The sequence below is a fragment of the Mauremys mutica genome, chromosome 3, assembly GCF_020497125.1.
Source record: "Mauremys mutica isolate MM-2020 ecotype Southern chromosome 3, ASM2049712v1, whole genome shotgun sequence".
Taxonomy (NCBI): domain Eukaryota; kingdom Metazoa; phylum Chordata; order Testudines; family Geoemydidae; genus Mauremys; species Mauremys mutica.
In genome coordinates, this window is record NC_059074.1 from 152,994,102 (window position 1) to 153,065,517 (window position 71,416).

Consider the following 71,416-nt stretch of genomic DNA (forward strand, 5'->3'; position numbering starts at 1 on the left):
AGTCAAATAGGACCCCAAAGCTGAGGTATGGGGAGTCAAATAGGACCTCAAAGCTGAGGTGAGGAGAGAGTGGACTTCTCAACCATGACGAAAAGAAGAGGAAGCAGAGGAGGACTACAGGAAAGGATGGGTAGTTCAGGGTTGGAGATGTTGAGCTGAAGAGGGTCAGCCATTCAGGAGGAGAGGTCAGAAAGAGCTGGGGATATAAGAGAGATCAAGGGTGGAAAGGTAGATTGGCGAATCATTGGCACGAAGGTCGTAGCAAAGGAAAAACAAGTTGACGGAGAAATGGACAGGCTGGAAACCTAAAGGACACCAACAAAAGGGGAAGACCCTTTAGAATATCAAATCCTCCCTCTTGCTTCCCCCCACCAAGCTGGGCAGGTTCTAGCCCCAGATACGAGGCATCTTGCTTATTTCACCAACACTGCAACTCTGCAAAAACAATTAATCATCAGCCTTGGCATAGAAGTAACTCAAAGCCAGGTCGCTCTCTCAGATGATCTTGCATCAGAAGGGTGGCTCTGTGAAGAGAGGCTGTCTGCGGTCCAGTGAATCTGTGTGTCCTCCAAAAAGGAGAGGACTGAGACAAATGAGAACAAAGCCCTTGCACCAAGGATCCTATCGCACTTCATACCTCACACACTGCTGGGCCCAGAGACAATCAACACTCAAAGGGGTGACTTTCCAGCAGAGAGTCATCCCCTCCACCCCAGCCCCACCAACAGCAGCAACGGGAACACAACACCGAGCAGACCCCAGAGGAGATTTCATCAGTGTGAATAATAAGAAGATAGTTTTCTTTCTTTCGGGTGTTTCCATAGCAACAAATGGAGGCGATTCTAATCTCCAGTTTAAAACCCCCACTGAAAATGACAGAGTTTTGGTTTTTTTAAACAAATTCCTGCACTGAAATTTGCCTCCTGTCTATAGGCTTGTCTTAATTCACACATGTGCAGCCAGTGCCTCCATGTGGCCAAAGAGGAAAATTTCACCCCAGCTCCAAAAACGTAAAACTCAAGTGCCTCTAACATCAGGTTTTAGAATCACAGTAAAGAGATGGAGAAGACTTAGGAGAGCATTGAGTCCACACTCCTGCATGGGACAGCATAGTCCCACCACAGAGTTCTCATCAGATATTAAATGCTCTAATTTCTAGCAGGTTGAATAGTTGAGGAAAAGACATTCTAAGAGGCAGCAGAATCCTGCATTGCAAGGATCCCAGCCACAGATCTGATGCCAGTGTTAGGATTAAAGCACTTGCCTCTAGGAATCTGACTCAGAGTTGCATTTAAAGGCCCCATCTTGATGTTAGCTGGTAACTTCATTTACCTTTGGCTCCTTATTAAAACCCAAGGCTGGCCCCAGTTCAGCCCCTGGTATCCCCGAGGGCAGCGTGGGGGAAACGGAGATCTCAGCACGTACATAATGGGAATGTCTCTTTGCTTCCACTCCACCATTCCCAGTCAAGCATCCCACAGACATGATGCATGAAGCAAAACTCCTATTGACTTCAAAGGGAGCACAACTGGGCCCAAATTTTTCATCCATTTTTCCCCATTAAGTGAGAGGGTATTAGGTTTAACTTAAGGGTAAATTGCCATACATAGCCCAGCATTCAGGGCCTTAGCTACTGGAGTAGAAGGGCGTTAAATCAGAATGTGAGTTAGCTCCTGCTTCGGTGCTACTGCTCAAGCTGGGGCCTTGATCTGATCTGGTGATTATTTTCTTCTTCCTGGGACAGAGTGAGGAGATTGCGAGGCTGGCCCATGAGTGGCTGAGTCAATACAGTGCTACAGTCCCAAGTTTAGGCTTGTGCTGACTGCAGATTTAGCATGAGTGACTTGTTTTTTGTGTCTGAGCAATGTTGCCCCCCCTTGGGGTTGGTCCAAAGAGCAGACATGGGACCTATTACTACTGTTGGCTAAAGGAGATCTTCTTTAGGTCAAATGACAGAGCCCTTCACTTTTGTAACCTCCCTGCTTTACTCCACATTCTGTTTTTAACTGTCTGATGAGGTCACCTAGTCTGAGCAATAACTCTTCCATCCCTCCATTACTGGGGGGGATCATCTTCCCCTCCAGTCACTGCAATCCAAGCACTACTTACTCCACGATGGGACAGGAACGTGCTCTCTTCTCTCTCTCAACTGGCAGCACTAGCAGGCTAGCATGTGAGACAGGTGGCAGCCATGCCTGACTGAGGCTCCTTGGTGCTAATACAATAAAGAATAATAATGCTTCTGAGGCACTGAATTGCTTATGCTGCAGAAGCAACAGAGCCCCAGTACAACATCTTAGGCTCACAAGGGCTAATTCTTCTGGCACTAATGTAAATTGGGTGGTACACCATGGAAATGCACTGGAGTCATAGTCCCAGCCCTCACTCCTTTTTTCTATGGTGTTTCTAATGCGCACATGCCTACTCAGCTCTCAAACAGACAAGTGCTACAAACCACTGGGGCGCTCTGTGCCACAGCACTATTATTATGGCTTACCCAAGTTCAAAAGCTGGAGGGACGTTTACAGGGAAGCTTTCATTTTAACCCAATCCCCATTTCACGTCCCCGCCCCACCCACCCACACCATTCTGAACATTTCAGCTTTGGGACTGAAAATTCCAGAGATGGAATTTTTATTTTCTTGGGAACTCCCTTCAATAGAGTAAAAAGAAAAAGATTTGCATTTCAAGCCACCTTTTGCTCCCCTGTAACACAGCCCAAATTGCATATTTCACTTTTATACATTAATTTTTTTTTAAACTAAAATACCCTTCATCACCCACTAGACACATGCCTTCCCTCAGCAGTGAGCCTCCAATCAGATTGGCCCCTCCTCCCTCTCAGTTTTGTTACCCATTCTCTTTGCAACTTTTAAGTTCTTCCAGGTTGGGAAATCTCGATCTTTCTGTAAAGCATCAAGCACATCTAAGGCAGCAAGGCTGGTCTTGAAGTTAAGGTTCAAGCTACAGCGGGATTCTGAGCTGCAAACAAAGGCTCCTGTGTAGGTGTTTGCAGGGAACCTTATATTGCCTCAGGCAAACCCCCATCTGACATTGGTATCCAGATGGAAGGATAGGGAGAGCTTTCAAGAGAGAAAAGATTTGAGACCTCAGCGCATTATTTTTTTTATATATCTGAACTGCCCTTCCTCCACCCCTAATCAAAACACCCTACAAATATAGTATGGAGCAGGCTCGCCAAGTCAATAGCAAAATTCACTATTGACTTAGACAGCAGATCCATGCCGAGACCAGAGCTTTGTCAGTATTCTGCACTTTGACTAGCCATCCACACTATCACTCGGAGCCAAAAACAGAGGCAAGGAAGAACAGGCAGCCAGTGAAACTGGAGGATTCTGAAAAGGTTAACTCAGCACAGCCCCTTCTCAAGAATCAACAAAAATAAACAGTGGAAGAGCTCCTTTTCATGATCAAGTTGTTAATGCACCAATTTTAACTCCTACCATAATCTCGCTATACCCATGGGTCTATGGATCCTCAGACACAGCACTAGCTGCTATGAGCCCCAGCATGCATTAATGCATAGTAAAATCTTGTTTGATTCCGCAAAAGAGCACATTGTCCATATTATGATTTGCCAAGTGAGGCTTGAAATGTCACTATTTTGTGCATGATAAATGTCTTTGTAAATCTATGGATTGTTCTAGGGGAATTACTTGCCCAGAATTTAAAGCTTCCATCTGTAAAAGAGAAACCAACACCAAGCAGACAAATGTCAGAAGGGATACTTAGTATAAAGGCGGGACAGGGCAAGAAGGTAAACATTTTAACAGCTCGGTGGTTTGAGCATTGGCCTGCTAAACCCAGGCTTGTGAGTTCAATCCTTGAGGGGAGCATTTAGGGATCTGGAGCAAAAATCTGCCAGGGATTGGTCCTGCTTTGAGCAGGGGGTTGGACTAACTGACCTCCTGAGGTCCCTTCCAACCCTGATCCTCTATGAATATACCCTGCCATCATTTTAAAATATACAAGGTACGCTGGTGAATTTCTAATCTCTGCATAAACAACCCTCAAAAAAGAGAATCAATAGCACATCTCTGCCACTGCAGAATCAATACAGGGTGAATTTCCACTGTATTTAAATAGACATTTGAAGCATGCAGGCCTGACTTGTTACAACGTGTGTATTATGGGGGAAATGGGTGTGGAAGGGAAGCAAAATACAAAAACATGATTAAAAATGAGAGAAGTACGTGTACTTGGGCAATCTAAAAAAAGCACTTATGACTGAGGTTTAAGAGATTCTTCTAAAGTTCCAGAGAGTGGCAGATACACTATTCTTTCATCCTTAGCCAGTTAAAAGTCTTGAAAACATTCAGTGGCCAGGACTCTCCTTCCCTATTCCATCCAGTTATAATAGTTCCCATAATACATTTCATCAGAGGATCTCAACGTGCTCTATGGATATGAATTAAGCCTCACACCACCACTGGAAGGCAGGTATTACTTGTGCACTCCATATTGTTTATGGAAATATGCTTATGAATGATGTAACTGGAATATGCTTTATGCAAAAGGTGTCTTGTAAGGTATCAAAACAAAGGTTATAACCTACTGAATACATTCCTCCTATTTATATGCATGTATCATTCTTGTAGCTGAAGCTAGAAATATGAAGTATAACTCTGAGGTCCTATTGTAATTATGCAAAGTGTAGGCCATTAATGGTGGTTTAGAATCTTAATGGCTCCAATTGACTAGGACAATTGGTTGTAAATGGTTTATTTACCTGCAAACCTTCCTGTGTACCTGTGGGCCAACCCAGGAAAAATAGAGAGACTAGGGGGTCTTACCGTGACAGGTGATCATGTCACCTATACTGGAATCCATCTTAAATCTGGTACTTTTCCATTTAGAAGGAGAGGTGGGGACCCAGAGAAAAGATTCCCGCCTTGTGCCAAAGCCATAAAAGAGCGTGGAGCAGGACTAAGAGGGCTGCCAGTCATGAGAAAGCCCCTGCTTACCACCTGAGATGTCTGCTCGAACTAACAAGGATTGTACCAGGGGAAAGGATTGGGCCCAGACTAGGAAGGAATCTAGTCTGTGAAAGAAGCTTATTGGAACATCTCTGAGGGTGAGATATTACCTGTAATCAGTTTCTTAATGTACTAGACTTACACTTGCACGTTTTGTTTTATTTTGCTTTATGACTTACTTTGTTCTGTCAGGTATTACTTGAAACCACTTAAATGCTACTTTTTATACTTAATAAAATCACTTTTGTTTATTAATAAACCTAGAGTAAGTGATTAATACCTGGGGGAGCAAACAGCTGTGCATACCTCTCAATCAGTGTTACAGAGGGCGGACAATTCATGAGTTTACCCTGTATAAGCTTTATACAGAGTAAAACGTATTTATTTGTGGTTTGGACCCCATTGGGAGCTGGGTGTCTGGGTGCTGGAGATTGAAAACAGCTCAGCAGGTTACCTGTTAAGTCTGCAGCTTTGGGGGCATGGACCAGACCCTGGGTCTGTGTTGTAGCAGGCCAGTGTGTCTGGCTCAACAAGACAGGGTTCTGGAAGTCCCAAGCTGGGAGAGGAAATGGGCTCAGAGGTAATTTCAGCAAATCAGGTGACAGTCCAAAGGGGGTCTCTGTGACCAAACCCATTACATTACTTTTCCTTTTTTACAAGTGGGGAAACAAAATCAAGGGGGTTGCATCTTCCTTAGGTTACAGGAGTCACTGACAGAGCTGGGAATAGAACAAAGATCTCCCATTTCCTAAGTCCTCTGTTTAACCAACCATGCTTTAAATATTTGGATAGTTCTTTGACCACTAGACAGTACCTTTAACATTGAGACAACAGTTTTTAACACTGATGTCCATGAAACTCTATGGCCACTGATTCTTATTAGACACGCAGGAGAGTTTTATCTGTTTGGCTTCTATTTCCATACAATGAACATGAAATACAATCAAGAAAGAGAATTAGGGCCATGAATGTTATATGAACAAACAAAAACACCATGCCAGGAGCTTGTTCTTTCAGAAGATTAATGTGCAATTGTAAGGACAAATATGAGGCTCAGTAAACCTCCCTTGAACCTCCCAATGGGTTATAGGTATAGAGCCGGTTTAAGCCAGTGTTCCTACTTGACTCATGATCATTCCAGTTTTTGTTAAGAGAGACACTCAATGAATCAAATTAAAAGCTCTGAGTTGAACATTAGCCGTGGATCCACAGAACAAAAATAATTATTGCTATCAATCAGCTGCGCCATTAAAAGAAAACAGGAACCAAAACAGAAGCTATTTCAAATGTCAAGATAGCAGCTTCCAACAGGGCAACTCAGTTGGGCTGAAATTGCCACATACAATCCAACAAAATAAAGAAAACTGTTTATTAACAGGGCCAGCACTAGGTAAGGCTAATTGCTCCTGGTTCCACTTTGAGAAGTTCACTGTCAAGATGCAGCCTTGACTCCCCTGGCTCAGTGAGTATAAACAGCCACGGTCAACAAGACCACTAGCCTGCTTTCTCTCCCGCACTCCCACCCTGCCAGAGATCTGGTGACACTGCCATGTTTGTAGGATGGGGATGGGTCCCATTTTGAGTTCTCCTGCAATCTTGTGGATGGGGATGCAGAGCAGAGCCCAATGGGAAGAGGAGTCATGGGCAAAATGAAGATGGGTGAGTTGATGTGCACTGCAGATTGAACCTTACATGATAATTTCACAGACTGTCCCCCAAAACCCAGGGCCAACACTGGTTATTATAGTCCCCATGGTACCAAGGGCCCTATTGGCTCATTTCAAGTCACTGTCACACATTAGCAGGATTCGAAAGAAAAAAAGACCTCTTCCCTTTCACATCTTCTTCATCTTCTTCTTGCAGCGTTGGTTGAAGACAGGCGAGGATCCCATCAGGCTGTCAGGAGAATGAGAACCATAACTGCTCTCAGAGCCATTGGGGCTCTGCGGCATCCCAGCTTCGCTCATGCCTGACATGGGCTCCTCGAAGACATCGCTGCCTAGGACCCCATGCCCATGAACATTGCCCTCCTCACTTTCCTGAGGCTCCATTTTCACCTGAGCCAAGTTCCAGAGAGGGGAAGCATTGACCTCAGCACCTGGAGAGAGACAAAGTACTCATTAAGCACCAAGCAAAGAGTGCATAGGAACACATGTACGGGTGCAAAGGACAGCAGATCACTGGAGAAAGAGCAAGAGCAGGCTAACCCCTAAGGCTGGGCTCACGAGGTTGGAGACAGAACGGCTGTGAAACAAAAAGACAAAGCATATAAAAGCAGTATTTACTCTGATCACCTTCCTCCTAGGGCAGGGGCTGACTAAGCCTGCACTGCCCCTCGCCTCTCTTCACTGCAGCCCTCTGTGGAATTTCCCAAGAGAATGAGTCAGTTTTAGAAGGGCCAGGCATCCTCCAAGAACTCAACAGCATCAGCTAGTGCCAAGAACACAGGGGTCAGGCCAAGATGCCCAGGCCCTGCATGGAGTCAGGACTTGGAGGACACAGCAGTATCCTTTATGGCCTCCACAGGCCCTATAGTGCCAGCAGTGCCGGACTCCAAGGTGTTCTGTGAAGAGATGGGAAATGGGGGAATCTTCTCCTCAGTGATTCCCTGAGGCGGTAATAATTTCTTCCCAAAACTTCAACCAAGAACTCCTTTAGGAGGTCAATGAAAGCTGGATTAATGGCCCACCAAACCTTTGCCCATTTTTTCATTTTTATGCCAGCTCTTCTACTTCATTCCAGACAGGGCCAGAAGAGGACCACACACACCACATCCCTGACTTGACCAGAAACAAAAAAGCATCAGATTACAAGCAAGTCTCTTCTCAGAGGCTCAGAAGATTGGCCATGAGATATGGAACCTTTCACTTCTTGGTCACTTGGTTTAAACCCTATTCAGATAAACAGTGATTAAGCCATCAGTCACCTGATATCTGTTCAGTGGCCCATATGAAAGGAACTGGGTGGTTCTTAGTTCAGTTCATAATGGCTAAATGTCCACATCACAAAGCCCAACACTATTAAGAAGTTAGTTATTTTATTTCTATCATAGGATCGATGTGCCTTTTGTGTAAGATTATATCCAAGTTGTTGGTTTTTTTCCCCAACACAGTGATGGGTGGATTTTGTTTTGTTTTAATGTTGTCCTTAAGAGGAATAAATTATAGATTTTTTTATTTCTGCAAATTTATTTTGAAAGAGAAAAAGACAAAAAACCCACTACAACTGATACTAATTGGGCCCCTTGTTGAGAGTCTTAGCATAACAACCAAGGACTGAAGGGAGACTGAAATCTTCTCTCGCTTCTCAAATTTGATCCCTGGAGGTCAGGGTTAAATTCACATGAAAAATAAAATGCAGATGCAAACTAAGAAGCCAGCTTGGGAGATTTCCAAACCTAGTCTGCAGACTCAAGAGGCTTACCTCAAGTTTAAATAAGCATCTAAGCTTCCGGGTGCTGAGCCAAACATTTTGTACTTCCCCTGTTACTAGTAATTATACAAAGAGAATCCTCCCATTATCATCACAATGGTGTTTGCATTGTAAACCTTTCACAACTGCTTAGCCCAAACAAGGGCTTAGGGAAGGGGTCGGCAACCTTTCAGGAGTGGTGTGTCGAGTCTTCATTTATTCACTCTGATTTAAGGTTTCGCGTGCCAGTAATACATTTTAACATTTTTAGAAGGTCTCTTTCTAGAAGTCTATAATATAGAACTAAGCTATTGTTGTATGTAAAGTAAATAAGGTTTTTAAAATGCTTAAGAAGCTTCATTTAAAATTAAATTAAAATGCAGAGCCCCCCAGAGCGGTGGCCAGGACCCGGGCAGTGTGAGTGCCACTGAAAATCAGCTCGCGTGCCGCCTTCGGCACCCATGCCATAGGTTGCCTACCCCTGGCTTAGGGAGACCCTATGGGGTGGGCAGCAGGCAGCACAGGCTGTGTCGGTCTAGGAGCTAGATAGCCAGGAAGAACTACAGGGCCTAGTGGTGTCCAGAAGCCTCACTAAAAATCCCCATTATGTTCATTACAAGTAAATCTATCCTCTTTTCAACCATGAGGATACATCATTAACATGCTATCAGTCTTAAGGCTATAGTCCCAGTCTAAACAATAATCGGAGGGTTTCCTTCTTTCACCAGTTTCACTTCACCATTAAGGCCTATTCCCATTAGCTCCCTTTCTCATTGAGTGTTGTCACCAATGACTAAAACTACTTAACGCTTACACAGGACATTTCATCTTCAGAGCACTTTAACATCAAAGCACATAACAAATTAACGTATTAATCCTCACAACACTCTCACCACATGACAAAGAAATAGTATCCCAATGTGTGTCTCAGTTCCCCCATCTGCAAAGAGATGAAGTGATTTGCCCATGACCACAACAAAGGATATACTCAGAGGCAGGATTAGAACTCAGGAGCCCCTGGCTCTTAGTTTTGTGCTCAAATCACTGGACATTGCTGTCTCCCTAATAGGCTCATTCCCATTTTGAAGATGCCGATATTCTAATTCCAGTAGCTTCCTCTCCCTCCATCTGATGTTATGCCCTCAACATTGCCCAGCTCCACACTGGGACTCCTTTAGAGAGAGATGTGGTTTCCAGCACACACAGGCCCTTGCGCAGTGAACAGGGATCTTCAGAGAGGAACAGAACATTTCTATTCATAATTAGAAAACATCAGTCTGGTATCAGAGGAGCACAGGGCATTTAATATACAGCTAGTATGTTATCCTCTGGGTCTCAAGTGGTAGATGCTAATACCAAGCTTTTCAGATGAATCACTCATAATCCCTTATGGCCCAGGAGTAGTTCACCATTCCCTCCCACACAAAATAAGAGCACTTCACATTTCAGAGGCACTGCAGAAAACAATTCAAGTTCCCAGCAAAACATCTGAGCGATTTGTGTTTTTTAAAACCCAAGTGTGTTATTCTTTAAACAACTAGTAGACTCTGATATCTAGTCTCCCCTCAGTGCACATGTAACTTGGATTAAGGTTAATAGAAGAGACCTCATCACTTTTAACTGGGTTTCTGAGTGAAACACTTATTTCTGCAGGGAATGGCTGAGTTCAGGTGCTTGTATATACAAATCAAAACACACACTCTTTGAATGTGGGAATTCTTCATAATTTTCCAGAGAACTCAGAGTCGGTGCATGGGCCTGACTTGATAGCCATAGAGAGTGAAACTTGTAAGTAGATACAGAACAGGTACAAACACAGGTGGTAGTGGTACAAGATTCTCCCACACCGTCAACCAATATGCCTCAATTCTGACCTGGAGTGATGACTTCTAGGAGCAAGAGGGGAGTTCAGTCTCCATGGCCCAATCAGTCCTTGCTGTCATTGCTGAAGCTGCTAATTTAGTGGTGTTTTCGTGATGTGAACACTCATCTACTAGAATGGGACGGAGAGCTGCCAGCCCATTTCACATAATCGATCAAATAGCAATCAGAAGGTGATGACAATCAATCACTACCAGCTTGGGACAAATTCAATCCTGGAGGTAAGCTCTAAGTCCCATCAACCAGTTCCCCCTTCCCTCATTATTTGGTTCTTGTTCTTATACCCAGGTCAAAGAATGTGGACCACAATTTTTCGATTACACTGAGTCATGGGCTACCTGGCAAGTTTGATTAGTCTGTTCAGCACTGTAAAACTTCACAGAAAACTAAGGGCTTGGCTACACTTACAAATTTGCAGCGCTGCAGCAGGGTGTGAAAACACACCCTCTCCAGCACTGCAAATTGCGGCGCTGCAAAGCGCCAGTGTGGTCAAAGCCCCAGCGCTGGGAGCGTGGCTCCCAGCGCTGTCCGTTATTCCCCACAGGGAGGTGGAGTACGGACAGCGCTGGGAGAGCTTTCTCCCAGCGCTGGCGCTTTGACTACACTTAGCGCTTCAAAGCGCTACCGCGGCAGCGCTTTGAAGTGCTAAGTGTAGCCACAGCCTCACAAACTAGAAGCTCCCCCAGCAGCCAGCTGCCAGAACTAAACACGCCCAAACTAATCCAGCAACAGGCATCCTCAAACAAGATCCTCATTGCAAGTGAAACTATTTCTGTGCTGATAATTTCAGGAAATGGTAAACTCCTGGCACCACCTCAGAAACAGAACATCTACTGGATTATTTTTGTAACTGTTTATTCATTAGGAATCGGAATAAAAAGCAGCTTTTTTTTTTGTTGCTTCATATGCAAAAGGAAAGTCTGTTGGCCCTCCTCTTATACACATTTTACAAGTGTTCAAAAGTATTTTCCCTTTGTTATACTGGATTGGCAGAAGGTTACCCTTATTCAAACATATACTACCATAATTCTATGCTAGTAGCAGCACACACTTGAGAAATATTATTGTAAGCTGCAGTGCTTGAACCATTACTGTAGAATGGAACACCATAAGGGCTTACATGCTTCCAATGACTGCAGCCATTGCTGTAGAATATTTTCTACTGTATACTTTTTATGCTAGCACAATGGCTGCTATCATTAGAGTAACATTAGTGCAAACTGTGCATCTTGCAGTATTACTGCCGAATACTCCAATCTATTTGTATGGGATAAATCTCTAGCACTTCATTAACTACATTACATTTTGCTCCCTGTTTTGTATCTTGTATTTGTGCAAGGTTTTAAATAAACCTCACTGCTGCTTTTTAATTTAAAATAGAACCCTCCTCCCACAGGACCAAAACCAACCCCCATCAGCTGTAGCTTTGCTAAAGTAAAATACATGAGGCCATTTGGAAAAGCTGAGGGAGTGTTTACAACAGAAGGCTGCCTCTTACCTGTAGCCTGCGGGGACGCCTCTACTTCCAGATTGGCAGAAAAACGCTCACTCTGAGCTCCAAGGACTCCCACAGGCAAAGACTGGTCACCAGATGCCAGATCTCCTTCCAGCTCCTCACTTATGGGAAAGGTGATATCACTGACTGGCTCCTCCTTAATCTTCACAGGTTTTGTGTCTTCTGCTGCCTTTTCAGGGTTGACAATCTTCTCGTACTCTTCGGAGAGCTGTTTGCTAACCTGCCAGTGATCATTGGAGACAAAAAGGCTGGAATTTTCAGACAAAGCAGTAAAAGCAACTGTGTTGCAGTGTTCCCTCCCTCCAACAGATCACAGGTTTCTAATCAAAGGAAACAGGTACTCAAGCAGAAATAAATTATACACATTAATAATAATGATGATGTTTTGTCCTTTCACAACTTCTGATGATTTCCAAGGACTTCAAGAGGGTTAATTCATTAAGGCTTCAATAAGGTTAATGCACCCCTGTCTGGTGAATAAGTATCAGCAGCCTTATTTCATAGATGGGGAAATGGGGGCCCAGAAATTAGCAAACTCACTCACCCAAGATCACACAGCAAGTCTGGGGCACAACAAGAAATAGAACCCATGTGTGTCCTGAGTCCCACTCCTAAACTTTAACTACTTAACTTCTGAGCTGTCACCATTTTTAATCACAACCTACAGAGCCTGGCTATCTTTTGTTCAATCAACAACAGAAATGCAGTGAACATTTTCTCCAGCCATTTGATTGAAATGAATATAGGGATGAAATTCAGCAGCAACCCTTTACCTCTAGAAATTTAGGCTCTTATCAACCATACATCATCAATGAAGTGAATTTTGCAGTCTAAATCCAGCTACTACTAGTGCTTGTCTGTATCACACATTTCTGTAATGTTCAGGAGCCTTTCGCTCGGGATAGGCCCAGGTTAGAATTACAGTGACTGTTACAGGTCTAGACTGAGGTGCAGTGGCACAGCTGTTTTAAAACAAAACATACTTCCTTGTCTAGACACACCCCAGAATAGCAGAGGTTACTGCAAGTCAACAGTTAGCTGTAGTGGTACAGCTATGCGGGAAACCCAGACCTCAAAACAGCAAGAGGTGCTTTAGGTGGGGACTGAGATTACTAGCTAGAGTCTGTCTCTTTAATAAATATTCAAATTGAACAAAAAGGTATTCATAATGCAATCTGCATTTTTGAACAAAAAAATCTTTTAGTGAAGAGGAATCCAGATGATGTAGCTTTTTTAATAAACATCAGAACCACTCACAATTTATATGCCACTGACATTTGCAGGTCTGTGATTTATGCAAACTCTGTGCAAGTCACAGGGTGCCATGCAGGAAGAGTGTGGAAGCAACTGAGCTGCTCTGAAAGTCTCTCAAATACCAAGGTAGGGAGCACAGACTAAATCCCTAGGAAGATCAGATGAGGCAGATTTTGCCTCAAGTCATGGACTCTACAGAGGGGTACAATTCTCTTCTCAATGAACATCAATATTATTCTCCTTCACATTCATAGCATTTACATGAGTCCATGAAGGGGAGAATATCTTTATGTCTATGTCACTAAAACAATATATCAGCATTTAACTCTGTGGAAAAACTAGTTCAAAAGAAACCAGTTCCCTGCAGTAATAACAGAAATTTATATTGCATTTTTCACTCCAAAGAGCTTTATCAAATCCGGAGTTGTCTCACCCTGAACCAGGAGTTGTTTCAGCATTCACTGAAAAATGCAGCCACTTCTGGGAATAGGAGGCAGCAGCTGTTTAACAGCTCACAGAAAGACTACATGGCAGTGTATTCTCAGGCTGAACTTTCTGTACAGTTTCAACAAACCACCTCATTTCACGAGCTATATGTTAAAATTAGGTTGGTTTGTGAGCTCACTGCTTTACATTACTAAAATACAGCTAAACATCCCAATGACCCACAGAAATAGAAATCCAGTTGATAAATCAGTACTGACTTTTTCCTTCTTCTGAATTTTGTTTTCCTTACATGGAAACTGTTTCACTTGTATGTCAAGCTGAACACTGTTTAACTCATTCCATCATTCTGATAAATACCAGGGGCTTTCTAGTACTAAGCATATCTCCTCATTCACTGCAGGATTACCATTCTTTTCAACTAGACTCTAGAGAACCTCAGGAAATCAAAGTATCCTGTTTCTGTTATTGGGTGGTTTACACAAATCCATGGAAGATCAGATAAATTATGGATCCAGTATTTGATGTAATTTAATCACATATTCTCTGGCTGAACAGGCTCTCTCTGTAGAAGAATTTACTTGTTTGAGCATCTATTTTCAAACAATAGATCTCTTCAATATTAAACAAGTTGTGGAAGCTTCTGGTGGAGAAAAGAATTTGGGGAAGGTCCCAACAATTATCCTTTCTTATCTCCTTTATTGAGCTGACCCACTTTCTGGACAGAAACACAGCTTCCTCCCAGGCCAACCACCCACATATTTCTAGATCGGCAAAAGGGCAGACAGCTAAGGGGTTTCCTCCCTTGGAGGCCAGGCATGCTACTACCACAGCACTCCTAGCCCCCTCGCAGCCCACATGGGGAGGTTATCACCTTCTGTTTTTACTAAAACCCTCCCTGACCCCCCAAAATAAGAGCTCTAGCTGGACGTTAACTCACTGATCCAGACAGTTCTCTATATAGCAACAGAAGATTGCACTGGGAGTGTCTTTCATTAAGCAGCATTTTTCACATCTCTATCCTTACCTGCAGCATGTAGCTGTGATAATCCTTAATGCGGTGCTGCCAGAACTTCTGCAGAGAGAGCACGCTGCCAATGCCCACTTCATGGAACACCTGTTCCATTACATCTGGGAAAGGCGTCTGCCCAAGCCGAGCTTCTCGATCCACAGTGAAGCGCAGCAGCTTGGTGAACTTCAAGCAGTACTCATGAGCAATGTCTGTCAGGGTCTCCAGGACGCTCTCATTGGCACACTCGAACCCCGCATGAGCCAGGATGGTGGCCATGGACTGGTAGAGAAGCTGCCGGCAGGAGGTCCAGCTCAGCTCAGTTACTGGTTCCCCTTTCCCTCTAAAAGCAGAGAGGACAACATGAGCAGGCCTTCACCCACCTCTGGAAAATCAGGAAGAGGAAAAAAAAACTGTTGACTGTTAAAAGATCTGTGCCATTAATTTAGCAGAGGTGACCTGCAAAGGAAAAGCAGTTGGGTTTTGGTCCTTTATGGCATCTCTTATGTATGGAGGAGGCCTAGAAAGTTTATTGGCTGATTATTGGCTGAAATGTAGAGTCTCATCTTTCTTTTTTATGCTGGAAGACTCCTTGAGTGACTCAAATGTGGACTGAGCTTTCTCAGCCCTTAATTAAACCAAGAGCTTTTTTGCCCAGAGATCTGAATTAAACAGGTGCTAAACACACACACAAAAAAGGAGTTTTAACAACCTGAATGAAAATCTCTTCCCCTCTCAGTTAATCAGGTTTCACTTCCTTGTTATCTCTAATGTCACAGGCCTATTAGCTCTCCAGTCATCCATGGAGGCTTCCAAGACAGATAAGATGTAAATTTGTAATGTAAAAAAAAAACAAGCAGAGCACACACACTTTGTTAAATCATAAAGTATACACAAAAAGGTACACGCCCATTTTTTCCAGGTCACCTCTAAGCAATGCACTTGGTGCTATAGAAGAAGCAGGGAGAGACAGTACAATTTGCAATGTAACACAAAGCATGCTGGGAGATCCTGAGAAAGGTGGTGTCTTAGAACAGGGGTTCAGAGCTTAGGGGTTGTGACCACACTGCCCTTCCTCATATTGGGGGCGAGGGGGTCCTGGCTACATCCCAACTGGATGGGAAGCAGAGGGTAGAAGAGGTCTCAGTATGGGAGAGGCTGAGAACCACTTGCTTACAACATTTACAATATTCTCATAATGAGTGGGTAAGAATTTTTTTTACTGAGGTGGGTTAGTATTTGGGAGTTTCACCGGGGAAAGAAAAGCTTTGAGGAATTTGAAAGACAAAAGAGCATATGCCTGGCCCAACAGACTTTAAAATTCATAGTTTCTGTTCACTTGGTATGGTTTTTGTTTGCTTTTTAATACTTCACTGAGTTCCAGTGGTTAAACTAGACCAGTTAATTTCACCTTCAGTTTCTGATCAGTTTCCTTTTCTGATCTCCTTACAAACCCAACTTCCTAATTCCTCACCTCCTCCACAAACACACCACCAAATGTTTTCAATAAATTGCCACCACTTGATACCTTACAGATACCATCTGCTAACTGCTTAGTGGCTTGCTTAAGATGAGAGGTTGGTCTCACTGCAATGCATAGCATGCAGATGTCTATACCATAGAACATACCATCACAACTGGCACCTTTCAGTCTCAGAAAAAATGCATGGACCTCAGAGCTTCAGCTCCTCTCTGATCCTTAAAAAGGGCCCCCGCAAAACAGGGCTGAACCATGGCATGTGTGTGTCAGGTAGTAAGAGGGAAGCGCGCCCTATTGCTATCAGTACCAAAACCCTTCTGTGGATACCTAGAGGGCTTCATTTGCCAGGCTATCAACTCCACATTTTTCACTAGTATGAAATTCTTTTAAATAATAAAGTTAAAGAAAACAATTAATAGCACAGGAAACGCCTCAGATCAGGGTATTACCTGGGGGAATAAGAATAGCTGTGTGGACCCCAGGTCATTAACTCTTCCTAGTTATTAATCTCTATGAAGTGACTCATCTGGATTTTTATTTAATTATGCCATCTGCCTTAGAATGGAGAAAGCAGGTGCTCTGATACACCAATTGAAAGATCATCTAGTTTCTCTGTAGCCCAAGCATCATCCATGCTGTTTTGTACCCTTTTTGTATTGCCATACTCTTCAGTAGCTCACAGAGAGCCCTATGCCTCTTACAACATCAGCACAGGGGGACTCATTCTCCACCTTCTTCCACAGCAGAAGAGAACCACTGTCAAAGCCAGGGACTGGTCTTTTCTTTTTAGGTGGGTAGCGAGGCATGGTTAAATATAGTTAGTAGCTGTCAAATGAGGCACTTTGCAAGCTTAAACACTGGAGACATAATTCAGTTAGCCCATTTGGGATACACCACCACCTCCAGCTACTGATTAACAATGCACAGCAACATTTAGCAGCAAAGAAGAATGCTGGAGAAGAACCTAATTACCATGTGACCAGGAGACTGAGGTCAAAGGAATATAGTAAATATAAAATCTAATCCATTTAGAGAGAGAGAAAGAGACAGAAACAGACAGTTTCCAGGTACTGTGCCTCTCTCTGTCTCTCCATCCCAATTTTTGTAGTTTCGTGAACAGAGTTTCCTGATTGGGTTTGTTTGTTTGTTTTTGTTTTGGAGTTTTTTCCTCACAGAAACAACAAGAGAAGGTGATTAATGAATTAGTTATACAGGGGAAACAGTGAAACTTCCTGTAGACAAAGTGCTGTCAAACACCCTGTGTAAACACACTTGGGGAGGGAGAGAAAATTCCCCCACTCAACTCCTTTGAGCTATCCTCATATTTGCCAGTGCTTGTATCAACAGGAAAACATTTTCAGCAGAAGAGCGAATTTTACATTGAAGGTGTCCTTGTAGCAACAAACCTTTGCAAAAAAGGCCATAAGATTATTTTTTTTAAATGACTATAACTGGTAAGGACCTTGGCTTTACACCTCATTCAAAGTTTGGCATCTCCAGAAACACAGCTCTCCTAAACACTTATCCCTACTGACTTTGACAGCAGAATACCACTTCCTACAGCTTCTAATGCTTTCCAAGAAGTCTCCCATTCAGCTACCAACCAAACCTGAGCCTGCTTAACACTTAACCAGTGTTACATAGCTACGAATGAACAGAAGAATCTTTACCCCTAAGATTTAGTCACCATGGGTTGGCAAGTCCCAGATTTGCAAGTGTGTAATTTCATGGCTTACATTTCTATCATCTCTGCCTAAGAGGATCTAGGCTATTTTCAGTTACCATAAATACTATGAGATACTGGCCCATTTGACAATAATAGATCCTCATTTACATCATAGAGCTACATAAAGATCTATGAACCCCTCTACATTTTTATGGACCACCACTGCGGTAGACGATATGGAGGAAAAACCATCTACCCAACCTAAGACTATATAAACTGAAATGCTGGTTTTTCCCCATCCCTGTCAATGGGCCCGTAATGTACAGAATATCACTTTAGAGCAAATTGACAAATCTGCCAACTCAGATCAATCAAACTTAGCCTTCAGAGTAAATGAGGTTGCCAGCCTTATAAAATGGCACATTTTCTGTGGCAGTTTCTTAACATGACAGCATGCCATCTATCTACTGCCCCCATACGAAGCAATCAGAAGCATTCTTGTGTCCAAGCCGCTCTCTAGCAAGGCCATTTCCTTTAAAGGAAGGAAAATCTGGTGGGCCATTTCCTGTTTAACTAGCATGTTAAAGTGAAGGTAATTGGGCCAATTCAATACGTGGAGCAACAACTGAGGTTCGCTCACATAAAATAATGGAAGGAAGTCATAGGCTGTCGATGGTGAGCACTGAACTAGCAGCAGGTCTAGGGAAAGAAAAGATTGCTTTCTCATGAGCACTTCAATTTTATGAAACATTACACTGCTGAGCTGATTTTTACCAAATGAGGTGCAAAAATTCCCATCACTTGAGAACCATTTTCCCCCCACGCAAAAGAGCAAAGGATGATGCTGGAAAAACAAGGTTAAATTAGTTACAAAGTGTGCTGGAGCAGTGATTCACAACCAGGGGTACACAGAGGTTTTCCGGGGGAGGGGGGTGTATCAACTCCTCTAGATATTTGTCTAATTTTACAACAGGCTACATAAAAAGCACAAGCGAAGTTAGTATAAACTAAAGTTTCATACCATGTCTTGTTTATACTGCTCTGTATACTATACGCTGAAATGTGAGTACAATATTTATATTCCAATTGATTTGTTTTATAATTTTATGGTAAAATTGAAAAAGTAAGCAATTTTTCAGTAATAGTGTGCTGCGACACTTTTGTATTTTTATGTCTGATTTTGTAAGCAAGTAGTTTTTAAATAAGGTGAAACTTGGGGGTACACTAAACAAATCACCTGAAAAGGGTATAGTAGTCTGGAAAGGTTGAGTGCCACAGTGCTGGAGAACACAATGATTACAATAAGGAGAGCTCTGCTGGGCAAGGGGACTCTTAAGAACATAAGAACGGCCATACTGGGTCAGACCCAAAGGTCCATCAAGCCCAGTATCCTGTCCTCTGACAGTGGCCAATGCCAGGTGCCCCACGGGGAATGAACAGACAGGTTATCATCAAGTGATCCATGCCCTGTCACCCAATCCTAGCTTCTGGCAAACAGAGGTTAGGGACACCATTCCTGCCCATCCTGGCTAATAGCCATTGATAGACCTATCTTCCATAAATCTATCTAGCTCCCTTTTGAACACCATTATAGTATTGGCCTTCACAACACCCTCTAGCAAAGAGTGTTGTGAAGGCCAATACTCTTTTTCCTTTCTGAATACACCTCTTTTTAAGTGTCTCCATTGTCTTTCATCTGCCTGCCCCCAGTTGTCCAGGGATAGCCAGGAACTGGTATAATTAGTGCTGATTTCACCCTTGGAAAACTGACTAGTTTCCAGGTGGATTATCATAGAATCTCAGGGTTGGAAGGGACCTCAGGAGGTCATCTAGTCCAACCCCCTGCTCAAAGCAGGACCAAACCCAACTAAATCATCCCAGCCAGGGCTTTGTCAAGCCTGACCTTAAAAACATCTAAGGAAGGAGATTCCACCACCTCCCTAGGTAACCCATTCCAGTTCTTCACCACCCTACTAGTGAAAAAGTTTTTCCTAATGTCCAACCTAAACCTCCCCCTCTGCAACTTGAGACCATTACTCCTTGTTCTGTCATCTTCTACCACTGAGAACAGTCTAGATCCATCCTCTTTGGAACCCCCTTTCAGGTAGTTGAAAACAGCTATCAAATCCCCCCTCATTCTTCTCTTCTGCAGACTAAACAATCCCAGTTCCCTCAGCCTCTCCTCATAAGTCATGTGCTCCAGCCCCCTAATCATTTTTGTTGCCCTCCGCTGGACTCTCTCCAATTTATCCACATCCTTCTTGTAGTGTGGGGCCCAAAACTGGACACAATACTCCAAATGAGGCCTCACCAGGGCTGAACAGAGGGGAATGATCACATCCCTCGATCTGCTGGAAATGCCCCTACTTATACAACCCAAAATGCCATTAGCCTTCTTGGCAACAAGGGCACATTGTTGACTCATATTCAGCTTTTCCTCCACCGTAACCCCTAGGTCCTTTTCTGCAGAACTGCTGCCCAGCCATTCGGTCCCTAGTCTGTAGCAGTGCATGGGATTCTTCCATCCTAAGTGGACGGAATTTAACCTAAACTGGCTGGGATTTGGGGATAAGATGCTGTACTAGTCCAGAGAAAGAGGGCTGATCTGCTTTGCATCCCCCAGTCTCTACTATCAGAAATCCTGATCCTCAGCACATTCTCCCCATGCAAGTTGCAACCCCATTGGAAAAAAAATCAATCCCTAACCATTAGTGGGTACTTCCTGCCTGCTGCCACTCCCCAACCCAGGAGGGGTGTGGCGCCTGCACCTGAACCAGAAGGTCAGGGAAGCATCTAACAGAGTCAGAGAGAACAGCAATGGAGGCCAGCTAAGAAACCTCTATTGACAAGTGAGAAAAAGCATTTGAGATGCTTTGGGGGGAAAGGGTGAGGGAGTAGACTGTCTCTCTTTTGAAGATGGTTCCATGGCCGTTGGAGGCAGACAGAGAGAAAACTAGCAGTCATGTTATGGTAGAAGTCTCCAGCTCAGACAGTAATTATAAATCTGCTGTACATTAAACTTTCAATGCTGAGAACTTAACCCTCTGATTTCAGTTCCTACACCAATGAAAACCTGCTAGTCTTTCTTTTTGTAAGTATATACACACTCTGTTTCCTCTAGAATTAGAGTTATTACAGTGAATAAAGGAACTGGAATAGTTTAATCATCCAATTAGTCTGATACTATGTCTCTGGCAATGGAACACAATAGATGCTTCAGAGGAAAACATAAAAGCCAATCGTATCATAAGGAGGAAATGTCTTCCCTATCTCTGTTTAGGATCTTACACACTGAAGAACGAGCGTTGACAACCTTTGTACTTTTATTCTAGCTAGTGTAACTGCAGCTGCTATTTTTATTCACATAAAATGTCAATTCAACACAGAGATTTTCTCTGTTCTATCCTAGAACTGAATAAAAGCATACACTACATGGACCTTCAAGTTCCTGTCCTGCAAGACAAGTTCCTGTCCTGCACACAATTAAACCATGTTTTGCATTAAACTCCAAATTCACCACAGCCCATTAAAAACTCCCTCTTTGTAACCCACAAAACATGTCACTCCCAAGTTGCACTGCACCAATTTTTCACAATTCTGTCCTTAAGCTTTCCTAGGTAGCTAACTGTTATAAATATTGTTTCCCTAGACCAGTGGTTCTCAGACTTTTGTACTGGGGACCCGTTCCAAATAGCAAGCCTCTGAGTGTGACCCCTCTTATAAATTAAAAACACTTTTAAATATATCTAACACCATTATAAATGCTGGAGGCAAAGCGGGTTTGGGGTGGAGGCTGACAGCTCACGACCCCTTTCCCCCCACCCCTCGTAATAGCCTTGCAACCCGCTGAGGGGTCCCGACCCACAATTAGGGAACTCCTGCCCCAGACCATCCTCAATGACTGTAGCAGACAAGGAGAGGGTTGGGGTTCTGTTTTTATCAATAACTATCTTAATTACTCATTCCCTCTAAACATGAAAGGGATTTACAACATTTGTCTAAACCAAAGTGAAATCTGATCAAAAACATTTTGAACCTTTACAATGAAAGCTCAACTAAAAAAAAAAAGCTTAACCCATCCGTGAAATGAAACAAGTTGGAATGAGCTAGCTATGCAAACTGTATGCAAAGTCAAACAAGATCCAAGTAAGCCTCACTTGACTTCCTATCTTAGGTACGTGAGGAGCTCTGAAAAAGGAAGTCAGTAGGGCAAATGCATTAATTGCATCTAATGGTTAAATTACATGACAACAAGTCATGATCTACGCCAGGGATCAGCAACCTTTGGCAGGCTGGGCCGGTTTGTTTACCTGCTGCATCCGCAGGTTCAGCCGATCACGGCTCCCACTGGCTGCAGTTCGCCGCTCCAGGCCAATGGGGGCTGCAGGAAGCGGCGGTCAGCACATCCCTCAGCCCACGCCGCTTCCCACAGCCCCCATTGGCCAGTGGGAGCCACAATCAGCTGAACCTATAGATGCAGCAGGTAAACAAACCGGCCAGCCTGCCAAGGGGGCTTACTCTGGCGGGCCGTGTGCCAAAGGTTGCCAATCCCTGATCTAGGCTCTATGACATGACATGAGTTTTTGAGTGACCTTGGAAAAGCTACTTCACCCATATGCCTCTGTTCCCCATTTGTAAAACAGGGATGATGCCTGTTTTTGCAAGACTTGATTCACTAATATTTATAAACCACTATGAGGTCCTGAGGTATAAGGCACCATACTGAAGTACACATTACTATTATTATTTTAACTTGATGATATAAACAACTAAACCATTTTCTGATGTAGTTGGCATTCCCAATCTTATCTTTATACAGCTGACCTTTTCTTTTTTTACAAGATGATGATGTTTTTTCAAAGTGATTATTGAAACAGTGCCCCAACATGGTATATGGGGGGCACTGCATTACTACAGCTAGGACTTCCCAGTTCACTGGCAATTTAAAAAAATTGTTCTGGGTTGAACCGAAAAAAAATATTTTTTTTTTTAAATTTTCAGCAAATCCAAGCACCAAAAAAAATTTCAAATTGTTTGGTTTCAACAAAATCAAAATATTTTGTTTTGATTTAGACCATTTTAAACATTGGACTTAGTTTTAATTGTTTCAAATTAAAAAAACCCACAATATTGTTCTGAAGGTGTCAAAACATTTTGATGTTTTTCTCATTTTTGTATGGGTTTTGTTGGGTTTTTTTTTAAACCAAACAGTTTGCCAAAATTGATACAAATTAGCAAAACATTTTGGTGTTGCCAAATCTGCATTTCTCACTGAAAAAGGTTTTGGATAAAAAATGTCACCCTGCTCTACTTTCAAGTGAGACAGAAAGTCGAATTCCTAGCCATTTGTGGTCCTTAAAGATCCCACAGCAGGGGTCCTATCCAAACTCAATTGGTTAATCACCTTCTGTTGACCTAAATTCTCCCTATTTTAATAGAAGTTATTCTTCTCTCCTACAACAGGTATGGAGTGGCTACCTTATTCCACCTAAGAGCATACTGTATTATAATGGTGAGAGATCTCTGTAAATAAAACTATACAGTTGGTAAAGCACCTTGGCATCCTGTAGAAAACGCACTCTCTCTTGTTAATGTAGTGCTGGCAAAATAAAGATTGCTGTTTGAAAACCACAGAGACTGGACCCCTATTATTTACCCAAAGAACAGGTGGAGCAGAGGCAGAAGCAATGCAAGTTTCCTACAAACTGTCCCACTAGCCCTCAATTGGAAAAGCCAGTTTTAGGGAGAAGGGAATTCAGTGTCCATAACCATACAATTCTCTAAACTGGATTTGAATCAGCAACTGGATTTAAATGAGGAATCTAAAGATCAAAAAGACTATCATTGAACTTCTACAGCTCCTTCCATCAGATGTCAAAACACATTTACAAACACTAAGCCTCACCCTGCTGAGAGACAAATCAGAATTGCTAACCACATTTTACAGATAGCAAATGAATACACAGGCAAGAGTAGAATTCAGGATTTCCAACTTTAGTCTCCTTCTCTAATCACTATACCTTAGTCTCCCTCCCTCCTTAATGATCCTCTGAGACAGCCACTCCCCGAAAAGGATTCATCTGACTGCCTCTGTACATATAAAGTTGCCTGACTTCATTGCAGCAGAGACTTAATCTAAAGTGACATCAACACACCTATAAAAGTCACTCTCTGGATCACTGTGCCTTAGCTGAAATGGCATTTTGGGGGTTTTACTATCCAGAGGAAGCAGGTCATCAGGAAGGGGTGGGGATGCAGGACAGGATGGCAGAGGCTCGTTCTCATCCGTCTTTATGCCCTCCACTTGCTGCTGGTTCTGAGCCTGAGCCATGGCAATGAGGCTGCGCAGCCGTCTGTTGTGTTGGATGAGCTGAATGGTGTGAATGGTGAGGCTACAGGGCTCCGAGGGGATGTCCAGCATGGTGGGTGGCCTGGGCTTGTTTGCAGAGGGCTGATGTAAAGGAGGATCTTGAACTTCCACAGTGCGAAACTCACGCTGAAGCAAATCAAAGGAGCTACGGTTGGCCTGACTGGTCGACACTGGAATCTCACCCCAATATCGCAGCATTTTGACACAAATAAGGTATAGTACCTAAAGTAAGAGAGAAAGACTTTGAGAAGACAGTGGGCTTTTGATAGAAGAAACAAAGGAGTTAGGAAACTCCAAGCACCCTTCCAGTTATCAACACCAAAAAATTCTCATTCAAGGACATGCTGAGAAGAAGTACGATCTTCAGAACACTTGCAAGAGGGTGCTGATCTTAAGAGATTACATGGCTGGTGGCCCTAGAGAAAAAGGAAGACAGACATAATAAGGTTGTTTCACATTTATAATGCAGACTTTAGTTCTTCTGTGAATTCTTTCTTTCGGTGAGGGAGAACTGACAACCCAATTTGCCTAGTCTAGGGGAAATTTCAGAAGTTTAGAAGTCCAAGGGGTCCACTGTGTGTATGGAATTAGCTCCTGGTGGTGTTCAGTCATCTGAGCACTCCACATAGATCTTGCTTCAGTAAATCAGAGCAGTAAGAACTCAGACCAAGCCGTATGACTTACTGCTTCACTTTACTCCCCCACTCAGCCGCCGGGGATGGTCTGTGACACCCCCAGGAGATGAACCCCGGCCTGGGTGCCGAGGCACAAAGCACTAGTCCCAGCAGCGCCTTGCACTTGTGCAGCGCTTCCCCCCCGCAGGCTCCCACGGGCTCTCCAGACCTTAGGGAAGTCTGGGCCCCTCCTGCGGCTGCACCGTGCCGGAGGCAGCAGCCCCCGATTGGCGAGAGGGGGCGGGCCAGGGCCACGGGTCAGCGGCGAAGCCGGGAGCAGACCCCGGCGCTGCGGCCCGGCTGGAGGGGAGTCGGGGGGGGAAGCGCCCGTAGGTCAGGCTGAGCCCGGCGGGGAGCACGGGGGAAGGGACCGCGGCAGAGGATCCCCCCCTTACCAAGCCCCGGCCCGCAACGGACGCCGGCAGCCTCGCGCTGTTGACACCTCGCAACCGCCGGACTGCGAGCGCCCCTGAGCCGCTGACCCGGATGTAAACGATGTTCCGACGGCGGAAATGGCCCCCCGGAGTGGGGGTGTTCGCCGCGCTCCCTCCACCCCCCGTTTGGTTCCGGGGCTCGGAGCCCTCGCGGTGCTGAGCCGGGGCGGAACCCGAGCCGCCGAGGAGTAGGTTTCTGTGGGGGGGGGGTTAGTTGCGGGGACCCGCTAGGCTGGTCGCGGCCGAGCCCAGCGGGATGGAGTCGGTGGCCGAGGGACCCGAGTTCGGGGCCTTCAAGCGACCGGCGCTGCCGCCGGCGGCCCCGCTCCGCGGCAAGGAGGTGGGCGCCGCTCCCCGGGACCCCGAGGGGGAAGCAGCGGGTGGGGAGCCGCCGGCAGAGAGCCCGCCCCGGGCCCCAGGCTCGGCCCCCGGCCCCCTCCTCCCCGCCGCGGCCCCGCAGCCCCGCTACCAGGAGCCGCCGTGGGGCAGTTCTCCCCCAGCCGAGGCCGGCTACGGCCTGGAGACCCTGAAGGGCGGCGTGATCGTGGGCACCCTGCGCTTGGAGGGCAGGAGCTGGTTCCTGGTGGGGCGGCTGCCGGGCTGCGCCCTGGCCCTGGAGCACCCGTCCGTGTCGCGGCACCACGCCGTGCTGCAGTACCGCGGCCAGGCCCAGCCCGGCTTCTACGTCTACGACCTGGACAGCACCCACGGCACCTTCCTCAACAAGGCCCGGCTCCCGCCCCGCACCTACTGCCGGGTGCGCGTGGGGCACACGCTGCGTTTCGGGGGCAGCTCCCGCCTCTTCCTGCTGCAGGTGGGTGCGGAGCGGCGCTGAGAGCCATTGACCCAAACTGTAAACCTGTGTATGATGGAAACCACTTCAAGCCGGGGGGTGTGGTGCACCCCTAGTTCCAACCCCTGTGGTAGGGGAGGAGGGACGCCCTGCCTGTCAGGTGGTGGCAGCAGCCTGTCTCCAAACGGAGAAATGTGACTGTAAACCCCCAAAACTGTCCAGGGGTAGCACCTGAAAATACCTCTGAAAGTGGGGCTGCAGGTGCAGTGATGTGCAGAGTACTGACTCTGTGTGCCCAGTTATCACAGGTATAAACAGCAGTGTAGGCACTGCTTAAGGGAGTAGAGCAAAGTGCCCTAGATAAGTGGCTCTACCCACCCAAACCATGCCTCTCAGGTCTATGCTGCTATTATTGCTGTGTAGCATCCCACTGCCACCCTTGTAACTACACACTATCTGACAAACATGGATGCAGCAGGGTCCATGCACCTAGCCAGGAAAACTTGATTTAATCATGGATTTCTACAGAACAGTGCATTCTTGTTGGTTGTTATAACCTTAATACATATTCTTCACAACTCAGAGATAGATGTAGGTTTCATTTTTAGAAGGTACACAGATAAATTAAGTGATTTATTTTGAAAACTTTTCAGATTAGTTTCATATCTATATCAGAAAAAGAATGATTATCTGGTTATTTCATTTACCAAAGGTAATTGAAGCAGATACTTATGAAGTTGTTAGGAGGTGAACTATCTCCAATTCAACAGGTTAATCATTAATATTTCGAGGATTTTCTTGCCATGCTGTATTAGGAGGAGAACATCACCAGACAGACATTTAAATTGTTTTATTTAACTAAAACAACAATGTTATGTATTCTGGACTTTTTCTTTAACAGCAAGCATATAATATTTTAAAAAACAAGCATATGATTTTTTAAATTTAGTTTAACATTCAAGTTTTTTTAAAATCAGGTTTGTTTTTGTTAAAATTGTTTTGAACTAAAATAGTTAAATGAAATATTTAAAAAAAAGAAAGCAAAAGTTAAATTGACTATATCAGCCAGGTCAACATGAGAAACTTAAAATATTGGTTTCTGCAGCTAACTCAGTCGTCTTCATTTTCCTGTTTTTTCATAATCTGGAAAAGAAAAACAAGCTTTCCTGCTTTTTTGGATCCCAAACGATTTCTCAATTTGGAATGAATTAGTCCAAAGGAAGAAAATATTCTTTCTACACTGGCAGAAGAAGCTACTGCTGTTAAAAGTGAGATTATCAATTCAACAGTCTCTGAATCCAAGTGCTTAAGTGACTTCCACCAGTTCACTGGTGTGACTTTCTTTAAATCATCATCAACAAACATATATTTCTTGAGTGGTTCACCCTTAGCTCAGAAGTTTATTATAGTTGGCATTATGGAGGGATGATTGCTGGATGTCCATGTCATAGCCAACTCCTCTTCTTCAGCAATTAAGGTTTGACCCTAGTACTGAGTATTGAGAATATTTGCAAGAAAATGAGCTGGAGATAGTGCTTGTCCCATTTGTTTTTTTAATGCTTGTATTTCTGTTTTGAAGATCTCACTCAGTTCCTTCCAAATTTCAACAGTGTAAGCAATAAAACAGCTATTTCTCTGCATTTTGTTCAAGGCTACAGAAATAGGCTTCAGGGTACTTAGCATGTGTTCAACATTTCTTTTAAGCCAGTATTGAGAACTTTGGCTGTGGCAGTGCCATCTGTTTTTTCACAATTTTGTTCACAAACTGTCATCAGATTAGGCCAGTTCTTGATATAGTTCTCAAAACAGTCCACTATGAGTTCCATCGCATGTCTTGTGGGAGAGTTAGCTTGGTTCCTCCCACTTTTTTCAGAGCAGCTGCTGCAAAGTGGTTGTTACAGAAGTATTTTGCAATTTCAAGAACATTAGCCTTTATTTCTGGAACATTAAAGTCTTTGGCTAGGAGGTGCATCAAATGAGCACTGCAACCGAATGTTATTAGCTTAGGACTTTCTTCACTCTCTTCTAAATTTCTTCTCATCTTGGATACATTTGCAGCATTGTCTGTGACCAAGCTGCATACTAGACATTTGAATTTTTTTTCACAGTTTGTTATAGCTGTTACCGCTACTTCTCGTAAGTATTCTGCTGTGTGTGCATTTCCTGATGTATCAGTTGTTTCTGTAAGGAAAACTTTCCCTTCTTCTGTTGTCACACAAGCATATACAACAGGATAATTGTGGACATTGCTTCACCCATCAAGACTCAGGTTAACAATTTCACCCTCTAGACCTTTTGCACACTGCTCAATTTCTCTTTCATACACTTAATTCAGCAATTTGCCTGCGACATCTGCTCTGTTGGATGGACTGTATCCTGGTCCTAATCACTGAACCACGTTAACAAAGTGTGGGTTCTCAATCATAGGAAAGGAGAGTCTTGCATAAACAAACCAGGCAATTTTTTCATCAGTTACCTCTTTTTGTAATCTGTTGGTTCTTATCACAAACTTATCTATTGTTTTGCAGCATGAGCTTTCGTGGGTGAATACCCACTTCTTCGGATGCAAGAAGTGGGTATTCACCCACGAAAGCTCATGCTGCAAAACGTCTGTTAGTCTATAAGGTGCCACAGGATTCTTTGCTGCTTTTACAGATCCAGACTAACACGGCTACCCCTCTGATACTTATCTATTGTTGTTTCTGGATGATGGAGGTTTTTTTTCTGTATGCCACAGGTGATATACTGTGGCTATGTGACATACATGATGTGACTGAAACACTAGCAATTGGCAAATAACTCTAAAACTATAGCAGATGATAGTGATTTTGAAGGTGGATAGTCTTCAGAATCCTGTATGTTGAGGATGTATTCTCCTAAACAAAATAAGTCAATGCAATTATTTAATTATTATTACCATACTGTTCATTTAGTATTACTCATTGAATTCACTTACACTCAGTACTACTTTAAAGGTGAAATTGTAAAAGGAAGATCTGCCTATTTCAGCTATTTTATCACAACAGCATCTAAAATAATAGTACCATAGAGCAAAAAATATAGTTGTTACTCTAACATAAGAATAGTCAGAAGGAAGACAGGCAGTCCTTAAGAGAGAAGTATGAAATAAAAAGTTTACCAACCTGAAGATCCTGCATGTTCAGACATGTTCCTTTCATCATCTTCAACGCAGCTTCCTCCTGAGAAGGAACACTTCTCATGATGATGTTCATTCGGGCAACCAGGCCTTGCCTTTCTTTGTTGCACTATTTGTATTTTGCACACATGCCTGTCTTAAGCACAGGTAGAGGAACTTCATTAAAAGATTCCCAAACTGGGTCTCTCTTGCAGCCTACTGCCATTATAGGTTTTCCCTTCTAGTGAGAGAGTGGTATGGTAGATATCAACTCAATGAAGGCTACAATCAGAAAGACCTCTAGACATCTGGAATATGCTGCTCAAAGAGTTTCACTTTTGTTTCTACCACCTGTCCCTCCCTTCTCACATTTATCTCCAGACGACTTCTCCTTGTCCAGATCTATTCCGCCCCCAACAATCTTCTATTCATTGAACTTTTTGAAATTGCATTTTTAGAGAGAGGTAAGGGATTAATTCTGTGTATACAAATTTGTGAGGGACAATAGGGTTGAGGTCTGTTATTTCTCACCTCTATATATTTATTTATTTATGTATTTATTTAAAACATTTTTGCTGTTAACAAGCATGTTATCTCTGGAGACACAAATCCACAGGTATCTTCTAGACTGAGCACTGAGTCCCATTGGATAGATAGAAGGATTAACCTAAATAATGTATACAGAAGCCCCTGGAACCCTATAAAAGTGGGTCCCTAATCCATGAACTATTGGAACTCATTTACAAAACTTTTCTTAAACATTACATTAGTATATTGTTTCATGCTATAGAATTAGAATTTATAATCCCTATTCCATGATGAGATATCTTTGAGCTATAATGTATCTTAATTGAAACTATTTTTAGATAGGTTTTTTCCTCAAAAAGCATTTTATCAAAAAAATCTGATTTTTTTTTTTTTTTTTTAAATCATTGATTTTTATCCACTCAGGGATGCAGCCTGCCTTTCACTGTAGTGGGTAGTTGTTCATATGGTTCCTGTGCTCTACATGCTTCCGTACGTGTACACAGAGTCTGACTCTCAGTCTTTGCAGTTATAGCAGTGTCAAACCCATGTGTTCAAATATCATGAGTTAAGCCCTTGAAATTCATGACTTTGCAAAAATATTTAGGAGTCTCTTGGTCTTCTGGCTTCTCAGCCTTTGTGGGTGCACTTGGGTCACATTTTCAAGCACTGCTTCGCAATCATGAAGGCAAGAAACTCACTTTTAAAAAGAGCTGAGAGTCTCACACATTCACGTGATTCCAGGAGCTGTAGCATTAAGAAATGCACTAGACATTGTAAGAACATAAGAACACCCATACTGGGTCAAACCAAAGGTCCATCTAGCCCAGTAGCCTGTCTTCCGACAGTGGGCAATGCCAGGTGCTTCAAAGGGAATGAACAGAACAGGTAATCCTCAAGTGATCCATCCCCTGTCGCCCATTCCCAGCTTCTGACAACAGAGGCTAGGAACACCATCCTTGCCCATCCTGGCTAATAGCCATTGATGGAACCTATCCTCCATGAACTTAACTAGATCTTATTATTGGAACCCAGCTATAGTCTTGGCCTTCACAACATCCTCTGGAAAAGAGTTCCACAGGTTGACTGCGTTCTGTGAAGAAATACTTCCTTTTGTTTGTTTTAAATCTGCTGCCTATTATTTCATTTGGTGACCCCTAGTTCTTGTGTTATGAGGAGTAAATACTTTAATTACTTTCTCCACACAAGTCATGATTTTATAGACTTCTATCATATTCCCCCTTAGTCGTCTCTTTTCTACGCTGAAAAATCCTAGTCTTATTAATCGCTCCTCATATGATAACTGTTCTATACCCCTATTCATTTTTGTTGCCTTTTTCTGAACCTTTTCCAATTCTAATATATCTTTTTGAGATGGGGTGACCATATATGCATTCAGTATTCAAGATGTGGGTGTACCATGGATTTATATACAAGCAATATATTTTCTGCTTATTACCTATCCCTTTCGTAATGATTTCAAACATTCTGTTCGTTTTTTTGACTGCGGCTGCATATTGAATGGATGTTTTCAGAGAACTATCCACAATGATTGCAAGATCTTTGTTGAGTGGTAACAGCTAATTTAGACCCCATCATTTTATATGTATAGGTGGGATGTTTTCCAATGCACATTACTTTGCATTTATCAACATTCGGTTTCATCTGCCATTTTGTTGCCCAGCCACCCAGTTTTGTGAGATCCTTTTGCAGATCTTCACAGTCTGCTTGGCACTTACAAAACTACTCAAGATAGTTATCATCTGCAAATTTTGCCACCTCACTTTTTACCCTTGTAAAAGCTATGATAAAATTGCAAGAGTTAGCAACCCTGAAATTGACCAGCTTTCAAATTGACAGCATCCTTTTAAGGACACTATTTCATGTAGCTTAACTTAATTATTCAGCAACTTAAGAAACTAAGTTCATGAGTTATGGGAAATGGGCAGGCATTTGATTCACCACCCATAAAAATGCTCTATAATTGGCTTGATTGATTATTAACTGGGAAAAAAAATCACCCTTTGAACCATGATGTACCTCTCACTGCTGGTAAACAGCATCAAACTAGATGGAACATTTTTGTTGTTGTTTTAGTATTTGTTTTTTCCAAAGTGACAAGTTAGCTATATGGTCCTGTAGTGAATGCCTTTCTTGTCTTCATTGTATGTTTAGTTCTTGTAGCATGATTTGCGGTAGAAGAATTGGATGCATATCTTGGAAAGTTGCATTCTTGCAGAAAAGCTTGCATGTGCTGCTTTGGCAAATGCAGAGTTTATGAAAGTAATCTGAATTAAAGAATCAAATTTAAGAGTTCAAATCTGTTTTTGTTGGGGCGGGGGGTTGTGGGGTTTTTTTTTGTTTTAAAGGAAGAAAAAGCAAAAGCAATCATTTTCATTTTGAATTCTAGTTTAGCAGTATCATATTTCTAGGAGTTAAAATACTAATGCCTAACAGCCCAGGAAAAATTGTATTAAAAGTTGTGATAACAAGCTCTTTTGAGGCCCTCAAAGCACTTCATGAGCATTAGTTACTCATATCTAGCCACACCCTTGTGAATTAAATGATATATAGGGGTCACCTGTCCTACCATTAAAATACAGCCATGTCTGGGATTGAACGCTGCATCTGTATGTTGCTCTTTGGTAGACAGGAAGTGAAAACTACTGTGTCCAGTAGCAGGGGATTTAGGGATGTGGAATACAGTAGGTAAACTGAACTTTTTATTTTAAAAAAAAAAAAACTATAGAGAGAGATTGATGGTATCATATAATAATTTGCTTTTCTATTACAACATGGTATCTCTTCCAGATGCACTCTTTAAAGGTATTGTCTGTGTCTTGTGCTGCAGGGGCCCGAGGAGGATCAGGAGTCTGAGTCGGAACTAACTGTGACTCAGCTGAAGGCTCTGCGCAAGCAGCAACAGGCAAAGTTAGAGAAGACAATGTTAGGTGAGGACTCTGATGAAGATGAACAAGAAGAAAAGGAAGAGAGAAGACATGAGAGCAATCAGAGTAACGATATGAGTTGCTCGTGGGGAATGGGTAAGAGATATTGTACCTCTGAATGAAGTTGCTAAAATAAGAGCTTAAAGTCTTTTGAGTGAAAACTAGATTGATGAAAACTAAGCATTGAATTCCAGCTGCGGTGGTGTATGATGAGTGAGAGATTTTTTGAAGACAAAAATCATTTTCTTTTTATAAAAAGGTTGCTGGTGTAAGTAAGTTTGTGTGTGGAAAAGACAAAGGGAGATCTATCTCCTCCCTCCCCCCCCCCCAAAAAAAAACAAAAAACAAACCAAGTCCCGCAATTTTAAGGGTCTGACTTCAAAACAAAAAGACAAGACAGTAAGAATTGAAATTTACACTCTGTCCTTAACTTTTGCTGTGTTGTGCATATTATTTTAACAAATGTAGTGTATACAATTGCTTGAGACCCCCTACACAGTGGAGTTAGCCCTAACTGAATTTCTTTGCATCTGTGTGTTTGTTTGGCCTTAGGGTTGGGTTTTCTAATTTTTGTGGTTTAATTCTCAAGAAAACCGAACCCCTCAAGTCAGCTTATCAGAGCTGACAAAGTGGACCATAATTTTAATTAGCTAAAGTTCCAATACTTTAAAAGTATGTCTTTAAAATGATACACTACTATTATATACTTAACCTTACTAGCAAAAGACAGGTGAATCTGTGAGGATAACTTATCAAAAGAATGTAAAACTTAAGCAAAACTTGTTATACAGGGATTTTTCTGAATTGTGGCTCATATCTTTCACACTGATGAATGCTGAATTTTACTTGCATCTCTTCCCAACCTCCTTTCCTGTTTCATCTGCACTTCTGTGTATGCTTTCCTCCAGGGGAAGATGCCGAAGAAGATGAGGTTGAAGAAAATCCTATTGCCATCGAGTTTCAGGAGGAGCAAGAAGCCTTTTATTTGAAGGACCCTAGGAAGGCGCTTCAGGGTTTCTTTGACAGGGAAGGTATGTGTATTGTCTGTCCTTTGTCAGCTGAGCATTTCCCCATAGTGGTGCATGCGGCGATGCCATACTTGTCACACTCTGCCATGTATTTGGAATGTAGGAACTGAACTTTTCTGTTCTCTTTTAGTGTATTGTATCCGTATGAGGAGAGAGTAATAAGACTGGGACTTTTCAGCTTGGAAAAGAGACAACATAGGGGGGATATGATAGAGGTCTATTAAAATCATGACCAGGGTGGAGAAAGTAAATAAGGAAGTGTTATTTACTCCTTCTCATAACACAAGAACTAGGGGTCACCAAATGAAATTAACAGGCAGCAGATTTAAAACAAACAAAAAGAAGTATTTCTTCACACAACACACAGTCAACCTGTGGAACTCTTTGCCAGATGATATTGTGAAGGCCAAGACTATAACAAGATTCTAATAAGAACTAGATAAGTTTTTGAAGGATAGGTCCATGAATGGCTATTAGCCAGGATGGGCAAGGATGGTGTTCCTAGCTTCTGTTTGCCAGAAGCTGGGAATGGGCGACAAGGGATGGATTATTTGATGATTACCTGTTCTGTTCATTTCCTCTGAAGCACCTGGCATTGCCCGCTGTTGGAAGACAGGCTACGGGGCTAGATGGACCTTTGTTCTGATCCAGTATGGCTGTTCTTACATTATTATTGAAACTCTTGTCTCTGGATCTAGCGCCTTAGTTCAGAGTTCAAACTTTGTTTCTGGTTCCCAGGCTGGGAATTGTGTAAGCACCTTGCATCATTCTTGAGTGACACCCCTTCTACAACCAACTCTCAAAAGTAAAGTTTAAGGGGTCCAGAGGCGGCATAGTTCAGACTCATCTGGTTAGGGGATGGTGGTTGTGATATGAGGTTTTATGGGAAAGTATTATAGAGCAGAAGTGACAAGTTGATGTAAATTTGAAATCATTGCTGGTAAAGTTTGCAGATGACTCAAATGTTGGTGGAGTGTTAATGACAGCTTGGTTCTAAAGAGAGATCTGGATCTCATTGTTAGTTTGGCTCACTTTAACAGCATATGTTTTAATACAAGTAAATGCAAGGTCACAAAAGGTGAACCAATACAGGTTGCTCTTAGGATGGGGTGGGAGGGCAAAGGGGGACTGTGTTTGGGAAAGTCATGACTCAGAAAGCAGCAAAGAATCCTGTGGCACCTTATAGACTAACAGACGTCTGTTAGTCTATAAGGTGCCACAGGATTCTTTGCTGCTTTTACAGAACCAGACTAACACTGCTACCTCTCTGATACATGACTCAGAAAAGAACTTAAGGTCACAATGGATAACCAACTGCCCAGGATGATGTGGTGGCTAAGAGCAAATCCAATCTGTTGATGTATAAGCAGGGGAGTATCAAGCAGAAAAGGGGTTATTTTCCTCTTAAACCTCGCTGTCATCCCCTACCACAAGTAGTGGTTGCTGGTTATTACAACGTGGGCAGCTGCATCAACTTTTTTCTCTATTTCCTGTACAGGAGAAGAACTAGAGTATGAATATGATGACCATGGACACAATACCTGGCTCTGCAGGGTTAAGTAGGTATATTGTGCATTGACTTTCTGAAATTAGAGGCTTTCCTTTCAGTTTCACAAGCAAAAGCAGAGAGAGTCATTTGCTCGATTGGTACATCTGCAGCTGAGACCAAAATGAGATTAAACTTAAGCACTGAAATTGAAATAGAAGGATGATGGATGGATGACTATGCAGTTTAGTGTCTGTACTCTTTCCCCCAGTCTTTCTTGCTTTGCTATTTTCCATCCTCTAGGAACATCAAATTGTGACAATGCTTTCAATTGTCCCTGCTGTGAGAAACACAACAATTTGAAATATCTGAGGAAGTATTTAGCTAGCAGTATCTCACAAACCAATGGAGATAGAAATTCATGCTTTATGCTATTTGAAATCTGATTTCTGCCTTTCAGTTGGTATAAAACAGTGATTTCTAGCTTCAAGGGTTCTTCAAAGAGGCCACTAACATCTTGTTGGTGTTGGGGAGGGGAAAGCAAGATAGTAATTGGAATGACGTGACCTTTAAGGTCTGATATCTTATGACCAAATAGAATAGCTTGGAATGGCTTATACCATTTTGAGAAGCTCTGCTCCAGTATGGCATAACGTTAATTTCTAGCATTAGTAATTCGCAAGATACAGGAGCTTAAAAGTACTTTGGGGCCTAAATTAGTTCCTTTTGGCTTGTCGGTGCTGTTTTGCTATTGCCTGGGATTGGATATAGGAAGTCCTGTTCCTCAGGCTAGTTAAAGATTTGCCTGAATGTTTTGTGAAAACTAACTGGTTTGACTAATGTTGTAAAAAAATGTAATATGAAAATATTTACCAAAAAAGAGAATAGGGTGGGATGGAAAGAGTGATGTCCAACGTAAAGAACATAGGAGCCTAGTAGTGTCTCAGAGCTGTTGTGTAACTCGGAATTGAACAGGTTGCCTGTGGATGATGCATCAGGGAAGCAGCTGGTGGCAGAGGCTATCCATTCAGGAAAGAAAAAGGAAGCAATGATACAGTGCGCGTTGGAAGCTTGCCGAATACTGGATGCTAGAGGTGTGCTGCGGCAAGAGGCAGGTTGGTAACTGGTCACATTCTTTTGTAGCTGTTTAGAAGATATTCTCTGAGGGAGGGCTTCTGTTTGCTGAGAAAGCTTGAGCCTGCTGCATAAGCCTAGAGTTAATTTAAACAATCTTGCATTCTCCAGTGTACGTGTTACATATTTGGTCAACTGTGTGATACTAACTAGACTAGGTAGGCTTAAATCAATGATGTAAATGGCTAGCTTCAAACCATTCTCTTTTTCAAGAGTTTTAACTCTTTTTTTCTTCCTCACCTTTTCCCCCCTCATCCTTCTCAGTATCCCGGAAAAGGAAAGCAAAGAACTGGGAAGAGGAGGACTTTTATGACAGTGATGATGACACTTTCCTTGACCGAACTGGGGTTGTTGAAAAGAAACGACTGAACAGAATGAAAAAAGCTGGGAAAATAGAAGAGAAGCCGGAGACTTTTGATTCACTGGTAAGAAGAACCTCGGGTTAACAGCCAGACAGGGCATTGTTGGCTTCAGGCTATAATCAGTCTTGCATACGCGGTTGCTGGAAAGAAAGATCAAAGGGATTTTAAATTTCTCTGTATTAGACAGTGCTCTGATACCATCTCAGGCCTGTAATTACCAAGTGATCAGCCTAGAGTGGAGTCAGTAGGGCTCAGCATCCATAGAACAAGATACTTGAAGGGTTGAAGATTGGTGTTGGTGTATGCATGGAACCTTTTTGACTCCAGCACAGGGTGGAAGTGCCAGAAAGCTGCTGCTACCAGCACTTCAGTCGCATGTGTGCACATAGTTGGTGGTCCCAGTCTAACTGAGTGAACACAGAAACTGCCACCACTTTTGGTACAACGTAACTTCTACTAGCAGCCTCAGCAAAAAGGAGCAGGATTGATTTGTGCACAAGCCTTCTCATCCTAGAACTCTTCCTGCTTAAGGTTGAGGCACATAGGGTAGGCAGTACTGCAGAAGTTTGCTCTGCTGCGCCTGCTCTGTGGATAGAGGACTTCAGTCCCCAGGCCAATCAGTCATCCGGCATGAGCCCTAAATTCACACACGCAAACTAGGGGAGGCAAGAGGAATTTGCAACTTCATTGATCAGAGCTGTGAAAATAATTTTCATCTAATGAGTTACATTAGGGAAATGTACTGTATTGTACTTGCTTGTGCAGTTTTTTTTTCTGCTTGACAGGACAAGGCAGAGAGGTGGGTGAATTGAGTATCAGAACAAAGACACAGAAACAGCTTCAGGCCATCACAAAATAATTTCCAAGTGTCAAAAGTGCACGTGGTACCTCCCAAAACAAGATGACCTGATCCCTGTTTCAGAGACCATACAAACTGGATTGAACGTGATTTGACAAGTTAGGGGCATACTCAAATAAGGATGGTGAGAAGGAAAGACAAGGGTGACAATAATATAACATGGTTACCCAGGCATGTGCACATCTTGATGCTTCGGGAGGAAAATGAGATGAGAAATTGTTTAGGAGCAGAGTCAGTCCTTTGAGCCAGTAACCTCCTGGCCAAAGATCAGCAGTGTAAAGACAGGATAATGTGGTAGAATATTGGTTTTAAAAAAAACTTTTTAAATACATCTTTAAAATGAAAATGTTTTTTAATTGTGTGGTTCTTTGTAGGTTGCAAAGTTAAATGCAGCTGAAAAAGAACTTTCTGAGATAACAGAGAAGCTGAAGGTTTCAGGGAAAGGTAAGGCACCAAGTATCCCTTGTTAAACTCATCCAGCTAGTACACCCTCCACCCCTTACCTTAAATGTTATTATGTACTGTTAAGATACTCATTACTGTCGGGTACTGTGTACTGGATTAGGTACTCTCTTTGGGACTGGTGTGAAACAATAGCCAGCAGAATGACCTGCAAGTCTGCCTGCTTCTAGACTCCACTCCTCCATTTTCATTTAACAACTATATGTTAAGACATGTATACAAACTCTGCCCTCTCTAAAGCTCTTCAGTCAGGTAAACTAGTGCTCATCGGTGTTAACCATGTTTGTGAGACCAACCCTATTTGAAGATAATTCTTCCACAACCTCCAAATCCTTTTGCAGGAAACAAAAGACCAAAGGCTTCTGCAATTGCAGATGATCTCTATTCAGGTCATCTTTGTCACTGCAGATGTAAAAGTTTAAAAGAAAGAAAAACTGAAAAGTACACAGTGAAAATATTTGACGTTTAGGACCCTGTGTCTGTCTGGTGAATTTGCAACTTGCTGCCACGTGAGGTCAGAGTTTGGGTTCCAGACTTGCTCTTCTGGAGTGGGTGGGGAGCTTCTTCTGGGTTGGGTGTGTGTAGTGTAGGGGAAAGCTACTGTCAGGTGAGATGGTCATATTCCATAACTTGAGTCAGAGCTAACCTTCCTCGAAGAGAGGAGCACTATCAGGTAAAGCTTTTGAGACTCTGTGGGGAATGGGTTAGGAGATCCTAGAGAACTTCCACCAATCCCCTCATCCCCTGCAAACAGAACTTTTTGTTTCCAAACAGGTCTTCAGGGTTCCTTGTGGAATGACCCCTGAATATAGGTGTATGTAAATAATGTTAAATTTGTCTGCCAATAATGTGCTCTTGCATTTCATAGAGGTAGTTAAAAGGATGCTGTCACTCAAAAATCCTACTTCCGTCTGCAAATTTTATACCTCCTTTTGTTATAGTAGCTGCTATGGTTACTAGAATGAAAGATCAGAGGGGAAAGCATATTTGTCTTTTTTTCAGATTTACTTTGTGCATTTGACAGCACTTGTTGAGTAGTCAGTTACACTGCTTTCTAATGGTCAGTTGCATCACTCTCATGAGATGTTGTAGCTGGGAGGGAAAAGATTATACTGTTCCACAGGCTCTGCAAGCAGGTATTTATTGTTAGCAACAACTTAAAGTGAAGAGGCAGCAGGCAGGTGCATTCCCAAGGACATTTCGTGGTATTGCTCTTGGGCCCAGTCAAAGACCCTGATAATGCAGCAAGGAAATGCAAACTTTCCTCCCCCTTTTTTTTACCAAAAAGGAATTTAAAAATAAATATCTTCAGTGAGCAGCCTTTAAATTGTAAGCTGAATTTCAAAAAAATTCAAATTGACTGTCTCTTGAAACAAAACAAATATTGGGCACATAAAAAGTCCGCCAGAAAAAGTTGAGACAAAATGTACTTGTAGGCTGTGTTGTGTGACCAGGTGATATCTGGGGGAAATGTACTTAGGGGTGTGTTTATACATTTTCCACCAGAAATAGTTTGCATAAACAAAGGATGGGGCATCCCTGTGTGAGTAAGATTTCTCAGAGAATAGTAGTGTCTTCCAGGTGGTAATATATTTCAACTTATGGTAGCTGTACTTTTATGTCTGCGTGATATGGTCAGCTATTTCATTTTGGTCAACCCAATACCAGTGCTAGTTTGGATCAACAATTTTGTTTCTGGTCATTTGTCCAGGACCATTGCTTGGAAAATCTGTCTGAACCTGAAAGCCTTTAGTATTGTTAATTCCGGCATGATGACTCACTGAGGTGGATATGAATCCTTTATAGCCCTGGAAAACTGGGAATGCCAGCATTTGTTGCTAGATCTGTCAGACTGCTAGGTATCGGACCTTACTTTGAAACAATAGTGGGGCTACTTTGGTACCTCAGTTTAACAATGCCTTCCCCACATTGGGCCAGGATAGACTATAACTAATCTTACATCACTGGCCAGCCTATTTTAATCCTTATATTGGCTGCTTGTTTTTTTTCTTTGTAATTTAAATTGGTAGCTCACATTAACCATAGGTGCCGGCCTACAGCTTCTTAGAGCATGTACACTAATGATAGGTGATTTTTTATCATTGTATTGGTAGTTTGTCAATACTGTTACAGCAGGTAAGGTTGTGAAACCTTCTCAAGCTTTGGTTTTCTCTAAGTGATTACATGCCTGGCCTCTAAGAGCAGCACTCCAGAAGGATGGACGAGTGAGTGACAGGCTGAATTACTGCACCTCTTACCCAGCACTTGTCGAGATTAAGTGGTTGTCAGAGAGACATCAATGGAGGTTTACAAATTGCTTCCTAAACTCATTTTGAACTAACTACTGATGGAGAAGCTTGATAACTCTCTCATACTTCAGTGCAGCTGAATGAAAATCAAATACACAGAGATTTTCAGTTTTATTTTTTGTGAGCAATAATGTTCTTCTTCGTGGACCAGCTGATAGTGAAGTAAGTGGCCTTAAGAGCTTTTGTCCATATAACATAAAATACAATATCTATGATTAATCCTGCTCCTAGTGATGACTAATTTTAGTCTTCCCAGCAATTTCCTGTGCTATTGCAGATATCGCATCCTAAGAAAAAGACTGTGAACTGCATTCAATAGCCTGAGCTTGGGAAATCTAGTCCTTCAAGCAGCAGTGGGGTAGAGATTCCCTTTGTGATGCTGAGGTAATAGACCCTACTGTGGATCTGCTCACCAGAGGACAGACTGGTTTGTCCAAAGCTGACACGGCTGCCCTCTGTAATTGCCACCCAATGCTGAAACTGCCAAATCCACTTACACATTGCTGAGTCTCTATGTTGAAATGGTGGCAGCACTTTAGGCAGAGACAACTAATCCATTCTGCATTGGGGCAGGGTTATTTGTATCCATTTTCTGGGCTGGTCCATTGTGCCCAAGTTCAGGCCCAATTCTGTGAGGTGCTGAGCACCTAATTCCCATGGACTTCTTCAAGGTTTTTCCCAAGTCAGGATCTTTTTGAGTCTGGAGCATGCCTATTCGCTGGCTAACTTTAAAGTTCAGATACTTAATCTGGTGGTATGCTAAACATCTCTCTAGGAATGGACTAATGCATCAGATAATGCAGAATGTGTATAAGTTTAGTAGTAAAAGTGCTGTGTGTGTGTGTGTGTATACACACCTTTAATTCAAGGTTATTTTGTAGACATCATGATCATAAGAGATACTGTATGTCAATATTCTCCCTATCTTTTAAAAGGTTCAGTCAGTCAGTTTGTGGGTAGCTTTTGTCCTAATTCACACTCAGTGTAAAGTTATTAATTATATAAGAGAGAAATAGACTTAATATGAGAGCTCCTTTGGCTGGACTACTTACAATACAATTTTATTAATGCTGATATATCCTCTTCCTAAGGTACATTAGGGCACATAGCATACCAAGTAATAATAATTCCTTGCATCTTATTAACTAAGTGATCTTTGAGTAATTACTGTTACATGCTGCTACAGCTTTAGTGTTTGTTAAACGTGAAACTATATTTTGTTCTATATCAGAAATATCCAGTTTATAAATGGAGGCCTTTTATAAATGTTTGCATAACTAGAAGAAATGCTTAATAGTTCCTTACAATCACTTTCAAAAATGTACTCATCACAAAAAAAATTAAACAAAGCCAAAAAAAGAAATCATCTTTAATTACATTCAACCAATTCTGATTTTTAATTAAGGCTGAGTTAATTAGGGCTGGAATTTTAAAATACTTAGGGCTGTCTTATAATTAGGGTTGGGATTTAAAAATTTGCAAATTACATAATTGTGTACAGACACACGTACATACCTGCATGCACACTTAATCATACATTTACAAAGATTTAAATTTGTGTGAATTTTAGCATAGCATATAATAGTTTTTTAAAAAGGGGGGAGGGGCAGAAGTTCTTACCGGACAACAAATGGCTCAGAAATTCTGACAACACAGAATTAGTTCTCTTCATTATCTGCCTCTGACATAACTCAGAGGATGCAAATTCTGTAGCATTGTCAAAATCCAAGGAAAAAACCCCATACCTTTATTTTCCCAAATATAAATCAGCCTTCCCAATTAGAAAACATTGGCAAAGTAACAACAGTATGTAAGGTGGTCTAAACAGGAATCACAGATGAGGTCATTTTTAGGTAAGATAGGAAATACTTACAGACTTCAAGGGGGTGATTACTTGAGTTAACATTCACAAATTCAGAAATGGGTTTATACAGACTAAAATGTATTGAATCAAATTAATCCTTTAGGGAACGCCATTGAATTCATCCCAAGGGACAAATTTGGCCCATTATTTAGCTGAATAGTGAGGGTTTTGCACAGAGGGTGGTGCATTAGCTAGTTATCTGTCTTGGGTACTTATACGGCCCTATCACACACTTCGCAATCTTTTAAGGTTAAATTTGGTGGGTATGAGACTCATCTTTTTTTTTTTTTTTCCCCCTTCTACCATGTGCATTTTGCAATCATCTTGCCCAGCCCAACCCCAGACGGCTTCTCAGGATTCCTTGGATGAGTTCATGACTGAAATAAAATCAGGCTGCTCCTTAGACAGCGTAATGAGGAAGAAGCTTCATTTGCGGTCCTTTGAATTGAGGAAAGAACAGCAGAGATTGAAAGGGTTAATAAAGATTGTTAAACCTGCGGAACTGCCAGAGCTGAAGCCCCAGTGAGTCTACATCAATTATCACTGTATATTGTCCATGTGAAATTGTCCTGGTGAGTGGAATGCTACCAAAATGTAGAAAGAGCAAAATATACAGTGGGTACCACCTCTTATGCTATGTCTGAGATGTCACTTTGGCGTGTCAGTGTGCCATTGACCCATTGCCATGTTAGAGGAATGCTACAGAGAGATGCAGCAACAATGGAGTTAAAGCAGTAAGATCAACACCTGCTTTGTGTGTGTGTGTGTGTGTGTGTGCGCGTGCGCGCACGTGCAAGCGCACAGTGGTGTTTCTTAATAACCTTTCATGCAGAAGGATCACACAGCACAGGTTTGAGTTCTTGTTCCATAGCATCACCTTTGTTCCGCAAATGTTTCTGTTCTTAAACAGAAGAGGTTGATGCTTAGGTATTTACTGTAGGCTTTGCATGTGCTAATCGCTTTTCTTTCTATCTAATTTTGTTAGGACTGGGAGTCATGGTCTGGAACTAGAGAGCAAGCCTAAAAAGCTAACATTGCCTCTCTTTGGTGCAATGAAGGGAGGAAGAAAATTCAAACTGAAAACTGGAAACCTAGGGGTAAGTATGATGAAGAAAGCAGTTTTAAGGTATGCTTTGCTTTTCTTTCCTTAGGTCATTGGCTTCCTCTTCGCTTTCTTTTCTATTCTTCTTGGCCTTTTAGTTAAATTCAAATGCATTATTGATTTAATTCCCAATATGACTATCAAAAAAATATGACCTGCTCTCCTGGGGACAATGACTGTCTCTTTTCACTCTTCATTTTCACCTGCGCTGATACCTTTCCTTAGGACAAAATAGCTCGTCATCCGTTTGGTGGTACTTTCCTAGTTCTTCCTATGAGTGGAACATGCATGCTGCTTTGTCCTGTCTTGTCTGTCTGTGGCCATTCTGTATCAACCTGTCTATATATCTTAGGGTTTTTAATAGCGCTCATCACCAGATTACCTAAGCACTGCTACATCAGTTTGCTTTTACGTCACAGAAGTTGCCTGTCAGGCGTCCAGATATCCCTGAAAGCTTGTTAAAAATGAAAGATGATGGGCCTGAAGTGGAGGAGGAAGATGAGGATGAAGATGAGGAGCAGGAAATCAAAGCAGCAAACATCAGGACACAAAAAACTGAGATGAAAATGGCAGGAGAAGTAGAACAAGAGACTAGTCTTCCTGCCAGTTTTCCTAGTAAGAATCTGGAACCTACCCCTGGTAAACAGTGACCCCTTTTTTTCCTTTTTCCCTGCATTAGGTTATGTGACTATAAACTATTGGATTTTTCAGAGTTGCACAAAGCTATGGAGATTTGCTTCACAGATGTTCATGTGACACTTTGCAGATTTCCTTTTCACAGCTTTGTGCCTATGAGTTCAGCATTCTGGGCACAAACAGATCCAAGACACAACTGAGTTTCACCTGATTTTGTATTAAAGCTCTGCACAATAGCAAATTTCCCATAGCATGGGGGTTTAAAAAAGAGACAAAAGAAATCTTATTGATAAACCAGGGTGTGCAGCACTTGAGTGTCTTACAGTAACAAACTAGAACATGGCATTGTTGTAAGGGAACATAATTAAAAAGAAAACAGATTTCAGAGGAACAATACCTTTGAAGGTTTATAAACTGAGGAGGTAAAATATTGTCACAATCATAATGGCAGGATCTTGACTGTATCTATGGAGCTTATATCCAAATTCAAAGCCTTTTGCATTCACCAACTCTGTGCATGTGAAAACTCAGCCATGACATTGCAGTAAGTTATTTTGTTCCCTCCTATCTGCAACTCTGCCTCCTTGCCTTAATGTATAATATCATGCAATATGGCCAAGTTGTTGTTGTTAGTTTAAACTGGCTCTATGGGTTAATTAAACTCCTTTCTCAACGTTGCATTGAAATATTCTTTCTACATTTAATCTTTTTGGGTGTTTATAGAGAATTGTCCCTTTATTTGAATGTCAGTGCTGAAATGAATGCAGCTAAGTTTACTCTAGTGTATTGTGTTTCAGTGATACTAGTGCTCTACTTCTTAGGATGCCTGATAAGTGTATTCTGTTGACTTTTTGGATGTTTTTCACAGGGATTGGTTTTCAGTCTCAGCCCATCAGCAAGCAGTTAAAGACACCAGAGAATGAATATCAGGTGGACCTATCACAAGAGAAGTCTCAAGGTGAGCAATGCAATGTGGAGCTCAGCAATTGTGCAGGAGATTATGGACTTAATGTATCCAAAGGAGCTATTGTCTATGCAAATTAGCAAAAGGAAACAGCGTTGTCTAGTTTCTGAAGCAGGGAACTAGGAATCCAAGGGGTGTAAGGGCTGTTCTCAACTCTGCCACAGCCTAAATATGTGACTTCTGGGCAAGTCACTTCACCTCTGTGTTTCAATTCTCCTCGCCCCTCCAAAACTGTAAGGCGCTTTGAGTTCCTTGGATGAAAGACACTGTATAAATACAAAATTATTTTAATGCAGTAGAGTGACAGCAGGATCTTGTGAGGAAGAACCAAGTGTAAAAAATGATGCACCCTTTTCCTCCTCCTTGTCTTGTCCTGTCTTAAGAGTTGGTCAGAGGGGAAGTGCTTGTGAAGCTTTGTACCAGTACAGATCTCAAGTAACATAGGGCTGGCAGTAGCATGCACTCTGATCTGCTCAAATGTCACCATGCGTTTTACAAAAATCCATCTGATCCTCAAGATCAAGGCCTGACTTGGCATGCAAAACATTTGGAAGAGATCTGTATGAATTCTTTTGCTCTGCTCTCCCACCTGACAGTCTCTGGCAGCCTAAGATCCCTCAGGGAGACTGTCTTCTTATTGTCTCATAGGGGTGAATTTCAGTGTCGCATGAGATTGAGATCTTGAGTCACTTAGGTTAAATGACAGGAGAGTTGAGGCTATTCATCTCATGTGCTCCCTCACTGTTCTTTCACTAACTGATACTCCTGTACCCAGTGAAGTGGCATTTTTGTATGTTGGTTCCATGTATTTCCTAAAGTAGCTTTTGGTCTTCGTGGCCCAGTGTATAGACTCTTGATGGCCGAAGTCCAAGACTTCCATGCTCCAGCTTCAGTATTAAATCCTCTTGTAATCTGCAGGGAGAAGATTGCTTGACTACTAGAATTTATCATTATAGTAACTGCAGATGGAAAAGACCTATTAGATCCTAACCCCTTACAAGTGTGGATATATGGAGTGCCAACTAGAGGATCGAATACGTTAAACTACAGTTGTCACTTAAATGTATTTAATCTCAATACATTAATAACCATAGGATCCTGTTCAACAGATAAAAGAAGTGAATTTTGGTACAGTAAGGTTAATGAATCATTTCCTTTGACAGGTCTGTTTTTAAGTGGGCCTTTTGTAAACTTATTTCTGATAGAGCTGCTGGTGATGTAGGAGCAGTACGGTGTGCTATAAAATAGATCTTGTTTCTTCCCAGCATCGGAGAGAGCATGCAAGACATTTGAGGAGAGCCCCAAGAAAAAGACGAAAGTGAATGGCCCAAGCAGGGTAAGTAATGATACCTGAAGTGCTCTCACACATAGGAAGACAGTCCCTGCCCCAAGAAGTCAACAATCTAATTTAAAAGATTCCCTCTGAGTGAATGGGCTGATGACTTGGTTGGAGTATGGCTTTGTGACAGTGATGTCTCTTCCGTCGTGTGTGAGACTAGTCTTCTAATGCAGTGGTCTCCAAAGTGGGGTGCGCAAGAGCATCCTTCGGGGTGCGCAGCAGGAGGAGCGCCGCTGGAGCAGTGCCGCTTCGGCAGTTTGGGCAGCACTTTTTTGTATTATTTATTTTTGCCCTTCCGCAGTTCGGGCGACCCTTTGGGGGGAGGGAGGGAGGCGTGTTTGGGCAGGAGTCTGAGCTCTTTTTTTTTTTTTTTTTTTTTTTTTTTGCAGGGGGCGGCAAAAATGGTAGAGCCGGCCCTGTGGCGCAGCAGGGGGTGCGTGCTCAAAAATTTTTTTTACTGATAGGGGTGTGCGATCAAAAAAGTTTGGAGACCACTGTTCTAATGCACTGCTGCTGCAGCAGGCATAGAGAGCTATTGCAAGTCACCAAGGAGTGTGCCTGCTGAGAAACCACGAGCTAGCATTTCAGGAATGACAGAGATTCGTAAAAGCTACAGTCAAACTAGACGACCAGTCTATTCATCAAAGCTTCCTTTCTAACTGTATTGATAGCACTTTGTGCTGGGTCACAGTGATGTGATCTCTCATTCGCTTGTATGTGCTCCAGCTTGCCATAAAAACTGGCATGCTTCAAGGCCCAGACCTGTAACTGCAGAGCTTTCTTGTTGATTAGCGTGGGATGTTGCACGCACTGGCTTACACAGCAAAGGTCTTAGTCTGGAAAACTTGGGGACCACCTTTCTAGTCCACATGTCTTGCCTTTAATATAACTTCATCCTTTTGGGGAGTTGTGGAAAGGGGCCATTGTTAGTGTTGTGAAATTCAATGTAACTGGGAGCCAAGGTGTAAGTGGCCTTCAGTGCATTCACAAGGAGGATAGAGTTGTTTCTAGGATAAAAATCTGTAAGGGATATAAACCCTCCATGTTTTGGGGCATAAAGATAATCACTTCTGCCTGGGATTAGAAAGAACCTTTTCCTGGGGGCATATTATGGCATAATTTAGCATCATGGGGGCTTGTACCTTTCTCTAAACCAGGGATAGGCAATCTATGACACGTGTGCCGAAGGCGGCAAGCAAGCTGATTTTCAGTGGCACTCACACTGCCTGGGTCCTCGCCACCGGTCTGGGGGGCTCTGCATTTTAATTTCATTTTAATTGAAGTGTCTTAAAACATTTTAAAAACCTTATTTACTTTACATACAACAATAGTTTAGTTATATATTATAGCCTTATAGAAAGGGACCTTCTAAAAACGTTAAAATGTATTACTGGCACGCGAAACCTTAAATTAGAGAGAATAAATTAAGACGGCACACCACTTCTGAAAGGTTGCTGACCCCTGCTCTAAACCATCTGGTACTGACCATTGTTGGAGACAGGGTACTGGACTAGATGGACAACAAGTTTATCCAGTGTGGCAATTTCTACGCAGCACATTCTGGTTGTAGGTTTTGTAATTGATGGAATGCTATACAAATACACTGCATCATGTAGCAGAGAGACATAATGCCCAGCAGCCACTACCAGGATCTCCTAATCCAAAAAAATACTTCCATTGGCATTAATTGATTCCATTGTTAGCAATCCCAGCAAAGAGGCCAAGGACTGAATGGGAACATTCTTCAGAGGTTGTCTCTCTCTAGCTAGGTCGAAGCATATTAGTGAGGGACGTGTCAGTAAATTTGCACTGCTACAGTCTGTGCTGTACCCCTTCTGTGGATAACTAGAAAGTATCAGTCTCCAGGGCTGTCAAACCCAGCACCTCTAACCAGCACTAATTCACTTCAAGCATTCTAATATTATAGCATTCTCATAATATTAAATACCTTAGATTATCTTCACATTCCCATTACAAATCACTTTTTGCACATGCTGTCTTTTAAAAAAATCTCCTTTTGGTTGATATTTTCCATATTAGGTTTCAGCCCAAAGGTAGCATTTTTAAAAAAAGTTGGAGGAAAAAATCTTTTTATACACATTTGAGTCATGCAAAACTGGAAAAAGTCTTTTCTCCTTCTGAGAAGATTTTGACTTTTTTGTGCACAAGAATAAAAATAGCTGAATTTTACATGCTGACACTTTCCAGGAGGCTAGATCTTCCAGAGGTCTCTAATCCAGGTTAATTTTAGAAAATTAAACAGATTTGTGGGACTGAAAAATTGTTTTGATCATGCTGGTAGATCTGTCTTAAGGTTTTATGTTATAACCAGTACATAAATTCAATGCTTAGTAAATAAAATATAGACTCATAGACTTTAAGACCAGATTTTAAGAAGGAACCATCATGGTCATCTAGTCTGACACACTGCAGGCTATAGACCCTCACCCACCCACTGATGTAATAGACCCCTAACCTCTGGTTGAGTTACTGAAGTCCTTGAATCATGATTTAAAGACTTAAATATAGGTGATTTTTTTTAAGTGTTTTCAGTATTTCACTATGGACTTGTTAGATTTTGACTACATAATTGTGGAAGTAAAAGATGAAAGCAGTTAAAAGATTACTGCTTCAGCCCTACATTTTCAACTTGACCTTAACTTGCTATCTCCATATTTAAACCTCGATGAAAACAGCCTGATTTTTGAGGAGCACTTAGCAGTCACAAATTCTACTGAAGTTAATGGGAGCTGGAAGCGTATATCTCCTTGGAAAACCAGGCCACTCTTATTTAACAGCATAACTTCAGGCATTCAAGTTTGATACTGTTGGCCTTAATATAATTTTTTTTCCAGTGTGAATTGTGCTCCTAAATCACTTAAGTCTCACCTTCATCTTTTGCCTTAAACAGGGACATTCATTGTAAAATTTACATCAATGTAACATTCAGCTTACAAATTTAAGCCTTCAAGAATCAGCAAATACAAAAATTAACATTCTCATTGTAACCTTTATTTGCACACACCCTGGACACAATCCTGTGTTTTGTATTATCTGTAATGCTGTTAAGTGCAACAAACAGTTCTGCCCTCATTAGTACACTCAGCTCCTACTGACTTCATTGGGGATTTCATGGCTGTATCGGAGGGTGTTGTCCTCCTTCGATCTGTGCTCTGAGACCTGCTCCGTTACCCGCCCCTGCACTCCTGTGGTGTTTCCTCATTGACTCTTCACAGTAGGGAAACTGCTCCCACCTCTCAGTAGCTTTTTTTAATTCCACACCACTTCCATGAGCTTAAAACTGACTACTTGAAACACCTGGGAAGTTTATGCTAAGAATGCTATATCTTTAAAAATATCTGCTCAAATTTTTATTTTTTTTGCAGCTCCAGCAAGCGCTTTCCTCCTCGCAGTACCCAGAAGATGACCCAGACTACTGTGTATGGATGCCTCCTGCAGGTACCAAGCAATTTCCTCTAACTTCTTATGCCAGTAAATCAGGAATCCATTTGCAAAATAGTCCTGAGGTTGCTGAAGTGTGGCCCAAAAAAAAAAAAAATCAACCAGTATGGATATTTCACACATGCATGGTATTTGGGATGGGTGTAACACAAACATGTACTTTTCACGCTGTTATATGTGCTGCTATTAGTTCCTGCAGTTCTCTATCGGCTTCATTACACCAAGTATGGTGGTGGTTTTATTATTTGAGAGGGAGATCAAAGCCTATGAGGTTTTGAGCAGCCTCAACTTTCACTGAAGTCATTGGGACATTCAGCAACCTATGGGATTGGTCCTCTAAAACTTCTTGAAAACTCTTTGGACAAAATTTTGAAACACAAATCTTCCTACAATTCGTATCACATGTTTTGGAGAGACAAGTCTTATTAACTTATTGTGGCAGAGATATGGAATGACTTTTAATAGGGGCACAAATCCAATTTGTGTGGAGGGTGAAAGGTAAAGATTAACTTTTTTCTAATTAACCTTCAGATCATTTTGATTTAACCTTCTGTGGTTATTTTTAATGATGCAATGAGTTTTCAATTATACTTTTTTAATAGGAGCATGGCTTATGCATATAGCTTTTCATATTAAGTGCATAGATTAGATTTCATATGGTTTCATGATGGTCTTTCTCAAAATTACAGATAATTAGGGGTTTAAAACATTGCTGAACCTCACAGGGAGGGAGGAAATGCAGAAGGAACTTCACTGAGGAGAGCTCTAACCCAGAGCTAAGTGAACAAAAGGACTGTACTCCATTAGCACTAGTAAAAACTAGAGCAAAATTCCTGGCTCAGCTGACCAGAAGACGGGCTGACCGGGGTGTGTCTAGCCAGCTTCCTTTTTTTTTTGAGGGAGCTCTCTTTTCCTGTCTCCAGCTGCTAATGGGAGGATTTGTCTCCTGTCTGCGCTGGCATAATGGAGACACTGGAGGAACCAAATAAACAGGAAAGATATTATGTAGTCTTGTAAAGGCATATGACTCCCAGCTGTCAGGAATTACGTCTCAAAAGGAGACTAGTATTGTAGTATCCATTGTGTGGGCTAGTATACTTTTTCTGCCTCTTGAATGTATGCTCTGTGTAGACAGTTTCATTCTTTGCTCTGAGTTGATCTTGGAAGAGCAAATATATATATTTTTTTCTCTTGTCAATCAGGTCAAAGCGGTGATGGCAAGACTCATCTGAATGAAAAATATGGCTATTAAGCTTCACAGACCTCAGAGCCACTGCCTGGGGCCTAAGGGACCGTGTTACTTTGGACAACTTCCTGCACAGAGTTGAGTGAGGGTTGAAAGAGTTGGCTTCTTGGATGTTTTCCAGATTGAATGGCATCAGCACCAGTTTGGACAGTTATCTCAAGCATTGCATTTGTTCTTTGGTTTTAAAACACTTCCAAGGATTCCTGAGCCTTGCATACAAATTTTTCCACTTCTTCCTTCTGCAGTTGGCCTGGTCGTTGTATTCAGCGTGAGAATGTTAGACTTGTAAGGGCTTTATGTTTATTAGCTTGATGAGGTGAGACAAAGCTGGTTTTATCCAATAAAAATGAGAACACAAGTGTTCTCTGCCTCCAAATTATACTTAAAATGGCATTGTCAGGGCAAATGTGACCCAAAGTTCAAGTTTTATAAAAACATTTTATTTCAAAGGAAATATATTTTAACCAAAAAAAACAAAACAAAAAAACCAAATCCTTTGCAACCTTTGGAACTCAAGCATTTCAGCACTGAATAGTGCAAGAAAACCAGAGAATGAAATTGACTGGAAACACTGAGAAAAATGCAATAATTAGAGGCATGGAAATACTCTCATAAGCAATCCAAATATTTTCAGATTTGTCTTCATATCTTTCAGAAGAGACAAATTTGAGGGGACATGATAAAATCCCCTAAAATAATGAATGTTCTAGAAAAGGGAGATAGGAGTTTCTGTTCTCCTTGTGTCATAACATAAGAACATTGAGACATTTTGATGAATTTGAAAAATGATACATTCAAAATTGATAAAAGATGATGATTCTCTCAGTGCATAATTAGACTGTGGAACTCATTGCCACAGAATGTTGTTGGAGGCAAGAATTTAGTGAGGACTAAAGAGGGATTCGACCTTTCTATAGATGACAAGAATATCCAGAATTATAAAAATGAATGCTGAAAAAGAGTATTGGAAGGATCCAATACCTAATTTATATATAATACAAAACCTGCTGCTTAAAATAATTCCAAATTATGAGAGATAAGGAAGAGACCTTGAAGGGAGCAGATTACCCTCGTCTGCCAACTGTGCAGTTTCTTCTAAAGCAGTGGTGGGCAACCCGCGGCCCGTGATCTGGTGCCCAGGAACCTGGCAAACTGCAGCCACCAGGAGCTGTGGGGGGCCGCGCCTGCGGATAGTCAACGTCAGCAAAATGCCTTGCGGCCCGCTATCAGATTACCCTGATGGGCTGCAGGTTCCCACCACTGTTCTAGAGCATTGATGCTGGCCACTGTCAGGAGACAAGATACTGGATTCAATCAACCATAGGTCTGAGCCAGTCCAACGTTTCCTATGTAAAATAGCTCTATAAAATGCTACAGTGGTGCTTGCATTATGCATAAGGAAATTCTTGTTTAAAAATATGGATTTTATCCTGACCATGTCTCTTCACCTTCCTCTTTCATCGGACATGTTTCTAGGATGGTCATAATAGTTCAGGCTTTTCTGTCTTTTCAGCATTGTGTGTTTGGACAGATGCCTTTCATATTCCCCTATTCAAGCCATCACTTAGTTGAGAGTATTTCTCCCTGGTAACCAAAGTCCACTCACATCAGTGTCCTCTTACCAGTTCTTTCAAAATCATAATTAAGGAGAAAATACCTGCAAATGGAGCTAGCAAAGCACAAACAAATGCTGTGTCATAGGCCCCTTCCATCTATGAGCTGTAGTATGTCCAATTCCTTTCCTCTGGACCTCTGAAGTGTTCCCTTCCTAATTAACCGTGTTCCCCCCCACCTCCCGCCCTTAATAAAGCTGAAAATTCACCCATACTTATGCCAGTGGCTTTAAAATCAAACCCTGGTGTAGAAGAGTGATTTCAGACCCACCCATTCAGCCACCCAGCTGTTGAGATGGGTCTTTGCTTCTGGAGTAAGCTACAGCATCCACACACTTGTTCTCGCTGTTTGTGCCAACATGTGGCCAGGATACAGTGCTTTCTCCAGCATTCAAGGACCAATTGTCCAAAGCTGCCATTTCCTGTGCAGAGCACATGATTATTGTATTCTCTGCCACATGTTTACCTCATTATCATAATTACTTTCCCTTGCTACAAAACTTCCTGTTACGTATTCACCTGTTAAATACATTTTAATTTATAGGGCATACCCAAAGCCCTCTAGGCATGTAATATCTGGCCAGCTGACTTCAAGATCTTTTGGTTTGGAGCTCTGTACGTGAAGCAGTTTGTTTGATAATTTGCATAACACATTCTGTTGTTTCAAGTCAAACAATTGTACATTTAATATAGTTCTATAAATGCCCTAGGTTTTTACAAGCTTTTACATTCTAATTTAAAAGTGTGACATTTAGCATGAGATGCTCTCAGCATCGTGATGAGAGAAATTAAGTGCAATGAAATGTCAAAAGTTCTCTTTTTGTGTGCTTATATGTATATACATGTGTATGTATACTCTCCACCATGAATATATTGCATTGTTGCTGGGTTCTGATGACCTGTTAAACCTAGGTTCAGTCTCATGTTTTCACTAGACATACTCAATAAAAGTGCTGCCTAATTGTAGTTCAACGGACTAGTCTTTCACTTGGAGCCTGGCTTCAAATCTAGTCTTTGATCTCAAGTGAAAACAGGGCCGCCCAGAGGATTCAGGGGGCCTGGGGTCTGCCCCTTGTCGCCGAATTGCCACTGAAGACCCGGCACTTCGGCAGCGGATCCTGGGGCGGAAGGACCGCCCTGCCGCGGGTCTTCAGGGCACTTCGGTGGCGGGTCCTGGAGCGGAAGGACCCCCCACCGCCAAATTGCCGCCGAAGACCCGGAGCAGAAGAAGCTCCGGGGGCCCAGGCCCCACGAGAGTTTTCCGGGGCTCCCAGAGCGAGTGAAGGACCCCACTCCAAGGGTCCCGAAAAACTCTCGTGGGGGCCCCTGCAGGGCCTGGGGCAAATTGCCCCACTTGCCTCCCCCTCTGTGTGTCCCTGAGTGAAAATAAGATTGTTCTCCCAAACTATCATGCACTTTGACCCACTCTGGCACAACTTCTCAAGAATGGCTTAGACTAGAATAGTGGAACTGCAGGTCACACCTGATCTGCACTGGCAGAACGGTATGGAGGGAGCCCGGGACTTCAGCAGTTGTGAAATTCCAGGTCAGGAGAAACTTGCATAGTGCTTATCTGCACTAATCTGACTAGCTCTTCATTTTCATAGGTACCAGGTTCACACTCCTAGAGACAGGTGTAATTGACACATCTCAACCCTTAACACCCCCTATACAGTTATGGATATTGTGTAAATACAGTACAGATGGTTTCTGAAGAGAACATTGCCTGTGTGAACTGTCTTTATTACATTACAGGGAAGATAGTCTTGCCTTTACCCTTCAGTATAGAAGTGGATCCCCTGTAGGCATGCTAATTGGAAATAGCTTCTCCTGATTTCCTTTGACTCTGCCATCCCAGGCTCCCTGCCACCTCCAGAGCACAGCTACTAGCTTCCCCTCCCTGATCTGCCCTGTCACACCACCAGCCCCTTGTCTTTAGATCAAGTTCAAGCTTCTCATCCTCTCCTCTGAGGCACAGCACAATTTTACCGTACCAATATCTTTGTGTTTATTTACTCTTGCAGTCTAAACTCCTGAGGTTTCCTCCTTTTATACCCTTCTCCTGCTCCCCCTGTGCGTATTCTTCTTATATCTTTTTATATCACCCCTTTTCTTTTAGTATATCCTCCTCTTCACTCATCCTCGGGATGCACTTTTCACAAAGCCTTTCATCAGTGATCCTTCAAAGATGCCCACCCTGCTTTGTGATGGTAACCTATCAGCTGATCTGTAGTGTCTGTCTGGTTTAGGGCCTGGTCCTGGAGCTAACTCTGTGTGGGCAGAGCCCTGCAGCTGCCTGGAGTCAGTTGCAGGACTGGAGTCTCAGTGCAAGCTCCTTAAAGGAGGGGCCATGTCTGCCTTTGTACAGAGCTGTGTGCACTGCTCTATAAATAAAATTGTAGGAATGTGAAGTGAAACAATACAAGAAGCTATGGTGATCTACTAGCGAAATATTTCCCTTTTAGAACGGCCATGCATCTGTTCTGTTTTGGAAGCAGCAGCATATTGTCCGTGGGAATTTCCTCAGAAAGCAGTTGGCAGTGCTATAAACCCATGATAGGAAGTGAGTGATGTTTCTCTGATGTCAGAACAAAATGGTACTATAAATCTGTAAGTCTTGTAACTTGCTTATCAACCTTTTGATCCCCCCTACTGTAAATAACCTTCCTAACAGTCTTTAAGAAACATCAACCAAGGCAGATTCATAACAGCAAGCCAATAACACCCTAGCAGCTCTTACAGACTATTGTATGTAATTATGCTGGGGTCTGTGTTGAAATGCTGATTTATTTTCCAGTGTTGAAAGCACAGCTGTAAGCACCGCAGACCATTTTGTTCTTGCTTCTAAAGTAGCTCCCTTAGCTTCAGGTGTTTCTCACCACAAAGCGGATACAACCGTTTTCTTTCTGAAAATTAGCGGCTCTGCCTGCAAACTGTGTTTTCTGGCTTCTGTTTTTGAGAAGCAGTCATACAAGGAAATGTACTGTGATGTGTTGATAGTTGATAAGCTGCAGTATCTCTTCTGTCTCTCAAGTCATTCAGATAAGTGGTAAGTGTGAGCCAGTGGCTTAAGCTCAGGCCTGGGTATTAGTAACTCCTATATTCTGAACTTAACTTCTATTCTCTCTCTGACTTCAGGCACGGGAGTCAAGATCAGAGTGCAGGCATTACGAATGAATGCCCAGTTAATGGGAGTTTTGCCACTGATGTCCAGGGGGTCAGCGTTCCTCCTGTTAAGTCTCTCAACATCTCTGCAAAGAAGTTACTTATCTCCATTTTAATCACTGTACCTCTATTTAAGGCTATGTCTACACTACAGTTTGTGTCGGAATAACTTATGTCACTCTGGAGGGGTGACTAAATCTCACCCACACACACCAAGTGACATACAATATAGTGACATATAGCACTGTGCACACCGGTGCTTGTTGGCAGGAGAGCTTCTCTGCTGACAGAGCTGCTTCTGCTAGCAGGGGCTGTAGTAGTTAAGCCAACGGGAGAAGCTCTCTCCCACCAGCTTAGAGCGGCTACGTTAGAGAGTTTACAATGGCGCAGCTGCATCGGTGTAGCTGCGCTGCTGTAAACTCTCTAGTGTAGCCATGCCCTTAACGGGTGAAATCTTGACCCCTGTGACATCCATGGCAAAACTCCCATTAACTTCAATGGGGCCAGGGGTTCATCTTATGCTTGGAAAGTGCTTTAGCATCCTCTGCTGAAAGGTGCTTTATTAGAGCAGCAGAGGAGGGTAAGTATGGTTGAAGGGCAAATGGATCTCTGTTGTTTAGAAGGCGGAGGAGTGTAAACAGCAGCTGAAGCTACTGTCAGAAAGCAGTACTGAGGCCTAGGATGAGATCATAAAAAGGAAGCGGCATGAGGAGTAATGTGGCAGCTGGAGAGCATGGAGATGCTAGGAAGAATAGAGCAAGAAAGAAGAGAAACCTGAATGCATTATTATTATTTAGGGATCTGAAGTCAAACGCGGAGGAGGCGGCCTAGCACCTCGTGATCACACCCAAAATCTGCATATATTGTTAGAAGTGGTGTGAACACCCATGCAAATAGGGAACTAATCCACTGAGAGCGAGAGTATCTGCCTAGACAAATGCAAGCTGGGCCACTTAAGGGAAGAAATATGCAGGCTAGCAAAGGGGGAGCAAATGGGTGAAAAGCAGAACTTGGAAAGCGGTGAAAGGCCGACGGTAGACAGCACATGGGTTGGATGTTACATTCTGGGGTTCAACTCAGACCAGTGAGAGACTGTATCACCGCCTGCCCTGTAACCCTGAGTGCCTTAAATGCTCTGCTGCTGTGGCTCATAGTCCGGAAATAGCGAGCAGGCAAGCAAGCAGTTCCCTGAATGGCCGTGTGCTGCACAGCCCTGGTTCAGCACTCGAACCCCAGCAGCCTGCCTACAACACTACAGCCCCACTCTGGTCTCCCCCAGCCTTGGTTACTACAACTCTTCCCCAATATAACGTGACCCGATATAACACGAATTCAGCTATACCATGGTAAAGCAGGGCTCCGGGGGAGAGGGGTGGGGGAGCTGTGCGCTCTGGTAGATCAAAGCAAGTTTGATATAACGCAGTTTCACCCATAACGCGGTAAGATTTTTTGGCTCCTGAGGACAGCATTATATCGGGGTAGAGGTGTACTTGCAGGGTGACCCCAATGCTCTCCCAGTCCCTAATTTCCCCCAAACCATCTGCCCTGAATCATCCAGCCCTCTCCTGTAAGATTTGGAGGAGTAATAAGGTCCATTGCTCCTTAAAAAGACAAAAGCACAGCAGCTTGTTGCTTTAACTGGAGTTAACAATCCCTTCAATTGAAATACAGTGCTGGGGTGGTTTGGATTAAAGGTAAAACAAGTTTATTAACAAAAAGAGAGAAGTTTTAAATGAGTTCGAGCACAAGGGGAAAAAGACAGAATGGTTACAAGAAAACAAAAGTGAATTATGCTTTCTAGTGTCTAAGCCTTAATCAGCTGCATCCTTGGTTCAAGGTAGATTTCTTACCAACCTTTCTTTGCAGCCATGTCTGACTTTCTCTGAGTCAAGACCTTCCACATAAGTAGAAAGTGCTGGTTCTCTTTGTCATCTTAGGTGAGAGATCTTTGCAGGTTTGTCACCTATATTCAGTTCCCAGAGACTTCAACCCCCCAGGCTGAAGGACCCATCTTTCTCAGTTTGCAAGAGCTGTGGTCCCTTGTGTCTGTCCAGTGATGGAGCCAAGATGGTAGCTTCTGTCTCTTTAATCTTCCCAAACTCAGTGATTCGTCCCAGACTCAGACTGACCTCAGGCTGTTCTTCCCTTCCTGTGGACTGCCCATCCCCCTGTTGATTTGTAGGTAAATAGGGTTTCCATTGGTTTTGGTCACACCTAGCTTAATTTCACTGGTGATAGGTAGATAGCTTCCTTCCCTCCTGTCTGGGAGGAAACCTGTTTATCCCTTTGGTCATAGACTTTGAAGCATAATATCAGTGAGTATTCATAGTTCCTGGTTCAGTGTTAAGATGTACATTTTACAATGACATTAATCACCAGTGTGTCATTAGCTTTCATATAAGATCTTACCTGATACACTTTTATAATAGAGTACCATTGTATAAATCAGCTGATTCAATTAATTATCGTTCGCTTTACTCTTTTTATAGTGCAATAAACCATTGAAATGTATTCTCAGATAAAATTCCTTTTCTCCTTCCGGGAAGAGATGCCATGTAGTCGGGTGAAGACTTCCTTCTCTGCTGGTGATAGTTGAGTCCTTACCTCCTCTCCTTGTTAGCTTGATGCCTTTGTTTACCTTTTATGTAAGTGCACCTTCGTTGTGTCTGCCTGAAGCCCGGCTACTCAGCCAAGCAGATACACATTCTAGGGCAGTCTGGGCTTATGCATTGCTTGCCAAACATTTTAAGAACATAATTCTAGCACACATCCATAACTCTGTACACACCTCGTACACACATCATGCAAGGCCTGAGTTATTAATTTTCCAGTAATCTGTTACATGCCACCTTTTGGGTATATATATCATCACACCAGTTTGTAAGGTGTAGTGCGTATGTCCAGCCTGACGAGTTGCTGACACAGAGTAGTGAACCACAAATGGGCATGTCTGTCACAATGGGATTGCAGTATCACTGTGCCAAAAACACCTGCCACAAGTATCCTGTCTAAACGTAACAAGCACCACGGGAGCGGAGTTCCCTGACAACAAATATAGAGGGTGTCTTTTGGGGATCAGAGGTAAATTCTAGAGACTATGACTGATACATATTTTCATTTTTTAAAATGCAGTACAGTTGAACCCAAAGAAATCTCTCTAGAAGAGAAATGGATATTAAGGCCATTACCTGCACGCGGGAGAAATGTCTCCACCATTATAACCACCACCCAAACCAGCCATCACATGTATGAACTCTATCCACCTGATGGTCTCTAATCTTCCATTCACAAGCTGGGATCACATGAACCAATCAGTGAACAGAGACTGTCATAAATCAAGACTGATACCTTCCTCGTTAAGAGATTAGAACGGCAAACTACAGGTCTTCCAGTTTCTGTCCCAGCTCAGGAAAGAGCAGGAGGTTTCATTCCACTTGGGGAGCTAGTCCCAAGTCCACCCAAACAAGAACACACACAGCTTTATCTAATGAATTGTATGCAGCCATGTTCTGGTATCTTCTCATTGCCATTTGCCACATCTGTAGTGTTCTCAGAAGGTGACCACTATGTAATTAGGATTATAAACAGTTTTGCAATCTCATTTGAATAAAAAATTTCATGCTCTAGGGCATAAGCCAATCTCTGACTGATGGGGGTTAGGAAGAAACCTATGGTGGCTCCTGGCTTTGACCAGGAGTAGCTAACACGTTTTAATCGTGACTTGCCTCAATCTGTGTTAGGTGCTAAAATGTGCTTAACGTTGTGTTAGTGAACATGTTTTCCAAGACAATCCCAGTGTGGACAGGGCCTGAGTTGATGGGAGAGGGTTTTAAGTAAATATTTGTTCAGTTTGTTTTTATATCTGTAGGGTTTAAAAAGTGTCCGTGTGTTCAGAGCCATGAAGGGGCGTGTTTTAGATAAATCTAAATAAAGAATACAAAGGAATTGAGGGGCCGTGCAACACTGGAAAGAGGCAACACCAGAATTATTCATCCACAGCAAGGCAGACTCTATAGACCAGGGTTTCTCAACCAATGGATCGGGACCCAAAAGTGGGTTGCCAGAACATTTTGAAGAGTCGCGTGGCAGCTCCTGTCTCGCGGGGCTGGCTGGGGCTCATCTCCCTGCTGCAGGCCACTGCAACCTAGGGCATCCCAGAGCCACTCAGGTTTGGCCCAGCCGTTATGATGACAGGAGTCAGGGTAGGCCAAATTTGAGTGAGTGACACTGCAACCCCATGAGGCAGGTCATAACTCCACTCACACAAATTTGATCCAGGGCCAAACCTGAGCAGTGCTGCAACCCCAGAGGTTGCAACGCCCAGAGCGGAGAGCCAAGCCCAGCCAGCCCCAAAAGGAAGGAGTTGTCACTGTGGGGTGAGTGAGTGCCAGGCAGGACCCTACTCCCCCAAGGGGCAGGACCCACTGAAACCACCCCAGGACCCCACCCCAAGACTTATTTACTGGGTTGTGATAGGCCATAAATATTTACAAATGAGTCCTGAGCTCAAAAAGATTGAGAACCACTGCTATAGAAAGCTGGACTGTCTCCTCAGGGAAATGGTGGAATCCTCATTGGTCCTGATCCTGTAACGTGCATGTTAAGTAGTATTACCCATGCAAATAGTCCCACTGAATGCAATGGGGCCACTCATGCGAGTAACGCTACTCATTTGTGTGTTTGAAGGATCTGGCTCATAGCTAGTCATGTAACAGCAGACTGGAAAAAGCAGGGGAGAACATCCTGTAAGATGGATGGGCAAACTAACCTTTCATGGTGATTCTATCATTCGGTGCAATCTTCTGGCCAGATGTGATGAAGTGGGAATGTTCTTAATGTTTTGTCTGAACACTGTGTGTATGCCTCAGTTTCCCCTATGTGTTACTCAAGTATCTAGGTGGTGGTGGGACAAGGGTGTGTGATCGTTGCAGAGACCCCAAGAGGACAGGTGTGATTGTTGTCTGGCTGGCTGGGCACAGACAATGGCCGACACTATATCTGGAGGTGTTGAAGGTGCCGGCCAGGTGACCTATTTGCTGGGGAAAGAGACAAAGGATGGAGGCAGGGCAGGGGGTCATGACTGAGGCTGGGCTGCTGGAAGCTGGTCAGTCTCCTGGTTTGGGACTCCGGGGCAGAGCTCAGGGCTCTGGATTCCACCCCTTCCCCCCAAGATGGACTTTGCTGTAACTTCCTGCTTTCTGTGCTAACAAGATCTGTTCTGCATTGTGTTCCCGATGACTAATAAACCATTCTGTGTCCCAATGCTGGCTGAGAGTCACTGCTGACTGTGACATTGGGGCGGATGGCCCTTTGGGGGCCCTGTAATGCTTCCCCGGGTGTCCCATTCAGGTGGACTCCCTGCGGGAAGCTCACGTTGTGACCAGAGGTGCTGAACGCGCCGAGGTCAGACCCAGGAGGCACTGAAGCTGAGGAGGCTTCTTGCCCTCATGAGAGTGTGCCCTGAGGGGAGACATACTACACTAAAGTCCTGTCTGACTTCATTCCGAGCAGTCCCAGAGCACCGAGACTGTAACTCCGGGACACCAGTAGATGGTTATTACGGTTTAATTAAATGATCAGCTCTCTGGACTCATTAAATGATTCTCTTCTGTCAATAAAAGAGTGTTAGAAACTAGCATGGGATGAGGTAGAAAGCATTGCTGCCCATTTAACTCCCTTTTCATGAGATCCTGGATTTGGCCTTCTTCGTCCTTTAATTCCTGTCACCTTTTGCACAGAAACCTAGGGCATTTCTGAATTCCCTTCAGCCTGAAATAATGTCTCTTCCTGTATAGCTCTGGTTCTTCCCCTTGTGCGTGGGTGGGAAGCTCTTATTTCAGAATCCTTTAAATAACCAGAGTAAATGCAAACTCCAACACACACACACACCCTTTCTAAACAAGCAAATATTTTCCCTAAGAATAATTCCTAGGTAACCTTTTGTCAGGAAAACACGAACGTCGTATCGTGATTGAAAACACTTCTCTCATGTTGACAAAAAGAAAAAGGCCGTGCTTCAGAATGGTTTTGGAAATGTCAAGTGGGCGACTGCACAGCATGAATTATAAAAGCCAGTGAAAGGCAGAGAAACAACGTGTGAACAATTATTACACTGAAATAGCTGGTAATTCATTGTGTACATAACAAATCCTTCTGCCAAGCTGCGAAATGATCTTTAGCTTAATTTAATTGCGCAGTCAATAGTTTTCTATGCAATGGGTCGAAATCTGATGGGGCAACCTCATTTGGTCAGCGGGAGATTCCAGCTGTGAACGTGGCTGGCAGCCACAGTTCCTCAGATTTTGAGCTCATGTCAATGATTTGCACTAGCTCTACCTTGGGTAGATTTTGCCATGTTCTGGGTAGGGTGACCAGACAGCAAATGTGAAAAATCGGGACGGGGATGGGGGGTAATAGGAGACTATATACGAAAAAGACCCAAAAATCGGGACTGTCCCTATAAAATCGAGACATCTGGTCACCCTAGTTCTGGGGAATTTTAGGATTCTCTTATGCAAAGAATTGGATTGTTAGGGAAACCAGTATTTGGGGTCCCATGGACTGGGGAACAGTTCCCAAGATGAGGATCTCTAGCTATTGGCTTCCTTTAACAGTGAAATCCAGTGCCGGTCTTAGAGTAGTAGCAAAGTGGTAGCATTTGTCTGAAACTCCCCACCCTGTGAGCAGGGATTAATCCTTCTTGGAAAGAGTTAAGTAGGATCTGCTCACTGAGCGAGGTAGGTGGTATGGGTCGAACAATCCTGTGGTAGGAAGCCTAGGAGCAGCCAAGTTTGAGCAGAAGGCATGAGCTGAGCTTTATCCTACTGTTGTGGTCAAAGCCCAGACAGGCAGTGAGTTTGCACTTTACATGCGGGTGAGGGGTGTGATACAGTGGGCCCAGACACCTGCAGGTCAACTGCTACCCAAACAAATAGTGCCAGTAAATCAAGGCAAAGAATTTTCTACAGGCTGAGAAACAGCTTTCCTTTGAGACTCCAGATTCAGCATCAAAGTGAGACAGTCCCTAGGTAAATGGGCAGCACAACCTGTGAACCAGGGCGTGCGGGATTCCGCACTGGAAGGTTGCATGGGGAACACAAACTATCTTCAGCATGTGGTCCTGCTCTTGCTCCCATTGGCATCCATTGGTGCAGGACTGGGTTCTTTGTGAGCCTTATCTGGGGAACCCTAGTCCTAATCTGCTCAAATTCCAGCCCTTCAGCACCATTGAGCTATGACGCAATACACATTTCCAAATGGTGTCGTGATAAGCCCCCTGTTCCATAGGTGATGGTGCCTGACAACGGCACCAGGAAGGAAATTAGCTACCACTCCAGAATGAAAGAAGCTCCTTTTTGTGGGTATTGGAGCCAGCTGTTTGCTGACAAAGCAATTCCTCACCAATCAGCAACACACGCCAGCCTTCCCCTAGCCTCCACCAGGAGACTCAGGGCCAGCAAGGACAAACTTGCAGAGAGCCTGGCTTTTGAGCATGAATTTCCAGATGGAAGAAGAGGGATTTATTCTCTAGCCAAAAGCTTGATATTAAGGGAGCACCTGTAGTTGTGGGCCTTTTAGCCCCGGAGTTCTCCCTCCTTGGAAGGGAATCGGAGAGTCAGAGTCCTCACCTTCTTAAACCAGTTCAATATATTGTTGCCATTCCATTTAGTGAATCAGAACAGTGGCATTTGTACCATGACATGTTGGAACTCGCTGTGACATTTAAATTATGTGCGATCCCCTCCTTTTCTTTTTCTATTTAGCACCTCCCACGCACCCCCCAGCGGTGCGTGCAAGGGTGCTGTGATATGTGCACAATGCAACATTCATTGCCCAGGCTGTGGCACATAACATTAATGGGATGAAGTTTGTCATGGGATTTGCACCAGAGACTGACTGCTCCATTAGCGCCCACCGTTAGCCGAGGGGGAGCTTCATAGCTGAGTGACTGCTTGCTGCATGGGTAACACACCAGTGGTCCTGTGTGACCTCATCTTCCCAACTCCCCCGTTTGTCTGCCTGCCTTTATTTGCCATTTATACAGAACCCATTAAACTGCGTCCTTTGAATTCACAAAGCTGAACTGGATGCACCTGGGAAACATCACATACCCTCCCATTGTGCATCTTGTTTGCCTTTAACAACCAGTGAGTGGGAAGGGGACATTTTTGAAGAGACATACTTGGATGGAGTTAGTCCTTTTCTCCCATGGTAACAAATCTCCTTGTCTTACGCTTGTTAACTTTTACTGACACGGGATTGAAGAAGCAAAGAGAAAGGGAATGTAGTGGAGAGTCTGAGAAGAAGAGGGAGGGTCCAAATTCATCCGTGGTGTAACCGTCTTGAGTCAAGTGGAATATTTTTGTTCCAGATAAGCCTACATACACAGTCGTCAGCTGTGTTGTTGAACCTTAATCAAACAGAAAATCTCTGGGTGAAGGGATTGAACCGTGTGCATGGGTATAGAACACTGCTATAATGGGTGACAATGTAATAGGCGCATAATTCCAGGAGTGTGAGAGATGTGTCATGGGCTGTTCGTAGTGTTACAGAGCAACTTGTGATGACCTTTGAGCATATAAAATAATAAAGGGAGTCACTGTACAGTCATGCACCTGCCTCATACTGATCCCCTGTGGAATTTACTAGTCAAATGCAAATATTCTCAAGCCAATTGCAATACACAATAGGGAGCATCAGAACATGGGTAATCGAAACAGTACCTCTAATCCATGGGAGGCACCTTTTAAACATATTGCTCTCCATGCTTTGGCCAAAGGCCTTGCAAATCCCACTTAAGGGATCTTGCCTCTTGCTATAGTATGAGTGTGATATCAGTGCCTTGCAGTGTGTCCAGTCAGTGGGGAGCAAGCTTGGAGCCCACACTCCAGGATTCCAGAGATCCCTACGTGACGAGGGCTTGCCCCAGAGTTAGTGTGTGTGCGCTGTAATTCACTGTTAACGTTATTTCTAGCTGCTTTTCCCGCCATAATAAATGGGGAGTGTTTTTAAAGGAATTAATGAAAGACTTAAATAGTAAATCAAATTTTTCAATGCATTTCACCTTCTCTGCTTCAATATTTTCAAAACTACTAGGAAAGCAAAGGCAGACACAGGAAATAAGGAACAGATGCACAAGTGCATCGTGGGATATATAAATTAACATGCAAGTGAGTGGATGTGTATGTAGCAATAAGGAGTAATAACACCACACATGTGCCATTGACACGGGGCTGTAATCTCACATGCTGCCAACACCCTAGCGTACCATAGCAAACACTGTTCTGTCATTGGCCCTGGTAAGCCTGAAGCCAGGTGCATTGGCTAAAAGTACTTAGCCCTTTGCAGACATTAGCTAATCAGTTATCACACTGGCCTCCCACAACTGAGCAAACTTTACAGGGGGGTTCACAGACAGATAAGTTCAGTGTGATTTGCCCAAAGCAGCTCACGGAGTGGGTGTCAGAGCTGTAGGCATTCCAGGCTCCCAGCCCTGTTCTCAGGACACTAGACTGTTCCTCTCCCTCAGGACCAAATCCTGTTTCTCTTTTGCAAACACTAAGGACATGAGACATCCCCAATAGCAGGGAATGGAACACCAGTGCAGTCATTCTGTTGCTGCTATTCCAGCCCATGGGCCATAGTGTGGCCTGCACTTCCTTCACCCCCATCCCCATGTACATAAGAAAGTGGTTTGGGCCACTGGATGCACATAGTTGGACCCCTGCTGCCTATCTCCCCAACACTCCAGCAACCCCTTCACCTGCAAAAACACATGGGTGCTGCTCTGGGATGTGCTGCCAGAACACTGCTGTGCAGCATGCATGGATAAGGAGTGCCTCCTGCAGGCCTTTTCTCTGGCCTGACCTCCCTCGCCGCAGAACCGCAGCAGAGCCCATGCTTTGCAGGCATTGTGCGCCCATTCAAGAGGTCACAAGGTTTGGTGAATAGCTAGAATCACCTCAGTCATGTCTGCTCAGCTTAATTTCATACCCCCATCGTGAGGGCAGAGTGGCTTCTGAAGTGCACTGTGTGCGCCATACTATGCACAGGAGGAAGGGCAGTGGCTGACCTGCCAGCGAGGCATCAGAGGCACTGCCCCATTCAGAAAAAGCAGAGACTAAAGTGCCATCAAAATGAATGCACCTCCACCACAGTGCTATGCTCCATTCACAGCTGTTAACAGCCTAGCCATCTCTGATATCTGTATGTGCACCATTGCTCTGTGCCGTGTGGAATTAGACCAGTTGGAGTATTTGGGCCAGATCACTGCTTCCCCCAGGGAAAGCGTGTGGAAGGAGAGACAGGGGAGTGGGGAGGATTACTCAAATTCCATGTGGTTCCCCTATCAGAGGATTGCCCCAGTTGTTCCATCAAGGGGTTAAGGTTTGCCACGCACACCCCGAGACAAGCAGTGCTTCACCCCGAAACTGTGCTGATCCCCCAAGATCCAGGGAGCTGTAGCCTGTTCTATAGCTAAGTATTCCTCACTGGGGGGTTGTGCTAAGTAACATTGTGAATCATGAGTGAGTAAAGTGAGGGGAGTGACAGAGACCAAGAGATAGGGCCAGAAATAGGGGGCCTCTGAGTTACTGACACTCAGGAATGTGTCACCCTCCCTTGCTCCATGTAGCAGATTTCCCCAGCATGTGCTGTGATGAAGGTGACGCGTGACACGTGTCTGCATGTGGAGTGGGGTGGCGGGGAGCTGTGAGAGGCGGATATTCCACTGGGGCCTAAACACGCAGTAGAAATCCCAGAATGAAAAAGGGGGGAGGGGTGCTCAAAAGGAAAGGGAGGAGGATAAAGAAAGCAGCAGCAGTGAGTCCCCATTGGTTGGGGGCGGGAGATGGTGAGGGGGGTTCTTCTGGTGAAGGAGCCATAACAGTTTCTAATGATCTCCAGCTGAGGGAATGAAAATCCTGCTCTGGGATTCATTAATCTGAGTAAAGGCCTCCAGTCCTTTTGTAGGGAGTTTGGGTTATTGGAGGGATCAATTAAAAACCCAGAGAGGGGAGAGTGGGATTATTTTAACATCTGGTCTGTGAAATACTAGTACCTTGTTTGGAACAGTGGCTAGCCGGTCTGACTGTGCAGGCATGTCTTGGTCTTCAGGGGGTGGCATGTGGGGGAATAACATTGGTGGCAACAGCAAGATTAGAGCGGGCATGAAGCAAACACCCAAAGCAGTCAGGGAATGTGAAACTAAAGAAAAGCCTCCTATCCTAACTTACTGTGGGTGCAACTCCATGAGCTCTAGGGTGGGGGATCATAACCCCTGCAAGGTAAATCTTGTCCCGTTTTCCTCCATATCGCCATGCCCCTCCACACACACCGTCCATCACTTTTAGAACTGAAACCTGACGCTTCAGGACAGTCATTAGTCAGACAGATGCTGTCTGGCCTGTGAAGAGGAATGGGGGAGGCAGGAACTTAATGGGAAGTGAGCCTCAGTGATTTGCTCAGAGGCAGCGTTTGGCCGATACACAAAGCCCATTTCAGGAAGCCACCGAACTGCAGGTCCTTATTCCATGGGAAGAGATTGGAGAGTGAGGGCAGTGGGGTCAGTCCATTCGTTTGCCAGGCCTCGCACTGGAGCTCCTCAAGGGAGCTATGGGAGCCTTTTGTTCAAAAGCCCCCAACCACTCCGCTGGTTTCAGGTCTGGGCCTCTCTCACCCAGTTCCAAATGAATCCCTGGCTTCCAGGGAAGATTTATGGTTCCCTTTGAAACCATGCAGCAGCTAGCAGTTTCCAATGAGTATCATTTTAAGCCAAACCCCAGACTGAGGGTATGAACCCACACACCCTGAAAAACAAGGGTGGGGGTGGGCAGGGACAGGGGTTTGCACAAAGCCCTGCAAACTGACACGTGTCACAGAATCATTGAATCATAGAATCTCAGGGTTGGAAGGGACCTCAGGAGGTCATCTAGTCCAACCCCCTGCTCAAAGCAGGACCAATCCCCAACTAAATCATCCCAGCCAGGGCTTTGTCAAGCCGGGCCTTAAAAACCTCTAAGGAAGGAGATTCCACCACCTCCCTAGGTAACCCATTCCAGTGCTTCACCACCCTCCTAGTGAAAAAGATTTTCCTAATATTCAACCTAAACCTCCCACATTGCAGCTTGAGACCATTGCTACTTGTTCTGTCATCTGGTATCACTGAGAATAGTCTAGAGCCATCCTCTTTGGAACCCCCTTTCAGGTAGTTGCTCTGCATCCTCTGGCAGCCATGCTCCTCTCCCCGCCCCACCTCACCTCACCTCCGCCTCTTCCCCTGAGTGCGCCACGTCCCCGCTTCTCCTCCCAGTGCTTGCTGCTGCAAAACAGCTGTTTTGCAGCGTAACAAGCTCCAGGAGGGAAGGGGGAGGAGCGGGAACATGGCACGCTCAGGGGAGGAGGCGAAGAAGAGGCAGGGCCGGGGCGGGGACTTGGGGAAGGGGTTGGAATAGGGGCAGGGAGCGGGCAGAGTTGGGTGGGGAGTTTGGGTAAGGGGTTGGAATGGGGGCAGGGCAGGGGTGGAGTCGGGGTGGATCAGGGACAGAGGGGGGGGTCAAGCACCCACCGGCGCCAGCAGAAGTCGGCGCCTGTGCTCTCTACTCCTCTCTCCCGAGCCCTGGTTGGGTAGTGTAAGGTGATGAGTCATTCCTGTGCCAGGCTCCAGCCAATCCACAAGCTAGGAACTGGTCTGGTGACTCTCAGGGCAGGTATACAAGCCTCACAAGAGGCCTAGCAGCTCAGTCTGCTCAATGTCACTCCAAGGTTTGGAGCTCTTCCCTGCCTGACAGTGGCAACAGACTCCTCAAACATTAGCCTATTCCAGACCTGTTTCTAGTCCTGCTCCAGGCTTGCTCTCACTCTGGCCTTGCTCCAACCCTGCTCTGGAAATCCTGATTCTGGCTCTGGCCCCACAGCTCTGACCATGCGGCCTGACCATCCCCATCATGGCTTCTGGTAGGAAACGTTAACCCTGTCCTGTTGCTAGCTGTACTCTCATTGGACGATGGGAAGGCCGTTCTATAAAAGACCGGGGGAAGGGGTGTGTGTGCCTGAGTATGTAGTCATTAGGTTTGCACTGCACTTCACTCAAGAATCAGCCTCTGCTCTGAGAGCTGGTGGGTTGAAGCTGGAGGAGCCATTGGACTGCACGGTCACTGATGGAGTTAGAGCTCTGTTGTTAAGCACCTTGGATTTATTCGTTCTACTTGCATGGACTGTGCCAGTTAATGACAGTGTTGTTCTGGCCATGCAGATGAAGTTGTTGGACTAGCTCTGTGACTCTGGGTAAGTTCCCAGCTCCCCAAAGGCTGTAGGAGGGTTTGCCACCCAAAGCAAGGGGTAAGAGTTTGGAACAACCTTTATTTGTGGGGGGAGCCCCTCACACACTTCCAGTGACATTCAGACAAATGCACACACACAAGCTCGCTCTCCTTCATGGATCCTCCTCCTTTCTGTCTCGCATCGAGCTCTTCTTCACCTTGCTGTCAGGTCCTGGATGTATTGGCTTTTCTTCTCCTCGGACCTCTTTCCCCACGCAGCTGCACATTCTTTGTATGTTTCACAACTCACTCTCTCCAGGCCCTTGACATCAGGTGGGTTTGATAGATTCTCTGCCCCCAAAGGGACGGCTGTCCCTCCCTGGCCAAGCGCTTTGCCAGGCAGAGTTAAAAAGAGGGGCTGTTGCTACGGGGCCCTTCGCGTGCCAGCTCTCAACAAACACAAACAGTATGGAAAGTAAATAGCAACTTTTGCTCCCACCCTTCTTAAGCACAGACCAATATTTAGCCTGAAGAGAGGTCACTGTTTCCATTCTGAGAAGGCCATTTTGTGTCACACCCTGAAGCATCTTGGAAGGAGGAAAAAACTCTACTCCCTTTTTCTGTCTCCTCTCTCCACCCTTCCCCCACACTTTTTGTGGCCTCTAGAATATCGTGACCAACACCCACAAGGCTTAGGGTGACCAGATGTCCTGATTTTATAGGGACAGTCCCGATATTTGGGGCTTTTTCTTATATGGGCGTCCATTACCCCCACCCCCACTCCTGATTTTTCACACTTGCTATCTGGTCACCCTAACAAGGCTAGAATAGCTAACCCGGGGCGCTAGAACAATTTGTATAGTGGGGGTGCTGAGAGTCATTGAACTAATCTGTAAACTCTGTCTATGATGGAAACCTCTTCAAGATGGGGTGTGGCAGCACCCCTAGTTCCAGCAACTCAGATCTAACCTTTTCCTCTTTGAAAGCTGAGCACGTGAGGTTAGTCTCGTGTCAGACTCCATATTTTCCCTGAGCTAGTCAAGGGAATACTTAGCGAAGGAGAGCAATCTTTTATTAAAGATAGGCCAGAACCATCTCTGGATCTGGATCCAGGTTGGAGCTTGCTAAGCCAAGTCCAAACGCCAATTTCCATCACCCTGAAATCGGTGACAATTCAGATTTGCAATCCCAATATTTAGGATTGCACAGGTCCAGGCCAGGTCTGGCCTGTTCTCTTTGCAAGATGAGAAGTTTGTATCTGGATCTGCAGTTGGGATTGAGGCTTCTTGTCTTCTGCTATGTTATATAGACCCTTTCATCCAAATGGATCCCAAAGTGCTTTATAAACCTATATAAAGGTTTATAACTATCCCTCTGTCCATTGCTGCGATGACGCTACTAGTGGGGAGCATTGCAGATCCAGAAGAACACCCCCCAATGATGCTAAAGAGTTTCATTCATGAGATGAAGAACCAATTGCATCCAGTTGTAATTTTAGGGGGAATTTAAGGTAGGCAGAATGTAACTATCCCAACTGGAATGTTCCAAGAACAGAGTAGCACCCCCCTCTTGTCATGGGATTTTCATTGTCCTGGCATGGTCAGGACCTTGATCTCACCTGTCCTCCAAAAGACTTCACCCCCAGCAGCACAGTGCCTCCCACTAGCATGCTGGGACATGGTTCTAACAGGGAGTCAGAGAGAAGAGCGCCACCTACTGTGAAGCATCAACAAGCTTCTTGTCAGTCTCATGGCATACAGAACCATGGTCTCAGTGCCTAGGGCACTGGGCTCAAGTCCCTGTTCTTCCCCAAACCTCCTCTGTGACTGTGGGCAAGTCACATAGGCTCAGCTCCACAAAGGTATTTAGGTTCCTAATTTCAATGGAAGTTAGGAACCTAAATACCTTTGTGGATCTGGGCCTTTGCCGCTTTGTTCCTCAGTTCCCATCTGTAAAATGGGAATTATAGTACTGCCTCTGCCTCCCAGGGGTGGCGGGAGGATAAATGAATTAAAGGTTGTGAGGTGCCCATAAATGTCTCAGTTCAGGACAACAGCACCTATATTCCCCCTCCATGGTCCAGCAAGAGCACCCAAACTCAGGCTCCCAGCTCCCCCGTCATCACCTTTCTTGGGTGGAAACACACATCTTGCTCCCTCCTGACTGGGGTCTCTTCAGGCTAAAGGTTCCCTGACTACACTGTGAGTTCCCCAGCAAGTCAGACTGCCTCAGAAGGCCTGCTTTGTTTCTCCTCAGAGGCTATAAACAGTGTAACTGCCCCTAGGTATAAGGCACCACACAGCCTTTTCTGAGCAAGCACATTTATGCTTCAGGTAAAAGCATTACAGAGGAAACAGTTAAACAATAAAAGAACCTACACAAGTGCTAACAAGCTTACCGGAGATCACCCCCAACTCCAACAAGGATTCTGGTCAGTGAACAGTCCTTCAGACCCCACCCAAGGGTTTTTTCCAAGCTCACAGGTTCATAACAACTGTTAGCTCAGAACAAGCACCCCCATAAATCTGAAAATTACTCCTTTATGCAGTTTGAGCCTCTGGTCCCATCCTCATGTAACAAGTGATCAG

At 43.6% G+C, this 71,416-nt stretch overlaps 2 protein-coding genes across 5 annotated transcripts; one reads left to right on the forward strand and one right to left on the reverse strand.

The window, feature by feature from the left end:
- Nucleotides 1-6,008: 6,008 nt before the first annotated feature.
- SUPT7L (SPT7 like, STAGA complex subunit gamma) lies at nt 6,009-25,621 on the reverse strand. 4 transcript variants are annotated; one of them, XM_045009673.1, is made up of 6 exons: nt 25,098-25,217; nt 24,330-24,444; nt 23,814-24,250; nt 14,531-14,855; nt 11,788-12,025; nt 6,009-7,095 (listed from the first exon to the last, which is right to left on the reverse strand). In XM_045009673.1, the coding sequence occupies exons 2-6, from the start codon at nt 24,369-24,371 to the stop codon at nt 6,833-6,835; spliced, it is 1,305 nt and encodes a 434-aa protein (XP_044865608.1). In that variant the 5' UTR covers nt 24,372-24,444; nt 25,098-25,217; the 3' UTR covers nt 6,009-6,832. The 4 variants fall into 4 exon arrangements, with proteins under 4 accessions (XP_044865608.1, XP_044865610.1, XP_044865611.1 ...); XM_045009675.1 differs by lacking the exons at nt 24,330-24,444; nt 25,098-25,217 and adding an exon at nt 25,606-25,621; XM_045009676.1 differs by lacking the exon at nt 24,330-24,444 and having other exon boundaries at nt 25,098-25,268.
- LOC123366334 (solute carrier family 4 member 1 adaptor protein) lies at nt 25,344-53,364 on the forward strand. Its single transcript, XM_045009672.1, has 14 exons — nt 25,344-25,950; nt 32,442-32,634; nt 33,447-33,569; nt 35,065-35,125; nt 36,028-36,167; nt 36,451-36,611; nt 37,782-37,851; nt 42,375-42,564; nt 43,028-43,139; nt 43,564-43,783; nt 44,649-44,738; nt 46,010-46,080; nt 49,470-49,542; nt 50,748-53,364. Exons 1-14 carry the CDS (start codon nt 25,393-25,395, stop codon nt 50,795-50,797), a joined length of 2,112 nt encoding a protein of 703 aa, XP_044865607.1. The 5' UTR covers nt 25,344-25,392; the 3' UTR covers nt 50,798-53,364.
- Nucleotides 53,365-71,416: the final 18,052 nt, after the last annotated feature.

Excerpts from the sequence above, each read along its gene's own strand:
- SUPT7L (XM_045009673.1), bottom strand. The coding sequence starts at position 24,371 with ATGTCCTTGAATGAGAATTTTTTGGTGTTGATAACTGGAAGG. Across the intron at positions 24,251-24,329 it reads TGGTGTTGATAACTGGAAGG|GTACTATACCTTATTTGTGT; the intron begins GTGCTTGGAGTT and ends CTCTTACTTTAG. Across the intron at positions 12,026-14,530 it reads ATCACAGCTACATGCTGCAG|GTTAGCAAACAGCTCTCCGA; the intron begins GTAAGGATAGAG and ends GATCACTGGCAG.
- LOC123366334 (XM_045009672.1), top strand. The coding sequence starts at position 25,393 with ATGGAGTCGGTGGCCGAGGGACCCGAGTTCGGGGCCTTCAAGCGACCG. Across the intron at positions 32,635-33,446 it reads GAGTTGCTCGTGGGGAATGG|GGGAAGATGCCGAAGAAGAT; the intron begins GTAAGAGATATT and ends GCTTTCCTCCAG. Across the intron at positions 36,612-37,781 it reads CGGAGACTTTTGATTCACTG|GTTGCAAAGTTAAATGCAGC; the intron begins GTAAGAAGAACC and ends GGTTCTTTGTAG.